This window comes from Sphaeramia orbicularis, unplaced genomic scaffold (assembly GCF_902148855.1).
Source record: "Sphaeramia orbicularis unplaced genomic scaffold, fSphaOr1.1, whole genome shotgun sequence".
Lineage (NCBI taxonomy): Eukaryota > Metazoa > Chordata > Actinopteri > Kurtiformes > Apogonidae > Sphaeramia > Sphaeramia orbicularis.
The window spans coordinates 98,223-170,311 of NW_021941576.1; the positions used below are offsets into that span (position 1 = coordinate 98,223).

The window sequence follows — 72,089 nt, forward strand, 5'->3', positions numbered from 1 at the left end:
AAAGTCCTTTTCTATTGTATGTCCTCAGGGGGCGGTGCCTAAAAGTCCTTTTCTATTGTATGTCCTCAGGGGGCGGTGCCTAAAAGTCCTTTTCTATTGTATGTCCTCAGGGGGCGGTGCCTAAAAGTCCTTTTCTATTGTATGTCCTCAGGGGGCGGTGCCTAAAAGTCCTTTTCTTTTGTATGTCCTCAGGGGGCGGTGCCTAAAAGTCCTTTTCTATTGGATGTCCTCAGGGGGCGGTGCCACTGACTCTAGGTCAGTGTTGCAGAACGGTCCAACCCCACTACATGAGTTCAGTGTGTACTACATGAGTTCAGTGTGTACTACATGAGTCCAGTGTGTACTACATGAGTTCAGTGTGTACTACATGAGTCCAGTGTGTACTACATGAGTCCAGTGTGTACTACATGAGTTCAGTGTGTACTACATGAGTTCAGTGTGTACTACATGAGTCCAGTGTGTACTACATGAGTTCAGTGTGTACTACATGAGTCCAGTGTGTACTACATGAGTCCAGTGTGTACTACATGAGTCCAGTGTGTACTACATGAGTTCAGTGTGTACTACATGAGTTCAGTGTGTACTACATGAGTCCAGTGTGTACTACATGAGTTCAGTGTGTACTACATGAGTTCAGTGTGTACTACATGAGTCCAGTGTGTACTACATGAGGTGTGTCCTCAGGTGTGTTGCTGTTGTGTGTGCGCTGTGTCAGTGTCACTTTGTGGTCATGTGATAGAATTTGAGACGGCCAGAAACAGTTCTATATTTACACACCAACAACGGCTGAAGGACTCTTCACACATCAGGAACATACCTATCTATCTATCTATCTATCTATCTATCTATCTATCTATCTATCTATATATATATATATATATATATATATATGTATATATATATATATATATATAAATTGCACTTTGTTAATGTTTAACTTTAAAACAGACTGTTGTTCTAATTATCCCACTCAACAGGAGAACTCTCATGTAACTGCTGTTTTTTTATGCAGTCCCTCCTTCATAAGTTTATGATTGTCGTTTCATTCACTCATTAACCGTTCTCATTTTTTCTCTTATTTTACTTTTTTTTAACAGTTGTGTGATGCTGTATACAGTTTATGAGTAAAAAATACTCACACACGCCTGTCACAAACATTATATAACTCCTGTATACAGTTTATGAGTAAAAAATACTCACACATGCCTGTCACAAACATTATATAACTCCTGTATACAGTTTATGAGTAAAAAATACTCACACACGCCTGTCACAAACATTATATAACTCCTGTATACAGTTTATGAGTAAAAAATACTCACACATGCCTGTCACAAACATTATATAACTCCTGTATACAGTTTATGAGTAAAAAATACTCACACACGCCTGTCACAAACATTATATAACTCCTGTATACAGTTTATGAGTAAAAAATACTCACACATGCCTGTCACAAACATTATATAACTCCTGTATACAGTTTATGAGTAAAAAATACTCACACATGCCTGTCACAAACATTATATAACTCCTGTATACAGTTTATGAGTAAAAAATACTCACACATGCCTGTCACAAACATTATATAACTCCTGTATACAGTTTATGAGTAAAAAATACTCACACACGCCTGTCACAAACATTATATAACTCCTGTATACAGTTTATGAGTAAAAAATACTCACACATGCCTGTCACAAACATTATATAACTCCTGTATACAGTTTATGAGTAAAAAATACTCACACACGCCTGTCACAAACATTATATAACTCCTGTATACAGTTTATGAGTAAAAAATACTCACACACGCCTGTCACAAACATTATAACTCCTGTATACAGTTTATGAGTAAAAAATACTCACACATGCCTGTCACAAACATTATATAACTCCTGTATACAGTTTATGTGTAAAAAATACTCACACATGCCTGTCACAAACATTATATAACTCCTGTATACAGTTTATGTGTAAAAAATACTCACACATGCCTGTCACAAACATTATATAACTCCTGTATACAGTTTATGAGTAAAAAATACTCACACATGCCTGTCACAAACATTATATAACTCCTGTATACAGTTTATGAGTAAAAAAATACTCACACATGCCTGTCACAAACATTATATAACTCCTGTATACAGTTTATGAGTAAAAAATACTCACACACGCCTGTCACAAACATTATATAACTCCTGTATACAGTTTATGAGTAAAAAATACTCACATACGCCTGTCACAAACATTATATAACTCCTGTATACAGTTTATGAGTAAAAAATACTCACACATGCCTGTCACAAACATTATATAACTCCTGTATACAGTTTATGAGTAAAAATACTCACACACGCCTGTCACAAACATTATATAACTCCTGTATACAGTTTATGAGTAAAAATACTCACACATGCCTGTCACAAACATTATATAACTCCTGTATACAGTTTATGAGTAAAAAATACTCACACATGCCTGTCACAAACATTATATAACTCCTGTATACAGTTTATGTGTACAAAATACTCACACATGCCTGTCACAAACATTATATAACTCCTGTATACAGTTTATGTGTAAAAAATACTCACACATGCCTGTCACAAACATTACATAACTCCTGTATACAGTTTATGAGTAAAAAATACTCACACATGCCTGTCACAAACATTATATAACTCCTGTATACAGTTTATGTGTAAAAAATACTCACACATGCCTGTCACAAACATTATATAACTCCTGTATACAGTTTATGAGTAAAAAATACTCACACATGCCTGTCACAAACATTATATAACTCCTGTATACAGTTTATGAGTAAAAAATACTCACACACGCCTGTCACAAACATTATATAACTCCTGTATACAGTTTATGAGTAAAAAATACTCACATACGCCTGTCACAAACATTATATAACTCCTGTATACAGTTTATGAGTAAAAAATACTCACACATGCCTGTCACAAACATTATATAACTCCTGTATACAGTTTATGAGTAAAAAATACTCACACACGCCTGTCACAAACATTATATAACTCCTGTATACAGTTTATGAGTAAAAAATACTCACACACGCCTGTCACAAACATTATATAACTCCTGTATACAGTTTATGAGTAAAAAATACTCACACATGCCTGTCACAAACATTATATAACTCCTGTATACAGTTTATGTGTAAAAAATACTCACACATGCCTGTCACAAACATTATATAACTCCTGTATACAGTTTATGAGTAAAAAATACTCACACATGCCTGTCACAAACATTATATAACTCCTGTATACAGTTTATGAGTAAAAAAATACTCACACATGCCTGTCACAAACATTATATAACTCCTGTATACAGTTTATGAGTAAAAAAATACTCACACACGCCTGTCACAAACATTATATAACTCCTGTATACAGTTTATGAGTAAAAAATACTCACATACGCCTGTCACAAACATTATATAACTCCTGTATACAGTTTATGAGTAAAAAATACTCACACATGCCTGTCACAAACATTATATAACTCCTGTATACAGTTTATGAGTAAAAAATACTCACACACGCCTGTCACAAACATTATATAACTCCTGTATACAGTTTATGAGTAAAAAATACTCACACACGCCTGTCACAAACATTATATAACTCCTGTATACAGTTTATGAGTAAAAAATACTCACACATGCCTGTCACAAACATTATATAACTCCTGTATACAGTTTATGTGTACAAAATACTCACACATGCCTGTCACAAACATTATATAACTCCTGTATACAGTTTATGTGTAAAAAATACTCACACATGCCTGTCACAAACATTATATAACTCCTGTATACAGTTTATGAGTAAAAAATACTCACACATGCCTGTCACAAACATTATATAACTCCTGTATACAGTTTATGAGTAAAAAATACTCACACATGCCTGTCACAAACATTATATAACTCCTGTATACAGTTTATGAGTAAAAAATACTCACACACGCCTGTCACAAACATTATATAACTCCTGTATACAGTTTATGAGTAAAAAATACTCACATACGCCTGTCACAAACATTATATAACTCCTGTATACAGTTTATGAGTAAAAAATACTCACACATGCCTGTCACAAACATTAAATAACTCCTGTATACAGTTTATGAGTAAAAAATACTCACACACGCCTGTCACAAACATTATATAACTCCTGTATACAGTTTATGAGTAAAAAATACTCACACACGCCTGTCACAAACATTATATAACTCCTGTATACAGTTTATGAGTAAAAAATACTCACACATGCCTGTCACAAACATTATATAACTCCTGTATACAGTTTATGAGTAAAAAATACTCACACATGCCTGTCACAAACATTATATAACCATCCCATTGCATTTGTTTGAGCCAACTGACCATCTGAGATTTTAGAAGGGAACTGGACCCAGTGTGTGTGTGTGTGTGTGTGTGTGTGTGTGGGTGTATGTGTGTGTGTGTGTGTGTGTGTGTGTGTGTGTGTGTGTGTGTGGGTGTATGTGTGTGTGTGTGTGTGTGTGTCTCGGTCATCACACTAAATCCACACAGATGTGATTGCTGCACTTTGGCGTACTTATGTATTTTTGGTCAAAGAAGAGAGTAGTGAAAATAGCAAGTGAATAAGACCAAGATTTTGGGAGTTTTGATGTCCGTGCATATAAAATATAGACTATCATCTTTTCCCAAACGTCAGCCCGCCCCCCCCCCCCCAATCATAAAAACCACCACATCTAGAACCCCTGGTTCCCCATAGGTCAACATGCTAGATTTGCTTCAAGGTTCATATTTATTAAACCCACTTTTCTTAGTCTGTGCTTCATTACCTCCGCCAAGGAGGTTATGTTTTTGCCAGGGTTTGTCTGTCTGTTTGTCTGTCCGTTAGTGTGCAACATAACTCAAAAAGTTATGGACAGATTTTGATGAAATTTTCAGGGTTTTTTGGAAATTGGATAAGGAAGAAATGATTAAATTTTGGTGGTGAACGGGGGTGGGGGGGCCCACGGGGGGGGGGGCGCAGACCAGAAAATTTCATCAAAATCTGTCCATAACTTTTTGAGTTATGTTGCACACTAACGGACAGACAAACAGACAGACAGACAAACAAACCCTGGCAAAAACATAACCTCCTTGGCGTGGGGGGGCCCACCGGGGGGGGGCACTGATCAGCCTTGGCGGAGGTCTGCGCTCTCTGAGTGCTTCTAGTTTCTTTGCGTATTTGGACTCTAATAGTTCCGACAGTTTGAATTTGAACCTCCAGCTGATGATCAACTATCTGTAGATTCCAGCACAAATCCAGTGGATTTCTCCAACCCATTTCAATTCCTTCTTAATTAGTCCCGTTTTATAACTGGTTCCGTCTCCTCATTTGTTCATATCAGGTCCAGACTTCACACCAACATTTCTCCAGTTTTTCTCCATAATTGTTTGTCGTCATCAGCGGTCGGAGTCCAGACTGAAAATAACCTGGAGGCCGTTTCTGAAAATGTTCAGCTGTTGGTTGTATTAGCGAACACAAGTGGCTGAATGGGACAGAAAGCACAGCCAATAACCTGGAGGGGGCGGGGCCTGAAGTGTCTCCTGTGCATTTAAAGGGCCAGCGCTCCAAATCACCTTTACTGGTGTCATTGGTCAGAAATAGTGTTGAAGACGGACCTGTGCAGTTGAATGAATGAAGACGGACCTGTGCAGTTGAATGAATGAAGACGGACCTGTGCAGTTGAATGAATGAAGACGGACCTGTGCAGTTGAATGAATGAAGACGGACCTGTGCAGTTGAATGAATGAAGACGGACCTGTGCAGTTGAATGAATGAACATGGACCTGTGCAGTTGAATGAATGAAGACGGACCTGTGCAGTTGAATGAATGAAGAAGGAACTGTGCAGTTGAATGAATGAAGACGGACCTGTGCAGTTGAATGAGTGAAGATGGACCTGTGCAGTTGAATGAATGAACATGGACTTGTGCAGTTGAATGAATGAACATGGACCTGTGCAGTTGAATGAATGAACATGGACCTGTGCAGTTGAATGAATGAAGATGGACCTGTGCAGTTGAATGAATGACGACAGACCTGTGCAGTTGAATGAATGAAGACGGACCTGTGCAGTTGAATGAATGAACATGGACCTGTGCAGTTGAATGAAGGAAGACGGACCTGTGCAGTTGAATGAATGAAGGTGGACCTGTGCAGTTGAATGAATGAAGACGGACCTGTGCAGTTGAATGAATGAACATGGACCTGTGCAGTTGAATGAGTGAAGATGGACCTGTGCAGTTGAATGAATGAAGGTGGACCTGTGCAGTTGAATGAATGAAGGTGGACCTGTGCAGTTGAATGAATGAAGACGGACCTGTGCAGTTGAATGAATGAAGGTGGACCTGTGCAGTTGAATGAATGACGACAGACCTGTGCAGTTGAATGAATGAAGACGGACCTGTGCAGTTGAATGAATGAACATGGACCTGTGCAGTTGAATGAATGAAGACGGACCTGTGCAGTTGAATGAATGAAGGTGGACCTGTGCAGTTGAATGAATGAAGACGGACCTGTGCAGTTGAATGAATGAACATGGACCTGTGCAGTTGAATGAGTGAAGATGGACCTGTGCAGTTGAATGAATGAAGGTGGACCTGTGCAGTTGAATGAATGAAGGTGGACCTGTGCAGTTGAATGAATGAAGACGGACCTGTGCAGTTGAATGAATGAACATGGACCTGTGCAGTTGAATGAATGAAGACGGACCTGTGCAGTTGAATGAATGAAGGTGGACCTGTGCAGTTGAATGAATGGAGACGGACCTGTGCAGTTGAATGAATGAAGACGGACCTGTGCAGTTGAATGAATGAAGACGGACCTGTGCAGTTGAATGAATGAAGACGGACCTGTGCAGTTGAATGAATGAAGACGGACCTGTGCAGTTGAATGAATGAAGACGGACCTGTGCAGTTGAATGAATGAAGACGGACCTGTGCAGTTGAATGAATGAACATGGACCTGTGCAGTTGAATGAATGAAGACGGACCTGTGCAGTTGAATGAATGAAGAAGGAACTGTGCAGTTGAATGAATGAAGACGGACCTGTGCAGTTGAATGAGTGAAGATGGACCTGTGCAGTTGAATGAATGAACATGGACTTGTGCAGTTGAATGAATGAACATGGACCTGTGCAGTTGAATGAATGAACATGGACCTGTGCAGTTGAATGAATGAAGATGGACCTGTGCAGTTGAATGAATGACGACAGACCTGTGCAGTTGAATGAATGAAGACGGACCTGTGCAGTTGAATGAATGAACATGGACCTGTGCAGTTGAATGAAGGAAGACGGACCTGTGCAGTTGAATGAATGAAGGTGGACCTGTGCAGTTGAATGAATGAAGACGGACCTGTGCAGTTGAATGAATGAACATGGACCTGTGCAGTTGAATGAGTGAAGATGGACCTGTGCAGTTGAATGAATGAAGGTGGACCTGTGCAGTTGAATGAATGAAGGTGGACCTGTGCAGTTGAATGAATGAAGATGGACCTGTGCAGTTGAATGAATGAAGGTGGACCTGTGCAGTTGAATGAATGACGACAGACCTGTGCAGTTGAATGAATGAAGACGGACCTGTGCAGTTGAATGAATGAACATGGACCTGTGCAGTTGAATGAATGAAGACGGACCTGTGCAGTTGAATGAATGAAGGTGGACCTGTGCAGTTGAATGAATGAAGACGGACCTGTGCAGTGAATGAATGAACATGGACCTGTGCAGTTGAATGAGTGAAGATGGACCTGTGCAGTTGAATGAATGAAGGTGGACCTGTGCAGTTGAATGAATGAAGGTGGACCTGTGCAGTTGAATGAATGAAGACGGACCTGTGCAGTTGAATGAATGAACATGGACCTGTGCAGTTGAATGAATGAAGACGGACCTGTGCAGTTGAATGAATGAAGGTGGACCTGTGCAGTTGAATGAATGAAGACGGACCTGTGCAGTTGAATGAATGAACATGGACCTGTGCAGTTGAATGAATGAAGACGGACCTGTGCAGTTGAATGAATGAAGGTGGACCTGTGCAGTTGAATGAATGAAGACGGACCTGTGCAGTTGAATGAATGAACATGGACCTGTGCAGTTGAATGAATGAAGACGGACCTGTGCAGTTGAATGAATGAAGGTGGACCTGTGCAGTTGAATGAATGAAGACGGACCTGTGCAGTTGAATGAGTGAAGATGGACCTGTGCAGTTGAATGAATGAAAACTTCAGAGCCAAGCAGAGCATTTACAGTTTATGAAGACCTCAGGGAAATGTGGGAAAATAAAGAATTGCATTTAAAAAAGCAGAATGTCCCTCCTATAAGTTAAAGCTCTTTCTATTCACCTTCACTAAAACATATTTCCATCAACATTTCCTGTTTGAGGTAAAAGGCAAACAAATTCACCTTTTACTTATATAATCATCAGTATTAAAACATGGCTCCTCTGTGGTTTATGTGTATTAAAATACTCTTTGGCTTATGTAACAGTGGTATAAAATGAAAAGAAAACAACAACTAAATTATTGATTTCAACTATACATATATACACAATATGTTTAAGGTGGATCAGAGGCTGAACTGTTCAACACTTCCCTCTCCTGCCTCCGGTGTCACTCACACTGGTGGATGAATGGGTATGAATGTTGGGTGGTGGTGGGAGGGGCTGTAGGCTTCTGTCTGCCCCCCCCCCCCCCCAGGGCAGCTGTGGATACAGGTGTAGTTTACCTCCACCAGAGGGGGAGTGTGAGAGTGAATGAATAATGGGTCAGTAATGTAAAGCACTTTGAGTGGCCAAAAAAGCGCTGTAGAAATGTCATCCATTATTAATATGATTATTATTATTTTGAACTCTAGCTTTTTAAAACTGTTGGTGTCCTTGGAGTCCATCTGGATGGATCAGCTCTCTCTGTTGTGTGTGAGTTCTTATGCCCATCGTCCACTTGAACTGAAGTTTCTGCTCATACTGTAGGTGCTGGCAGAGCTCTGATGTTTCCCCCAGGCTCCGAACGGGACGATGAGGATGGAAGCATTGTCATCAGAGCCGTACTGCAGCGCCTGCAAAACACAAACCCTTCCATGAACCACATTCAAAACACAAACCCTTCCATGAACCACATTCAAAACACAAACCCTTCCATGAACCACATTCAAAACACAAACCCTTCCATGAACCACATTCAAAACACAAACCCTTCCATGAACCACATTTATGGTCTCTTACCTTAGCTAGCTATTCCTACATTTCCAAGAATACCTTTTGTTTAGCAGCTTATTGCATATTGAAAAGAATGAATGGTGTCACTTCCTTGAATAAAAGAATGTTGGATTTGCAGCTGTTTATTACTTTATTGCAATGTTTCCTTTAAGATTCATTAAACTCTGAAAAATCTATTGCACATTACTTTTATATGATTAAGTAAACTTAATAAAAAGAAAAAAAGAAAAAAGAAAAAAAAAAAGCTGACTTAAAAGAGAATGAGGTGTTTTCCAAACAGATATACAGGACAACACAAACCAACTAAAAACAGAGCTGTGATCCAACTATCAAATGGACGCGTGTGAAGACGATAACACAGATTTGGATGACTGAAGTAACTGTTTGAAGGATAAAACTTCTGCAGATGTGCGTAAATAATGAGCTTCACAAACTATTCCATGACTGAACCAGTCTGTGACAACACTGTTTTCAATTAGAGTTAGGGATAGGGATAGGCTAACCCTAACCCTGACAGTCCAGTGTGTGTCCAGTATGTGTCCAGTGTGTGTCCAGTGTGTGTCCAGTGTGTGTCCAGTGTGTGCCCAGTATGTGTCCAGTATGTCCAGTATGTGTCCAGTGTGTGTACAGTATGTCCAGTGTGTGTCCAGTGTGTGTTCAGTATGTGTCCAGTATGTGTCCAGCATGTCCAGTGTGTGTCCAGTATGTCCAGTATTTGTCCAGTGTCTCCAGTGTGTGTCCAGTATGTGTCCAGAGTGTGTCCAGTATGTCCAGTGTGTGTCCAATGTGTGTCCAATATGTCTAGTGTATGTCCAGTGTGTGTCCAGTATGTCTAGTGTATGTCCAGTGTGTGTCCAGTATGTGTCCAGTGTGTGTACAGTATATCCAGTATGTGTCCAGTATGCCCAGTTGTCCACTCTACCTGTTCTGCGATGACTTGTGCTGCTTCTGTTGGATCTGGACACTGGTTGATGACATCACAGATCTCCTGGTCACTCAACAGGAAGTTGATCCCATCACTGGTCAGAGTCAGGAATGAGTCATTGGCGTGTTGGACCTGCACAGAAAAAGGGTGAGGGTTAGGATTAGGTTTGGGTTAGGATTAAGTTAGGGTTAGGATTAGGATTAGGATTAGGATTAGGTTAGGTTTAGGGTTAGGGTTAGGGTTAGGGTTAGGTTTAGGTTTGGGTTAGGATTAGGTTAGGGTTAGGGTTAGGCTTGGGTTAGGATTAGGTTTGGGTTTAGGTTTGGGTTAGGATTAGGTTTGGGTTAGGATTAGGTTTGGGTTAGGTTTAGGTTTGGGTTAGGATTAGGTTTGGGTTAGGATTAGGTTTGGGTTAGGATTAGGTTTGGGTTAGGATTAGGTTAGGGTTAGTTGTTTTTTTCTCACCATAATCCGTGTGGTGTCTGGTTCAGCGGGGGTTAGGGTTAGGGTTAGGCACTGATCAGCCTTGGCGGAGGTCTGCGCTCTCTGAGTGCTTCTAGTTTCTTTGCGTATTTGGACTCTAATAGTTCCGACAGTTTGAATTTGAACCTCCAGCTGATGATCAACTATCTGTAGATTCCAGCACAAATCCAGTGGATTTCTCCAACCCATTTCAATTCCTTCTTAATTAGTCCCGTTTTATAACTGGTTCCGTCTCCTCATTTGTTCATATCAGGTCCAGACTTCACACCAACATTTCTCCAGTTTTTCTCCATAATTGTTTGTCGTCATCAGCGGTCGGAGTCCAGACTGAAAATAACCTGGAGGCCGTTTCTGAAAATGTTCAGCTGTTGGTTGTATTAGCGAACACAAGTGGCTGAATGGGACAGAAAGCACAGCCAATAACCTGGAGGGGGCGGGGCCTGAAGTGTCTCCTGTGCATTTAAAGGGCCAGCGCTCCAAATCACCTTTACTGGTGTCATTGGTCAGAAATAGTGTTGAAGACGGACCTGTGCAGTTGAATGAATGAAGACGGACCTGTGCAGTTGAATGAATGAAGACGGACCTGTGCAGTTGAATGAATGAAGACGGACCTGTGCAGTTGAATGAATGAAGACGGACCTGTGCAGTTGAATGAATGAAGACGGACCTGTGCAGTTGAATGAATGAACATGGACCTGTGCAGTTGAATGAATGAAGACGGACCTGTGCAGTTGAATGAATGAAGAAGGAACTGTGCAGTTGAATGAATGAAGACGGACCTGTGCAGTTGAATGAGTGAAGATGGACCTGTGCAGTTGAATGAATGAACATGGACTTGTGCAGTTGAATGAATGAACATGGACCTGTGCAGTTGAATGAATGAACATGGACCTGTGCAGTTGAATGAATGAAGACGGACCTGTGCAGTTGAATGAATGAAGGTGGACCTGTGCAGTTGAATGAATGAAGACGGACCTGTGCAGTTGAATGAATGAACATGGACCTGTGCAGTTGAATGAGTGAAGATGGACCTGTGCAGTTGAATGAATGAAGGTGGACCTGTGCAGTTGAATGAATGAAGGTGGACCTGTGCAGTTGAATGAATGAAGGTGGACCTGTGCAGTTGAATGAATGACGACAGACCTGTGCAGTTGAAGGAATGAAGACGGACCTGTGCAGTTGAATGAATGAACATGGACCTGTGCAGTTGAATGAATGAAGACGGACCTGTGCAGTTGAATGAATGAAGGTGGACCTGTGCAGTTGAATGAATGAAGACGGACCTGTGCAGTTGAATGAATGAACATGGACCTGTGCAGTTGAATGAGTGAAGATGGACCTGTGCAGTTGAATGAATGAAGGTGGACCTGTGCAGTTGAATGAATGAAGGTGGACCTGTGCAGTTGAATGAATGAAGACGGACCTGTGCAGTTGAATGAATGAACATGGACCTGTGCAGTTGAATGAATGAAGACGGACCTGTGCAGTTGAATGAATGAAGGTGGACCTGTGCAGTTGAATGAATGAAGACGGACCTGTGCAGTTGAATGAATGAACATGGACCTGTGCAGTTGAATGAATGAAGACGGACCTGTGCAGTTGAATGAATGAAGGTGGACCTGTGCAGTTGAATGAATGAAGACGGACCTGTGCAGTTGAATGAGTGAAGATGGACCTGTGCAGTTGAATGAATGAAAACTTCAGAGCCAAGCAGAGCATTTACAGTTTATGAAGACCTCAGGGAAATGTGGGAAAATAAAGAATTGCATTTAAAAAAGCAGAATGTCCCTCCTATAAGTTAAAGCTCTTTCTATTCACCTTCACTAAAACATATTTCCATCAACATTTCCTGTTTGAGGTAAAAGGCAAACAAATTCACCTTTTACTTATATAATCATCAGTATTAAAACATGGCTCCTCTGTGGTTTATGTGTATTAAAATACTCTTTGGCTTATGTAACAGTGGTATAAAATGAAAAGAAAACAACAACTAAATTATTGATTTCAACTATACATATATACACAATATGTTTAAGGTGGATCAGAGGCTGAACTGTTCAACACTTCCCTCTCCTGCCTCCGGTGTCACTCACACTGGTGGATGAATGGGTATGAATGTTGGGTGGTGGTGGGAGGGGCTGTAGGCTTCTGTCTGCCCCCCCCCCCCCAGGGCAGCTGTGGATACAGGTGTAGTTTACCTCCACCAGAGGGGGAGTGTGAGAGTGAATGAATAATGGGTCAGTAATGTAAAGCACTTTGAGTGGCCAAAAAAGCGCTGTAGAAATGTCATCCATTATTAATATGATTATTATTATTTTGAACTCTAGCTTTTTAAAACTGTTGGTGTCCTTGGAGTCCATCTGGATGGATCAGCTCTCTCTGTTGTGTGTGAGTTCTTATGCCCATCGTCCACTTGAACTGAAGTTTCTGCTCATACTGTAGGTGCTGGCAGAGCTCTGATGTTTCCCCCAGGCTCCGAACGGGACGATGAGGATGGAAGCATTGTCATCAGAGCCGTACTGCAGCGCCTGCAAAACACAAACCCTTCCATGAACCACATTCAAAACACAAACCCTTCCATGAACCACATTCAAAACACAAACCCTTCCATGAACCACATTCAAAACACAAACCCTTCCATGAACCACATTCAAAACACAAACCCTTCCATGAACCACATTTATGGTCTCTTACCTTAGCTAGCTATTCCTACATTTCCAAGAATACCTTTTGTTTAGCAGCTTATTGCATATTGAAAAGAATGAATGGTGTCACTTCCTTGAATAAAAGAATGTTGGATTTGCAGCTGTTTATTACTTTATTGCAATGTTTCCTTTAAGATTCATTAAACTCTGAAAAATCTATTGCACATTACTTTTATATGATTAAGTAAACTTAATAAAAGAAAAAAAGAAAAAAGAAAAAAAAAAGCTGACTTAAAAGAGAATGAGGTGTTTTCCAAACAGATATACAGGACAACACAAACCAACTAAAAACAGAGCTGTGATCCAACTATCAAATGGACGCGTGTGAAGACGATAACACAGATTTGGATGACTGAAGTAACTGTTTGAAGGATAAAACTTCTGCAGATGTGCGTAAATAATGAGCTTCACAAACTATTCCATGACTGAACCAGTCTGTGACAACACTGTTTTCAATTAGAGTTAGGGATAGGGATAGGCTAACCCTAACCCTGACAGTCCAGTGTGTGTCCAGTATGTGTCCAGTGTGTGTCCAGTGTGTGTCCAGTGTGTGTCCAGTGTGTGCCCAGTATGTGTCCAGTATGTCCAGTATGTGTCCAGTGTGTGTACAGTATGTCCAGTGTGTGTCCAGTGTGTGTTCAGTATGTGTCCAGTATGTGTCCAGCATGTCCAGTGTGTGTCCAGTATGTCCAGTATTTGTCCAGTGTCTCCAGTGTGTGTCCAGTATGTGTCCAGAGTGTGTCCAGTATGTCCAGTGTGTGTCCAATGTGTGTCCAATATGTCTAGTGTATGTCCAGTGTGTGTCCAGTATGTCTAGTGTATGTCCAGTGTGTGTCCAGTATGTGTCCAGTGTGTGTACAGTATATCCAGTATGTGTCCAGTATGCCCAGTTGTCCACTCTACCTGTTCTGCGATGACTTGTGCTGCTTCTGTTGGATCTGGACACTGGTTGATGACATCACAGATCTCCTGGTCACTCAACAGGAAGTTGATCCCATCACTGGTCAGAGTCAGGAATGAGTCATTGGCGTGTTGGACCTGCACAGAAAAAGGGTGAGGGTTAGGATTAGGTTTGGGTTAGGATTAAGTTAGGGTTAGGATTAGGATTAGGATTAGGATTAGGATTAGGTTAGGTTTAGGGTTAGGGTTAGGGTTAGGGTTAGGGTTAGGTTTAGGTTTGGGTTAGGATTAGGTTAGGGTTAGGGTTAGGCTTGGGTTAGGATTAGGTTTGGGTTTAGGTTTGGGTTAGGTTTAGGTTTGGGTTAGGATTAGGTTTGGGTTAGGATTAGGTTTGGGTTTAGGTTTGGGTTAGGTTTAGGTTTGGGTTAGGATTAGGTTTGGGTTAGGATTAGGTTTGGGTTAGGATTAGGTTAGGGTTAGTTGTTTTTTTCTCACCATAATCCGTGTGGTGTCTGGTTCAGCGATGACGCCGCTGTCTTTCAGGTGGAAGTCTCCGATGCTGCGTGTCATGGCCAGTCGTCCGTTAACGTTAGCCTGACCCACACTGTTCCACGTGACGAAACCCCCGTGTCTCTGGATCCTAAACACACACATGGAGCGTTCTGGGATTACAGTGAACACTGAGGCCATGATCATTTCTGCTTTATTGGGATAGAAATCTGTTCAGTGTATATTCAGGACAGACAGAAAAGTGTTCCTGGGACACAGAGTCACACCTCCTGTCTACAACCCAAAATAGACTCGTCTGCTGTTATGTAACATCAGCTGCAACAAGCCCTGAACATAAACAGCACATGACTGAGCCTAGGAAGTCCTAACCCTAACCCTAACCGTAGGAAGTCCTAATCCTAACCCTAGGAAGTCCTAATCCTAACCCTAGGAAGTCCTAACCCTAACCCTAGGAAGTCCTAACCCTAACCGTAGGAAGTCCTTACCCTAACCCTAACCGTAGGAAGTCCTAACCCTAACCCTAAGAAGTCCTAACCCTAACCCTAGGAAGTCCTAACCCTAGGAACTCCTAACTCTAACCCTAGGAAGTCCTAACCCTAACCCTAGGAAGTCCTAACCCTAACCCAACCCTTACATCCCTTTGACTGATGTACATTTCCATTTTTTATCCTGTTCCTTCACTCCAGTGAAATGACTGCAGTGAACACTATGAAAACTGAAAACTCAGCTCTTCCTCCTCACAGCTTGAACTCTGCTCAGTTAATCCACTTCAGTTTGTGTTACAAAAGAAGAGGCTTTTTTCTAAAATGGGTTAGGGTTAGGCCAGGGGTCAGCAACCCTGGTCCTAGAGAGCCACTATCCTGCATGTTTTAGATGTAACCCTCTTCCAACACACCTGATTCAAATGATAAGCGGCTGTGGCTCAGGTGGTAGAGCGGGTCGTCCAATAACTTGAAGGGTTGGCGGTTCAAATCCCGCTCTGTCCTAGTCAGTCCGTTGTGTCGGAGGGGCCGTAGGCGCAAATTGGCAGCCACGCTTCTGTCAGTCTGTCTCAGGGCAGCTGTGGCTACAAATGTAGTTTACCACCACCAGAGTGTGAATGTGAGAGCGAATGAATAATGGGTCAATAATGTAAAACACTTTGGGTGTCTAGAAAAGCGCTATAGAAATCTAATCCATTATTATTATTATCATCAAGCTCTGCAGAAGCCTGGTAATGACCATCAGGTGAGCTGGAAGAGGGAACCATCTGAAACATGCAGGACAGTGGCTCTATAGGACCAGGGCTGCTGACCCCTGGGTTAGGCTCCTGACCATTACAAGCTTCCTCCCACACTAACTTTGATCCCACTGGCTGTTACCACAGTAGTGTGGGCTTAGGGTTAGGCTAACTTTAGGGTTAGGGTTAGGCTAACTTTAGGGTTAGGGTTAGGCTAACTTTAGGGTTAGGGTTAGGCTAACGTTAGGGTTAGGGTTAGGCTAACGTTAGGGTTAGGGTTTATGCTAACTTTAGGGTTAGGGTTATGCTAACTTTAGGGTTAGGGTTAGGCTAACTTTAGGGTTAGGGTTAGGCTAACTTTAGGGTTAGGGTTAGGCTAACTTTAGGGTTAGGGTTTATGCTAACTTTAGGGTTAGGGTTAGGCTAACTTTAGGGTTAGGGTTAGGCTAACTTCAGGGTTAGGGTTAGGCTAACTTTAGGGTTAGGGTTAGGCTAACTTTAGGGTTAAGGTTAGGCTAACTTTAGGGTTAGGATTAAGATAAATTTAGGGTTAGGGTTTATGCTAACTTTAGGGTTAGGGTTAGGCTAACTTTAGGGTTAGGGTTAAGATAACTTTAGGGTTAGGGTTAGGCTAACTTTAGGGTTAGGGTTAAGATAACTTTAGGGTTAGGGTTTATGCTAACTTTAGGGTTAGGGTTAGGCTAACTTTAGGGTTAGGGTTTATGCTAACTTTAGGGTTAGGGTTAAGATAACTTTAGGGTTAGGGTTTATGCTAACTTTAGGGTTAGGGTTAGGCTAACTTTAGGGTTAGGGTTTATGCTAACTTTAGGGTTAGGGTTGGGCTAACTTTAGGGTTAGGGTTTATGCTAACTTTAGGGATAGGGTTAGGCTGTCCTCCTGTCCCTCTGTCCTCCTGTCCGTCTGTCCTCCTGTCCGTCTGTCCTCCTGTCCCCCTGTTGCCACAGGACTGTGGACAGAACCGTCACACATGTCCCGGTTCTATCCACTCACAGGAAAAGCCCAGGGGTCCAGTCTGGCTCCATTCCTGGTATTTCTTTAATAACGGATTCTAAAACTGTCATGTGTTTACACGCATCATTTCAATAAATATCTGTGTTCAGGTGAAAATGGGAAAACTGGGTTCAAATGGTGTAATTGCACCTGTATGTGATGCTGTCCACAAACACAGACAGAGCTGCAGAATACACTGAAATCACAGAAGGCACCGAGTTTCCTTTTTCTGCCCATGTGGTACTATGGTAACCCTAACCCTAACCCTTCTGGTCATGTGGTACTACGGCGTCATTGTTTCCATACAGTGGTGTTGGTCCTATCCATACGTCATTGTTTCCATACAGTGCTGTTGGTCCTATCCATACGTCATTGTTTCCATACAGTGGTGTTGGTCCTATCCATACGTCATTGTTTCCATACAGTGGTGTTGGTCCTATCCATACATCTTTGTTTCCATACAGTGGTGTTGGTCCTATCCATACGTCATTGTTTCCATACAGTGGTGTTGGTCCTATCCATACGTCATTGTTTCCATACAGTGGTGTTGGTCCTATTCATACATCTTTGTTTCCATACAGTGGTGTTGGTCCTATCCATACATCTTTGTTTCCATACAGTGGTGTTGGTCCTATCCATACGTCATTGTTTCCATACAGTGGTGTTGGTCCTATCCATACGTCATTGTTTCCATACAGTGGTGTTGGTCCTATTCATACATCTTTGTTTCCATACAGTGGTGTTGGTCCTATCCATACATCTTTGTTTCCATACAGTGGTGTTGGTCCTATCCATACGTCATTGTTTCCATACAGTGGTGTTGGTCCTATCCATACGTCATTGTTTCCATACAGTGGTGTTGGTCCTATCCATACGTCATTGTTTCCATACAGTGGTGTTGGTCCTATCCATACGTCATTGTTTCCATACAGTGGTGTTGGTCCTATCCATACGTCATTGTTTCCATACAGTGGTGTTGGTCCTATCCATACGTCATTGTTTCCATACAGTGGTGTTGGTCCTATCCCTATGTCAGTGTGAGGGCTGCGTTGTGTGATTTTTCTGCTCTAGGACCTGTTGTCCAAAAATACCATTTCAGGGCACTGACAACACCGCTGTCATGTGGACAAAAGGCCCAAACCATAGTAAACTTTTGCGGATTGACATAATGTGGTTGTGGTGTGTACGGGGGGGGGGGGGGGGGTATACTCCATATATGAGCACAGTACTGTGGTAGTATACTCCATATGTGAGTACAGTACTGTGGCAACAAGAGGACAATGAGTTCATGGAACAGGATCCATGATTGGCACTGTGGCAACCAAATATCCTAACTGCTTATTGTCACAGTCCAAATGCTAACATTTCATTGGCTCTGTGGCAATAGACAACTGGATATTTGGTGCCACAGTACTGTGGCAGTAGACATTGCCCATTTTTATTACATGCATTTGATTGTATGTCAAATGCAAGTACTGTATAATACCAGCCAACAGTGACAGAGAACGTCCAATCTGTTTTTATAATGACATGAACATAGAAGGACACCTGTCTACATAAGTTACTAAAAGTATTATAAACTACTGACTATGGAAGACAACAGAAGGTTTCAGTGTTTTCAGTCCTTTCTAAAGTCTGTTTCTGAACTCTAGACTCGGTCTTGTACACACCAGTACATTATGTAAGACACTGGTCCATTGCCAAAATACTGTACACTCTATTAATACACATAAACTTGAGCCGTCTCTAGTGGGAAACCTGAACCCTACTGCTGGCTGAAAAAAAAAAAAAAAAAGAAACAAACTGTTGACACTGTGGCAGAAGACGATCAGAAACACTGGGGAACACATCCAATTTAGAATTTGGAGTTAGGCAAATGTTCTGCTGAGTTGATGCCAACATTATTATTTGAGTAAAACCCTAAAAAATTATTTGTATTCCAAAAGGGAAAAAAGCCTGAAACCAAACAGTAGTCCAAACTCACACAGTCCACAACACTGGACAATACTTGAAGTGTTTGTTTCACAACATCTGTCCTTCGTCATCAGTGTTCTTCCTGGAAGCATTTTCCAACATGTGAATGAAACACTGCAGCTGTTTAAGAGAACCTTCCCTGAAGTCAGATTATAGACCAAGGCACAAAAAGGTCAATTCTACTTCTTCAATGATAGGGTGACTTTATTTGGTCTATTTTAGTTCTTGTTTTCAGAAAAAAGAAATACCCTGGAGAACACCTTTAATAGAATAAGAGAAAATTCAGAAAAAAAAAACAAACAAACCAAAACCTAGAGAGTAAGTGTGGCCATAAAAATACAAACTAAAAAACAGCAAAATAATAAAATGTGACTTAATTATTGACCTATGGATAAAAATGAGGTGAGATTAAAAATCAACTGAAAATAGATTTTCTACTTGATCTCTGCAAAAATAACCACCTACATGAAACTATCATTTGAACTTGTATGAGATGAGCCTACATTCACAAAAGACTGAGGTGTGATACAGTGGTCCAAAAAAAAAAAAAGGATCAGTTTACTGTAAAACCAAGCCTTTGGATCCAGGTGCTCCACACTCCTCTAAATACTTCTAGACTGAATGTACCTTTGGATCCAGGCGCTCCACACTCCTCTAAATACTTCTAGACTGAATGTACCTTTGGATCCAGGCGCTCCACACTCCTCTAAATACTTCTAGACTGAATGTACCTTTGGATCCAGGCGCTCCACACTCCTCTAAATACTTCTAGACTGAATGTACCTTTGGATCCAGGCGCTCCACACTCCTCTAAATACTTCTAGACTGAATGTACCTTTGGATCCAGGCGCTCCACACTCCTCTAAATACTTCTAGACTGAATGTACCTTTGGATCCAGGCGCTCCACACTGCTCTAAATACTTCTAGACTGAATGTACCTTTGGATCCAGGCGCTCCACACTCCTCTAAATACTTCTAGACTGAATGTACCTTTGGATCTAGGCGCTCCACACTCCTCTAAATACTTCTAGACTGAATGTACCTTTGGATCCAGGCGCTCCACACTCCTCTAAATACTTCTAGACTGAATGTACCTTTGGATCCAGGCGCTCCACACTCCTCTAAATACTTCTAGACTGAATGTACCTTTGGATCCAGGCGCTCCACACTCCTCTAAATACTTCTAGACTGAATGTACCTTTGGATCCAGGCGCTCCACACTCCTCTAAATACTTCTAGACTGAATGTACCTTTGGAGCAAGTGTTGCATGACACTGCAACTTCAGTTCAGCTAGGGTTACAGTTAGGGTTAGGTCTGTGGGTGTGTTTCAGTGTGTGTTCCAGTGTGTTTCAGTGTGTTCCAGTGAGTGTTTCAGTGTGTTCCAGTGAGTGTTTCAGTGTGTTCCAGTGTGTGTTTCAGTGTGTGTTCCAGTGTGTTCCAGTGTGTGTTTCAGTGTGTTTCAGTGTGTTCCAGTGTTTCAGTGTGTGCTTCAGTGTGTTCCAGTGTGTTTCAGTGTGTGTTCCAGTGTGTTTCAGTGTGTGTTCCAGTGTGTTTCAGTGTGTGCTCCAGTGTGTTTCAGTGTGTTCCAGTGAGTGTTTCAGTGTGTTCCAGTGAGTGTTTCAGTGTGTTCCAGTGTGTTCCAGTGTGTGTTTCAGTGTGTTTCAGTGTGTTCCAGTGTTTCAGTGTGTGCTTCAGTGTGTTCCAGTGTGTTTCAGTGTGTGTTCCAGTGTGTTTCAGTGTGTGTTCCAGTGTGTTTCAGTGTGTTCCAGTGAGTGTTTCAGTGTGTTCCAGTGAGTGTTTCAGTGTGTTCCAGTGAGTGTTTCAGTGTGTGTTCCAGTGTGTTCCAGTGTGTGTTTCAGTGTGTGTTTCTGTGTGTTCCAGTGTGTGTTTCAGTGTGTTTCAGTGTGTTCCAGTGTTTCAGTGTGTGCTTCAGTGTGTTCCAGTGTTCCAGTGTGTGTTTCAGTGTGTGTTTCTGTGTGTTCCAGTGTGTGTTTCAGTGTGTTTCAGTGTGTTCCAGTGTTTCAGTGTGTGCTTCAGTGTGTTCCAGTGTTCCAGTGTGTGTTTCAGTGTGTTTCAGTGTGTTCCAGTGTTTCAGTGTGTGTTTCAGTGTGTTCCAGTGTTTCAGTGTGTGTTTCAGTGTGTGTTTCAGTGTGTACCGCAGTCTCTCATCTTTACGGTCAGGGGTGTGGTCTGCGGTCAGCTTCTGGGCCCGCCCCTTCCTGCACAGCATCGCTCGGCTGTCGCCGGCGCTGCCCACCACCAGCTCCACGCCATCCCGTAGCATAGCAACCGTTGCGGTGGTGCCAGCTGTTAAGAACGAGGCTGGACGGAAAAAAAAAGATGTGTTATTGAGGAATTTTACCCCAAAAACACCGTGTGAATGGAGCTGATCCTAAAGTGGGCTGACTGCAGAGTCAATGAGCCTGTTTACATGAGCGTCCAAATCTGATCACTGAGCCTGTTTGCACGACCGTCCAAATCTGATCACTGAGCCTGTTTACATGAGCGTCCAAATCTGATCACTGGGAGGAATCCAAACTGGTCATAATCAGATGGGACACATTTACATGCACTTCAGAAATGCGATAACAGAAAACCCTGTTTGGATACTCCAGTCAATGATCACATGACTTTGGGAGTATGTATGTACATAGTGATCGTAGACTCAAACTTCCTGTTGTCTTCTGCTCTCGTTTGATGACATAACTTCTGTTTTCTATGATTTTAAATGTGTTCACACATGCTCAGACCTGTCAGATGAACCTGTCTACATGCAGGAAGGCACTGGAGTATTGGGGATGAAATCCAAGAGTGTTCATGTGATTTGTCCTAATCAGATGATGCTGTTTACATGATCACTTGAATATTATGATAAGTCCAGAGTATTGGTGTGCATGTAAACAGGTTCACTGGAGCTGATCTGGTTAGGGTTAGGGATAGGGTTCGGTTCATGGTGAAACCACATCTGACTGACACACTACGTTCTGATGCTTTAAAAACATTATGAGCCATGATCCAAACCAGTCATCTTCTGTGTGTTTCAGATGAACTTGCATCTTTTTTTTCCAACCTTTGTTTATTTGGAGTTTTGCAGAAATGGGTCATTACAAACACTGTATCATATGTCACAAAACAATAGAAAATGAACTGTTGCACAATTTCCTTTTTTTTTTTTTTTTTTTTTTTTACACGTATACAAAAACAAAACAAACAAACCCAAGAACAACTACAGCAACCTTCTCCATGAACACACACACACACACACACACACACACACACACACACACACACACAAAAACAGCTGGGAAGGTTCACATTCAGAAGAATGATGGATTATGTGTTACACAAGGTAAAGTGCCAGACATAAAAAAAAGAAGAGGACCAGGCGTTCAAATGAACATAAAGGTCAATCTGGAACAAAGGGGAAATGAAGTTGCATCTTTTATCAAATGTGTTTATAAGCTTGTTCCTTAAAACATTTTTTTTTGCATTATCTTTCAAAGGAAGTGTTGTTTGTTACTTGTTACTCAACATCATTGCAAAGAAGACGGCTGTCCTCAGTGACTGTTTTTAGTTCCTTTAGGTCAGTGTTTCCAACCTTTTTGAGCCACAGGCTTAGGGTTAGGGTTAAGGCTGCTTTATGCTGACCATGTCAGCCAGCTCTGCGCGGCTTCACGTGGTTAGTTGACATCATTTTCACAGCCACGCCCCTTTGCACGGCTCATCTCAAGCGGAAACTTTCCGCATCACGCACCTCAGGAAATTTGTAAGAGACGCGTGGACAACATGGCCGACATTCAGGAGCTCCTGGTGGTAGAAGTGCAGAAGCACAGGCACCGGTATGATTAGTCCCACCAGGACCACCGCCACAGCCGAGTGGGGAACAATTCATTAGGGGAAATTACAGCTACAGTCGGCAAAGAGGAGGAATGGGAAAAAAAACCTGGAAAAACATTCAGGACAGATATGTGAAGGCAAAAAAAGACCACCAAAGGGAGAAGTGGAGACCCAGGGGGGAGGGGCCAAATGTCCCGTATGATTCTGGGAGAGTTGAGCTGGATCTGGAATTTTATTAAAACAGGGAAACACACACACATTTCCCTCCGGAGGAGGTAGCTTATTGGTAATTTTCTTCTTCTCTAGTTTTTAATGTGATAGACGTGTGTTTGTGGCAGACTGCCCCCTGCAGTTTGGGAACAGACGCTGTGCGGAGCCGCCTGGAGTAGAAAAGCATCATGCGTACTCTCGTGCCGACTCCCCACGTTTATTTTCCGCACGCCACGTTCATGTGGCGAGCATAAACCAACCTTTAGTCACATATCTTACATCTGAAAAACCAAAAGGCACAGAACCAATCCAACATATCACAAATGTATTTAGTGAAATATTATGTGAATCTAGTCTCAGTTTACTTATTCAGTGTGACACTGTCGCAGGTGTTTGGAAAGAGGGGGGTGTGTCAGTGACCCCTTGGACGGACCCCCCTACCTTATGCATTGAGTTCCATCGTAGTATAATAGAGGCATATCCCCTCTGCCCCAACCCAATCTGCCGGTTCCGCGGGTAACCCACTGATCCGCACATCACTAAGGAGAGGGGTTTAAGGAACAGAATGCACCGCACGGGGCTGATCAGAGGGGTTTAATGAACAGAATGCACCGCACGGGGCTGATCAGAGGGGTTTAATGAACAGAATGCACCACACGGGGCTGATCACAGGGGTTTAATGAACAGAATGCACCGCATGGGGCTGATCACAGGGGTTTAATGAACAGAATGCACCGCACGGGGCTGATCACAGGGGTTTAATGAACAGAATGCACCGCACGGGGCTGATCACAGGGGTTTAATGAACAGAATGCACCGCACGGGGCTGATCACAGGGGTTTAATGAACAGAATGCACCGCACGGGGCTGATCACAGGGGTTTAATGAACAGAATGCACCGCACGGGGCTGATCAGAGGGGTTTAATGAACAGAATGCACCGCACGGGGCTGATCAGAGGGGTTTTATGAACAGAATGCACCGCACGGGGCTGATCAGAGGGGTTTAATGAACAGAATGCACCGCACGGGGCTGATCAGAGGGGTTTTATGAACAGAATGCACCGCACGGGGCTGATCAGAGGGGTTTAATGAACAGAATGCACCGCACGGGGCTGATCAGAGGGGTTTAATGAACAGAATGCACCGCACGGGGCTGATCAGAGGGGTTTTATGAACAGAATGCACCGCACGGGGCTGATCAGAGGGGTTTAATGAACAGAATGCACTGCACGGGGCTGATCAGAGGGGTTTTATGAACAGAATGCACCGCACGGGGCTGATCAGAGGGGTTTAATGAACAGAATGCACCGCACGGGGCTGATCAGAGGGGTTTTATGAACAGAATGCACCGCACGGGGCTGATCAGAGGGGTTTAATGAACAGAATGCACCGCACGGGGCTGATCACAGGGGTTTTATGAACAGAATGCACCGCACAGGGCTGATCACAGGGGTTTAATGAACAGAATGCACCGCATGGGGCTGATCACAGGGGTTTAACGAACAGAATGCACCACATGGGGCTGATCAGAGGGGTTTAACGAACAGAATGCACCACATGGGGCTGATCAGAGGGGTTTTATGAACAGAATGCACCACATGGGGCTGATCAGAGGGGTTTTACGAACAGAATGCACCACATGGGGCTGATCAGAGGGGTTTTACGAACAGAATGCACCGCATGGGGCTGATCAGAGGGGTTTTACGAACAGAATGCACCGCATGGGGCTGATCAGAGGGGTTTAACGAACAGAATGCACCGCATGGGGCTGATCAGAGGGGTTTTATGAACAGAATGCACCACATGGGGCTGATCAGAGGGGTTTAACGAACAGAATGCACCGCATGGGGCTGATCAGAGGGGTTTTACGAACAGAATGCACCACATGGGGCTGATCAGGCACTGTTTAGTCGTACATCACTGCGCTCACATACAGGACCAATCAGGTGAAACTGGATAATCTGACACTCTTGATTTCTCACAGCACACTTCAGTGGTTGGAAACACTGATTTAGGTTCTTCTAGTAAATGAGTCTATACGTTGTAGGACAGCATACTCAACCACTCGGACTTGTCTTTGGTTGTTTGGTCCAGTTCTGCAGTGGGACTCATCTTTTACATCCACTAGGGGTGGAACAGTGCACTCGTTTGTACCGAAGTGTTTCAGTTTGGGGTCTTCAATACAATGTGGAGGTGTACCCAACAAATACATGTAGCCTATGTGAAAAACGCAAACACTCGCTGCAAGTTTATACACAAACCTTGAAGTGGAACAAGCACAGTATGAGCAGAGTGGAACAAGTGGAAGCCATGTGCACTATTTGATCTGCTGGACTGACATCGAAGCAGTTAGGGTTAGGGTTAGCACCATCCACATGGGTTAGGGTTATGGTTAGGGTTAGCACCATCCACATGGGTTAGGGTTAGGGTTAGCACCATCCACATGGGTTAGGGTTAGCACCATCCACATGGGTTAGGGTTAGCACCATCCACATGGGTTATGGTTAGGGTTAGCACCATCCACATGGGTTAGGGTTAGGGTTAGCACCATCCACATGGGTTAGGGTTATGGTTAGGGTTAGCACCATCCACATGGGTTAGGGTTAGCACCATCCACATGGGTTGGGGTTATGGTTAGGGTTAGCACCATCCACATGGGTTAGGGTTAGGGTTAGCACCATCCACATGGGTTGGGGTTATGGTTAGGGTTAGCACCATCCACATGGGTTAGGGTTAGCACCATCCACATGGGTTGGGGTTATGGTTAGGGTTAGCACCATCCACATGGGTTAGGGTTAGGGTTAGCACCATCCACATGGGTTGGGGTTATAGTTAGGGTTAGCACCATCCACATGGGTTATGGTTAGGGTTAGCACCATCCACATGGGTTAGGGTTATGGTTAGGGTTAGCACCATCCACACGCTGAAGGTAACCCAAGAATCACATGTCCAACACCAGAGCTGGATGATCCTCTGTCTTCTCTGAGCTTTTTCATTTGGTAGCATGTCACTGGACTGAAACTGGATCTAAACCAGGGTTCTCAAACTCCTGTTCTTTCAGGTTCCACATTCAGGTCCACATTCAGTCTGATTTGATCTGCAGTGGACTGAACCAGTAAAATAATAACAGAATAACCTATAAATAATGACAACTGCACATTTATGTCTGTGTTTTAGTGCAAAAAATAACTGAATAAATAAATAAAAACATCAAATTATGAAAACACTTACTTTTATAAACTATCCAAAGAAAAAAAGATGTGAATAATCTGAAAAAAGTTAAATTTGACAGAAAAATAAGTGCAAGTTAACCAATCTTCTGCCTCCATTTCTCATTAGTCCATGTGCATTCTGGATCAGATCTCCAAAGACACTAAACACTGAGGAACAGGAAGAAAAGAGTTCAAACTGGACTGAATTTAATACAGACATTTCAGGTTGGACACATTTGTTCAGGTTAGTCACATTTTATTGGTACAGGATAATTTGTAAATGTCAATATTTTCATGATTTAATGTTATTTTTTGCACTAAAACAAAGACAGAAATTTGAAGTTGTCATTATTTATAGGCATAATGTAATTATTCTTATTATTTATTTATTTTTTTACATCAAACTGAGAAGAAAATCTGCAGTCATTCTTTCTTGTCAGTTCTTCTGCTGTTATTATTGGACTGTAGATCAGATTGGGCTGGACGTGGAACCACAACTAAAATGAGATCCACAGCCCGGACTGGAATTTTTACACTTTGTAAGTTCGTCCCAGGGGTCGGACTGGAACCTTTGGGGGGCCGTATTTGGACCCCAGGATGCATGTTTGACACCCCTGATCTAAAACAGATCCAAGTGAAGACCCCTTTACCCACAATGGACCAAACTGAAATGTTTTTGTACGGTTTCACCCCTACTTACCACTGAATTTTTCCAATCTTCCAGTCTGTAATATTTCAGTCTTTTTAGAACTAACTGGTTAGAGTTAGGGTTAGGGTTGGACTCCTTCTAGGTTAGGGTTAGGGTTGGACTCCTTCTAGGTTAGGGTTAGGGTTGGACTCCTTCTGGGTTAGGGTCTGACTCCTTCTAGGTTAGGGTTAGGGTTAGGGTTGGACTCCTTCTGGGTTAGGGTTAGGGTTGGACTCCTTCTGGGTTAGGGTAAGGGTTGGACTCCTTCTGGGTTAGGGTTAGGGTTGGACTCCTTCTGGGTTAGGGTTGGACTCCTTCTAGGTTAGGGTTAGGGTTAGGGTTGGACTCCTTCTGGGTTAGGGTTAGGGTTGGACTCCTTCTAGGTTAGGGTTAGGGTTGGACTCCTTCTGGGTTAGGGTCTGACTCCTTCTAGGTTAGGGTTAGGGTTGGACTCCTTCTGGGTTAGGGTTAGGGTTGGACTCCTTCTGGGTTAGGGTTAGGTTTGGACTCCTTCTGGGTTAGGGTTGGACTCCTTCTGGGTTAGGGTTAGGTTTGGACTCCTTCTGGGTTAGGGTTAGGTTTGGACTCCTTCTGGGTTAGGGTTAGGTTTGGACTCCTTCTGGGTTAGGGTTAGGTTTGGACTCCTTCTGGGATAGGGTTAGGTTTAAACTCCTTCTGGGTTAGGGTTAGGTTTAAACTCCTTCTGGGTTAGGGTTAGGTTTAAATTCCTTCTGGGTTAGGGTTAGGTTTAAACTCCTTCTGGGTTAGGGTTAGGTTTAAATTCCTTCTGGGTTAGGGTTAGGTTTAAACTCCTTCTGGGTTAGGGTTAGAGTTAGGGTTAGGTTTAAACTCCTTCTGGGTTAGGTTTGGACTCCTTCTGGGTTAAGGTTAGGTTTAAACTCCTTCTGGGTTAGGGTTAGGTTTAAACTCCTTCTGGGTTAGGGTTAAGTTTAGACTCCTTCTGGGTTAGGGTTAGGTTTAAACTCCTTCTGGGTTAGGGTTAGGTTTAAACTCCTTCTGGGTTAGGGTTAGGTTTAAACTCCTTCTGGGTTAGGGTTAGGTTTAAATTCCTTCTGGGTTAGGGTTAGGTTTAAACTCCTTCTGGGTTAGGTTAGGGTTAGGTTTAAACTCCTTCTGGGTTAGGGTTAGGTTAGGGTTAGGTTTAAACTCCTTCTGGGTTAGGGTTAGGTTTAAACTCCTTCTGGGTTAGGGTTAGGTTTAAACTCCTTCTGGGTTAGGGTTAGGTTAGGGTTAGGTTTAAACTCCTTCTGGGTTAGGGTTAGGTTTAAACTCCTTCTGGGTTAGGGTTAGGTTAGGGTTAGGTTTAAACTCCTTCTGGGTTAGGGTTAGGTTAGGGTTAGGTTTAAACTCCTTCTGGGTTAGGGTTAGGTTTAAACTCCTTCTGGGTTAGGGTTAGGTTAGGGTTAGGTTTAAACTCCTTCTGGGTTAGGGTTAGGTTAGGGTTAGGTTTAAACTCCTTCTGGGTTAGGGTTAGGTTAGGGTTAGGTTTAAACTCCTTCTGGGTTAGGGTTAGGTTAGGGTTAGGTTTAAACTCCTTCTGGGTTAGGTTAGGGTTAGGTTTAAACTCCTTCTGGGTTAGGGTTAGGTTTAAACTCCTTCTGGGTTAGGGTTAGGTTTAAACTCCTTCTGGGTTAGGGTTAGGTTAGGGTTAGGTTTAAACTCCTTCTGTACTGCTGTGTGTGTGTCTCACCGTTGTTAAAGTAGCTCAGGTGTGTGTGCAGAGCCTTGTCAGCATCTAAAAAGGCTTTCTTCAGAACTTTCTCCAGATCATCCTCTTCTTCCAGAGCATCTCTGTAAAAATGTGTTTTTTTAATTCAATAACTGCATAAGTCGCATGTGAGTAACTCCATTTCCTGTCCAAAAGGTCCAATAAAATGAAAGGAACCTGATAAATTTCTCCATGAAGGTGTAGCAGTAGTCGGCAGCGTGCGGTCCACCGTGGCCGTCAAACACTGCGAAGTAGAGCAGGTTGTCATGGATACGGGCCACACGGAGACGGTCCTCATTCTGCTTTCTGAGGCCCAAAACAGACGCACAGCCGACCCGGGACAGACTGACCTGAAAGACACATCTGAATGTGTGATCATCTAGTTCTGTTTATGTCTAGTCTTCTCATTCATGACACTCTTCTGGAAATGGACTTTATACTGGATTTATGTCTTTGTGTGCATACCACCCATCATTATTTTCTGCTATTTCATAATACAACACTTCATTTATAACATAACTGAAAGAATAACTGAAACAAATCATATTTGTTTGGTGAAGCTTTGAACTTCTTTATTGCTTTACCACTTTTCTTCTCCACTTGTTCATTTCCTTACACAGCAGCAGCAGTGTACCGTTTGACCACATTTCATTCTTTCCATATACTGATGCCCTCAAGTGAACCTTTATTTTGTCAATTTGAGCTACTCAGTCATTATTTCTTGTTGATCTTGCTTTCCACTGAAATGTTCATATAATTTTTCTTTGAAGGATCAGTTTATCCTTTTAATCAAATATTCATTTATTTCACTACAGCACCTCAGTTACGACTATAAAAAGACACAAAAACATACTGGTGATGCATTTGATATCAGTACAAAAGAACCTCACAGTACGAGTTTAATTTGTCCTTGACCACGCTTGTTTTGCGACTTACTTGTTTTAAAAAATAGTTTTCCCCGTTAAAATGAACTGAAATACAATTAATCCATTCCAGCCCCCAAAAAACGCCCAAAAATGCCCATTTAACGGTTTTTAAAAACAGAAACAAGTGCAGTTAGAAAGAAAATAGCAATTATAAAAACACAATAAAAGAGAATGCAAACTAAATGAACTGTTTTATGAACTTATTTACCTTAAAAATGAGATGACCTGTGTGCGAGGAAGACGGTGGACCGGGAGGAGGAGCATTATTGTTTGGAAGGAGAATTGCAATAGTATTTTGTCTGGCACAGAGGCTGCTCTTGTTGGGTTAGCTTAGCATGTGCCAACTGTTGTCTTAGGTTAGCATGTGCCAGCTCAGGTTAGCTTAGCATGTGCCAGCTGTTGGCTTAGGTCAGCATGTGCCAACTCAGTTTAGGTTAGCATGTGCCAGCTCAGGTTAGCTTAGCATGTACCATCTCAGTTTAGGTTAGCATGTACCAGCTCAGGTTAGGTTAGCATGTGCCAGCTCAGTTTAGGTTAGCATGTGTCAGCTCAGTTTAGCTTAGCATGTGCCATCTCAGTTTAGGTTAGCATGTACCAGCTCAGGTTAGGTTAGCATGTGCCAGCTCAATTTATGTTAGCATGTGCCAGCTCAGTTTAGGTTAGCATGTGTCAGCTCAGTTTAGCTTAGCATGTGCCAGCTCAGGTTAGGTTGGCATGTGCCAGCTCAGTTTAGGTTAGCATGTGCCAGCTCTGGTTAGCTTAGCATGTGCCAGCTCTGGTTAGCTTAGCATGTGCCAGCTGTTGGCTTAGGTCAGCATGTGCCAACTCAGTTTAGGTTAGCATGTGCCAGCTCAGGTTAGCTTAGCATGTGCCATCTCAGTTTAGGTTAGCGTGTACCAGCTCAGGTTAGGTTAGCATGTGCCAGCTCAGTTCAGGTTAGCATGTATCAGCTCAGTTTAGGTTAGCATGTGCCAGCTCAGTTCAGGTTAGCATGTGCCAGCTCAGTTTAGGTTAGCGTGTACCAGCTCAGGTTAGGTTAGCATGTGCCAGCTCAGTTTAGGTTAGCATGTATCAGCTCAGTTTAGGTTAGCATGTGCCAGCTCAGTTCAGGTTAGCATGTGCCAGCTCAGTTTAGGTTAGCATGTGCTAGCTCAGTGCTAGTATGAAGCTCACTCAAACTGCCCATTTCCACTTGGATTTCAAGACAAAACTACTCCGGTATGAGTCATCTGCTCGTACTCCATTGGTGCCCTGGTACTGTGAGGTTCTCCTCTAGATCACAAAGCTGTAAACGCTCAAATATCAGTACTGAACCATGTAGTGACTCACACTATATGACCTTGATTATTTGGACTGATCTTCTGTTGGTTGTACGCTTTACCTGTGGAATGGGTTTTCCATATCTGATACTGGATGGAAGCAGGACGGGTTCCTCGATCCGATTGTCCCAGATCCCAAATGAATCCCAGGTCACCGGCTGACCGCTGCCGTCCGTATCGAACCGAACTGAGCCGCTAACCTTCCGAACTCCGGCTACACCGAACAAAGCCCCACACACCTGCAGAGGGTGGAAAGAAAAAAAAAATTACAAGTTTTTACAAGGATTCATGGACTAAGATGGACAAAAAAACACAAGTTCTGCAATTATGCATGAAGCAATACAGATATATAGACTTAGAAAAAACCAAAAAACCACTGGATTAAAGGTTCAGTTTGTAATATTTAATGACATTCACATTGTAACGCTCTGCTCTCACCCTGACCCTGATCTATGCCCAAGAAAAACACTCCAGTCTGTGGTGAAGGTCGCTCTGGGTTTGTGGTTCCTCACTCAGGTGGAGTAGTTGTACTCCTACAGTAGTAGTAGTAGTAGTACTCCTACAGTAGTAATAGTACTTCTATAGCAGTAGTAGTACTCCTACAGTAGTAACAGTAGTCCTACAGTAGTAGTAGCACTCCAACAGTACTAGTAGTAGAACTCCTACAGTAGTAGTACTACTACTACAGTAGTAATGGTACTCCCACAGTAGTAGTAGTACTCCTACAGTAGCAGTCGCACTCCTACAGTAGTAGTAATAGTACTCCTACAGTAGTAGTAATAGTACTCCTACAGTAGCAGTCGTTCTCCTACAGTAGTAGTAATAGTAGTAGTACTCGTACAGTAGTAGTAATAGTAGTAGTACTCCTACAGTAGTAGTAGTAGTAGAACTACTGCAGCAGTAGTAATACTACTACAGTAGTAATAGCACTCCCACAGTGGCAGTCGCACTCCTACAGTAGTAGTAATAGTACTCCTACAGTTGTAGTGATAGTACTCCTACAGTAGTAGTAATAGTACTCCTACAGTAGTAGTAGTAGTCCTACAGTAGCAGTCGTACTCGTACAGTAGTAGTAATAGTAGTAGTAATAGTAGTAGTACTCGTACAGTAGTAGTAATAGTAGTAGTAATAGTAGTAGTAGTACTCGTACAGTAGTAGTAATAGTAGTAGTAATAGTAGTAGTACTCGTACAGTAGTAGTAATAGTAGTAGTACTCGTACAGTAGTAGTAATAGTAGTAGTACTCATACAGTAGTAGTAATAGTAGTAGTACTCGTACAGTAGTAGTAGTGCTGGTACAGTAGTAGTAATAGTAGTAGTACTCGTACAGTAGTAGTGATAGTTGTAGTACTCGTACAGTAGTAGTAATAGTAGTAGTACTCGTACAGTAGTAGTAATAGTAGTAGTACTCATACAGTAGTAGTAATAGTAGTAGTACTCGTACAGTAGTAGTAGTACTCGTACAGTAGTAGTAATAGTAGTAGTACTCGTACAGTAGTAGTGATAGTTGTAGTACTCGTACAGTAGTAGTAATAGTAGTAGTACTCGTACAGTAGTAGTAGTACTCGTACAGTAGTAGTAATAGTAGTAGTACTCGTACAGTAGTAGTGATAGTTGTAGTACTCGTACAGTAGTAGTAATAGTAGTAGTACTCGTACAGTAGTAGGAGACGGTGCCTCCACCTGAATTTAAAAATGATGTCACTGTTTTCTGAATGAAGTAAGTGTTGAGCAGATGTGCTGTCTTTAGATGACATAGCACACCAGTGCCCATGAAAGTGAATGTGTGTTTTCTAAGCAGTGCTGAATGCATCTGAGGTGAACTAAACTAAACTAAACCCTCCTCAAACACAGATGGATACAAAGAACTCCCAGCTTCTACAAATGAACCTCTATGTGACAGTGACGTCACAGACTCAACTGGAAACAGTTTATATGATGGAGAGGACAGACAGGAAGTGAGCCACAAAGATAATAGTACATAGAGTTCATGTGGGAAAAAAGAAAATATGGAGTCTAAGAAGAGGAAGAACCCTCAGATGATTCCCAGATACAGACACAGAACCAACAGCAGCCACCAGCTGCACACATGTGTTCAGCATCTACAGGCAGTACATCTGGACCATTAAGTGCATTTGGGAGACAAATATTCAAAAATAAATACAGGGCTACTTCACAACTGATAAGTTACTTCATTAGTTTTTATTTTTGCTCACTAATGGGTGATAAGCCATAAATTATTGACTTTAAATGCATATGAACATAAAATAACTACTAGTGTGAGAATAATTTAGCCACTTAGAGCAAGAGAAAACTATTGGAGTATAGGGGTAAGCACTTTACATCCAATTATCAAATAACACAGCAGGTAAAAAACAAAACAAAAACAAATACCATTAAAGGCTTAATGAGCTACAATAATTAAACACACTCAAATGTATATAAAAAAAAGGGCAAAAATTTGAGGAGACTAGATATTCATATTACAACTGAATGGAATAGTTATTTTAACCTGAATTTCATTGATCACAGAGCATTGACTTGATTAAAAATAGAAAAGTATAAAAGTAGTTTGTGATGTCCTGAAGCGTTTAGCTCAGCTCCAGTCAAACTGCACACAGGCTCAAATGATTTGGTCAATTAGCTGTTGGGATTCAGTAAAGTCTACTTGCTTGGTCAACAAAGAGAATTAAGTTATTAAAAAAGCATAAACACACAAAAACTTCCAAACTAAATAGCAGCTAAAGTCCCTTAAATCTACACCTTTAAATTATAGCCTTCTGCAGTTACATCCTTATTTCCCCCTAAGACGGAAGCTTCAGCGCAGTCGGTCTGCGCAGAGGGTTAGGGTTAGCGCTAACTCTAACCCCTTCAGTGCAGTCGGTCTGCGCAGAGGGTTAGGGTTAGCGCTAACTCTAACCCCTTCGGTGCAGTCGGTCTGCGCAGAGGGTTATGGTTAGCGCTAACTCTAACCCCTTCGGTGCAGTCGGTCTGCGCAGAGGGTTAGGGTTAGCGCTAACTCTAACCCCTTCGGTGCAGTCGGTCTGCGCAGAGGGTTATGGTTAGCGCTAACTCTAACCCCTTCGGTGCAGTCGGTCTGCGCAGAGGGTTATGGTTAGCGCTAACTCTAACCCCTTTGGTGCAGTCGGTCTGCGCAGAGGGTTATGGTTAGCGCTAACTCTAACCCCTTCGGTGCAGTCGGTCTGCGCAGAGGGTTATGGTTAGCGCTAACTCTAACCCCTTCGGTGCAGTCGGTCTGCGCAGAGGGTTATGGTTAGGGCTAACTCTAACCCCTTCGGTGCAGTCGGTCTGCGCAGAGGGTTAGGGTTAGGGCTAACTCTAACCCCTTCAGTGCAGTAGGTCTGCGCAGAGGGTTAGGGTTAGGGCTAACTCTAACCCTAACCCCAGTGGTTTGAATAAGTGTGTGGCACATAGAGTTCACCTGCATGGACGCGGTGCAGGACTGTGCTGTGAACAGACTGGTGTGGAGGCCCGGTTTGGTGACGGCAGCTCGACCACAGCGCAGCAGACTGACCAACACTGAGGAGGACATTTCCAACAGACTGACAACTGTGAGGGAGAAGGAAACAGCTGATTAATGAAAGAAACACAAACAGACAAAAGCTGCAGACCATGTCTTTAAATAACTTGTAGTGATAGTCTGTCCAACAGCCCAGACTGAAGAGAGGTTCTGGTTCTGGGAACAAAAAAGTAATGTTCACACCTGAAGAGCTGAAAACATTGGACTGTTGTCTAAATGAGTGTTGTGGATGAACCAGCACACCAAGAAGGATTCAAGTTCAGCACCAAGAAGGATTCAAGTTCAGCACCAAGAAGGATTCAAGTTCAGCAGCAAAAAGGATTCAAGTTCAGCACCAAAACGGATTCAAGTTCAGCACCAAGAAGGATTCAAGTTCAGCACCAAGAAGGATTCAAGTTCAGCAGCAAAAAGGATTCAAGTTCAGCACCAAGAAGGATTCAAGTTCAGCAGCAAAAAGGATTCAAGTTCAGCACCAAGAAGGATTCAAGTTCAGCACCAAAAAGGATTCAAGTTCAGCACCAAAAAGGATTCAAGTTCAGCACCAAGAAGGATTCAAGTTCAGCACCAAAAAGGATTCAAGTTCAGCAGGGCCTTTGTGCAGGAATCTACACCTGCATTTACTTGCCTCCGTCCACAAAAATATACATTATACAGACTAAATGTCCACAGTAATATACATTATACAGACTAAATGTCCACAGTAATATACATTATACAGACTAAATGTCCACAATAACAGACATTATATAGACTAAATGTCCACAGTAATAGACATTATACAGACTAAATGTCCACAATAATAGACATTATACAGACTAAATGTCCACAGTAATAGACATTATACAGACTAAATGTCCACAGTAATAGACATTATACAGACTAAATGTCCACAATAATAGACATTATACAGACTAAATGTCCACAATAACAGACATTATATAGACTAAATGTCCACAGTAATAGACATTATACAGACTAAATGTCCACAATAATAGACATTATACAGACTAAATGTCCACAGTAATAGACATTATACAGACTAAATGTCCACAGTAATAGACATTATACAGACTAAATGTCCACAGTAATAGACATTATACAGACTAAATGTCCACAGTAATAGACATTATACAGACTAAATGTCCACAGTAATAGACATTATACAGACTAAATGTCCACAGTAATAGACATTATACAGACTAAATGTCCACAATAATAGACATTATACAGACTAAATGTCCACAGTAATAGACATTATACAGACTAAATGTCCACAATAATAGACATTATACAGACTAAATGTCCACAGTAATAGACATTATACAGACTAAATGTCCACAGTAATAGACATTATACAGACTAAATGTCCACAGTAATAGACATTATACAGACTAAATGTCCACAATAATAGACATTATACAGACTAAATGTCCACAATAATAGACATTATACAGACTAAATGTCCACAATAATAGATATGATATAGACTAAATGTACTCTAACTTTAACCTGGATTTGAAACAGAAGATAGAAAACTATTAAGAGATCAAAAACAAATTAATTTTAGCTAAAAAAGAAGTTTGTGTTTTGATGTCTGGGTCGACAGAAATGTGTGGTGATAAAATGGGGTCAGGCGTAAAAAAAGTTTGGAAACCAGTGCCATAGATATTGATGTAATAACTGAAGTGATCTTGGTTATTATCAAGAAAACCTTGGAAAATGGATAGATTTCAACTCTGAAATTAAACTCTTATGAGCTGTTATTGTTGTCCATCCATCCATTATCTTCTGCTTGTTCCAGGGCCGGGTCACAGGGGTAACAGTCTAAGCAGGGATGCCCAGACTTCCCTCTCCCCAGACTCCTCCTCCAGCTCTTCCGGGGGGACCCTGAGGCGTTCCCAGTCCAGCCCACAGACATAGTCTCTCCAACGTGTCCTGGGTCTTCCCTCAGGTCTCCTCCCGGTGAACATGCCCGGAACACCTCCCCAGGGAGGCGTCCAGGAGGATCCGAAACAGATGCCCGAGCCACCTCAGCTGGTTCCTCTGGATGTGGAGGAGCAGCGGCTCTACTCCGAGCTCCTCCCTGGTGACTGAGCTCCTCCCCCTATCCCTAAGGGTGCACCCACCCACCCTGCAGAGGAAACTCATTTGGACCGCTTGTATCCGGGATCTTGTCCTTTCGGTCCTGACCCAAAGCTCACGACCATAGGTGAGGGTAGGAACGTAGACTGACCGGTAAATCCAGAGCTTCTCCTCTCAGCTCAGCTCCCTCTGAACCACGACAGACCGGTACAACGACGGCATCACTGCAGATGCTGCACCGATCCACCTGTCAATCTGACGCTCCATCCTTCCCTCACTCGTGAACTCCCCCTTGAACTGCCACCTAACCGTGGCGGGGGAGTTTGAGTGCCCGAATGATCCCAGGAGCTATGTTGTGGAGGGCTTTATGCCCCTGGTAGGGTCTCCCAAGGCAAACAGGTCCTGGGTGATGGGCCAGACTCAGAGCAGTTCAGAAGCCCTTATGAAAAATAACCAACAAAAAAACGTGATGTCGCCCGGTATGGCGCAGCCGGGGCCCCACCCTGGAGCCAGGCCCGGGGTTGGGGCTCAAATGCGAGCGCCTGGTGGCCGGGCCTATGCCCACAGGGTCCTGCCAGGCCCAGCCCAAAGGAGCGACGTGGGCCCGCCCTCTGGTGGACTCAGCACCCACCGAGGGAATCGTAGGGGCTTGGAACTATGTGGATCGGGTGGCAGTCAACGGCAGGGGGCTGGACGACCCGATCCCCGGACGCACAGTCTATTATTCCACGACTGTATTTCTAGATTTAGTGAACTTGAGATACAGATGAGTGAAAGTTATGTATTTATTCATCTAAATCAAACTGATTTCCATTCAATATCCACAAAAATACCCAAGGGTCAACTTTCTATCATCAGTTGGACCTTTGTGAAGGGGTCTGGAACATGAACAGACATTTACAGATCAGACCAAACACACACTGCACATGTGCCTTTGGATGCCCAACAACATGTCCCAACACACTCAGAAGAACAATGGAGAAGTTCTAGTTCAAACATGTTCATGCTACATGGGTATGATATGAAATAATTATAGCAGCCGTTAGGAGGAAAGAGTGCACTGAACATGCCTAAAACCCAGAGAAATAAAAAGAACTGTCTGAGAAATACAATGACAAGGAATGAAGGAAGGAAAGTTATGAATATACAACAAGTAGAAATAAACAAGTGTATATAGAAGAAACTGTTCAGTTATAAATATACAGCAAGTAGAAATAAACAAGTGTATATAGAAGAAACTGTTCAGTTATAAATATACAGCAAGTAGAAATAAACAAGTGTATATAGAAGAAACTGTTCAGTTATAAATATACAGCACGTAGAAATAAACAAGTGTATATAGAAGAAACTGTTCAGTTATAAATATACAACAAGTAGAAATAAACAAGTGTATATAGAAGAAACTGTTCAGTTATAAATATACAGCAAGTAGAAATAAACAAGTGTATATAGAAGAAACTGTTCAGTTATAAATATACAGCACATAGAAATAAACAAGTGTATATAGAAGAAACTGTTCAGTTATAAATATACAACAAGTAGAAATAAACAAGTGTATATAGAAGAAACTGTTCATGTTCGGTTGATTCAAAGTGTTTGCAGGTGGTTTTCGTGTCGTTAATGTTCACCTTGTTTCTCTTTTTCCCTCCTGGTCTGTCTCCGGTAAACAGGTGCTCCAGAACCGGCCTTCTGCCCCCTCTGCTGTGGCTGCGGCTCCGGGGGCTCGACCGGAGGGTATTTAAGCACGGGGAGAGCCGGCCAATCACCATCCAGAACACACTCTGACGTCAGACTCCAGCCAGTGATCAGGGCGGGGGGGCGTGTCTGCGGTGCAATGCCAAGTAGAGAGAAGGGTCATGAGAGGAGGAGGTAACCCTAACCCTAAAAAAAAAAAAGAAGGAGGAGGTAACCCTAACCCTAAAAAAAAAGGAGGAGGTAACCCTAACCCTAAAAAAAAATAAGAAGGAGGAGGTAACCCTAACCTTAAAAAAAAAAAAGAAGGAGGAGGTAACCCTAACCCTAAAAAAAAAAAAAGAAGGAGGAGGTAACCCTAACCCTAAAAAAAAAAAGAAGGAGGAGGTAACCCTAACCCTAAAAAAAAAAAGAAGGAGGAGGTAACCCTAACCCTAAAAAAAAAAAAGGAGGAGGTAACCCTAACCCTCAAAAAAAAAAAAGAAGGAGGAGGTAACCCTAACCCTAAAAAAAAAAAAAAGGAGGAGGTAACCCTAACCCTAAAAAAAAAAAAGAAGGAGGAGGTAACCCTAACCCTAAAAAAAAAAAAAGAAGGAGGAGGTAACCCTAACCCTAACCCTAAAAAAAAAAAAAAAAAAGAGGTGGTAACCCAAACCCTAACCCTAAAAAAAAAAAAAAAGGAGGTGGTGACCTTAACCCTAAATCATTCATTCATTTTCTGAACCTGTTTTATCCTCACACTAGGGTCACGGGGGTCGCTTAGAGCCTATCCCAGCTACTTACGGGTGAAGGCGGGGTTCACCCTGGACATTTCACCAGTTCATTGCAGGACTAACCCTAAAAAAAAAAGAAAAAAAAAAGGTGGTGGCTCTAGGTAAAAAAAGAGGAGGTGGCTCCAGGCAAAATAAAAGAAAAAGAAAAAAAAACAAAAAACAAAAAAAAAGGAGGTGGCTCCAGGCAAAATAAAAGAAAAAGAAAAAAAAAAACAAAAAAAAGGAGGTGGCTCCAGGCAAAATAAAAGAAAAAGAAAAAAAAAACAAAAAACAAAAAAAAGGAGGTGGCTCCAGGCAAAAAAAAAAAAACAAAAGAAAAAAAAAAGGAGGTGGCTCCAGGCAAAAAAAAAAAAAAAAAAAAAAAAAAAAGAAAAAACAAAAAAAAGGAGATGGCTCCAGGCAAAATAAAAGAAAAAGAAAAAAAAACAAAAAACAAAAAAAAAAGGAGGTGGCTCCAGGCAAAATAAAAGAAAAAAAAAAAAAAAAACAAAAAACAAAAAAAAGGAGGTGGCTCCAGGCAAAAAAAAAAAACAAAAGAAAAAAAAAGGAGGTGGCTCCAGGCAAAATAAAAGAAAAAAAAACAAAAAGAAAAAACAAAAAAAAGGAGATGGCTCCTGGCAAAATAAAAGAAAAAAAAAAAAAGAAAAAACAAAAAAAAGGAGATGGCTCCAGGCAAAAACACATGTAAGAAGGCTGTCCAAAGTAGAAATCAGTCGTTTAAAGTGATTCAAAGAACACATAAGTTTGAGCCTAAACGTTGGTTGTGAAACCTGTGGGACAGGCCACAGCTGCTTCTGTTCATGGTTCCTTTGAAGGTCTCAGGTGTAGATGAATGAACCTGGTTCTGGTCCAAACCAGTGCAGACTGAAGGTACTGAGGCTGTGACAGGATTCCAATAATGAAGGGGGTCTGAACTCTGACCTCATAAATACACTATTAGTTAGAATTTACCCACTCATTTTAAAAAGCATTCCTTTAGTTTCATCTTTGTTGGTTGATGTTCTACACATTTGAGTTCAAATGCAGATACAAATACCACATATTTAGAAATGGTGAAAAAAACTCACATGTAAAACGGGGGCGTTCAAACTTTTTGCTCCGTCATTGAACACCCCCCCCTCCCCCACGGGCTCCACCCCAGTCGCCATACTGAGGGTCAAAAATCAGCTGCTGCTTATCAGCTGAGCCCATACATACTCTAACCCTAACCCTAACCTGTACATACTCTAACCCTAACCCTAACCCGTACATACTCCAACCCTAACCCTAACCCGTACATACTCTAACCCTAACCTGTACATACTCTAACCCTAACCCTAACCCGTACATACTCTAACCCTAACCCGTACATACTCTAACCCTAACCCGTACATACTCTAACCCTAACCCTAACCCGTACATACTCCAACCCTAACCCTAACCCGTACATACTCCAACCCTAACCCTAACCCGTACATACTCTAACCCTAACCCTAACCCGTACATACTCCAACCCTAACCCTAACCCGTACATACTCCAACCCTAACCCTAACCCGTACATACTCCAACCCTAACCCTAACCCGTACATACTCTAACCCTAACCCTAACCCGTACATACTCTAACCCTAACCCGTACATACTCCAACCCTAACCCTAACCCGTACATACTCCAACCCTAACCCTAACCCGTACATACTCTAACCCTAACCCGTACATACTCCAACCCTAACCCTAACCCGTACATACTCTAACCCTAACCCTAACCCGTACATACTCCAACCCTAACCCTAACCCGTACATACTCCAACCCTAACCCGTACATACTCTAACCCTAACCCGTACATACTCTAACCCTAACCCTAACCCGTACATACTCCAACCCTAACCCTAACCCGTACATACTCCAACCCTAACCCTAACCCGTACATACTCTAACCCTAACCCTAACCTGTACATACTCCAACCCTAACCCTAACCCGTACATACTCCAACCCTAACCCTAACCCGTACATACTCTAACCCTAACCCTAACCCGTACATACTCTAACCCTAACCCGTACATACTCCAACCCTAACCCTAACCCGTACATACTCCAACCCTAACCCTAACCCGTACATACTCCAACCCTAACCCTAACCCGTACATACTCCAACCCTAACCCTAACCCGTACATACTCCAACCCTAACCCTAACCCGTACATACTCCAACCCTAACCCTAACCCGTACATACTCTAACCCTAACCCTAACCCGTACATACTCTAACCCTAACCCGTACATACTCCAACCCTAACCCTAACCCGTACATACTCCAACCCTAACCCTAACCCGTACATACTCTAACCCTAACCCGTACATACTCCAACCCTAACCCTAACCCGTACATACTCTAACCCTAACCCTAACCCGTACATACTCCAACCCTAACCCTAACCCGTACATACTCCAACCCTAACCCGTACATACTCTAACCCTAACCCGTACATACTCTAACCCTAACCCTAACCCGTACATACTCCAACCCTAACCCTAACCCGTACATACTCCAACCCTAACCCTAACCCGTACATACTCTAACCCTAACCCTAACCTGTACATACTCCAACCCTAACCCTAACCCGTACATACTCCAACCCTAACCCTAACCCGTACATACTCTAACCCTAACCCTAACCCGTACATACTCCAACCCTAACCCTAACCCGTACATACTCTAACCCTAACCCGTACATACTCCAACCCTAACCCTAACCCGTACATACTCTAACCCTAACCCTAACCCGTACATACTCCAACCCTAACCCTAACCCGTACATACTCTAACCCTAACCCTAACCCGTACATACTCCAACCCTAACCCTAACCCGTACATACTCTAACCCTAACCCTAACCCGTACATACTCTAACCCTAACCCTAACCCGTACATACTCTAACCCTAACCCTAACCCGTACATACTCTAACCCTAACCCTAACCCGTACATACTCTAACCCTAACCCTAACCCGTACATACTCTAACCCTAACCCGTACATACTCTAACCCTAACCCCTCCCAACCCTAACCTAACCCTAACCTCTAACCCTAACCTAATCTGCGGTTCCTCTGGTTCTACTCCTCCTGTCAGTCATCTGCAGATTCAGAGGGACTGCTATCAGATGACTGACAGGAGGAGCAGCCAATTATTTTATTCAGACCCAATAAAATGATTGGTCAGACTTTCATCAGAAATATATAAGAATGAAACATTTTCAAAACCTGGTGGGTTTCTTTTCCTTTGTCGTTTGACACAGTTTTATTAGGAGTGTTTTATTAAAGTGTCCAAATTCCAGATGGTTTGGTATGTCCTTCAGAAGTGCTGTCCTGTTTTAAAGTCATGCTGCTCATAAGTGCTTTTTTTTTTTTTCTTTTCCCACTCAGTGCTTGTTGTGGTTTTTGTTATTATTATGCTTGTGGTTATTGTTGTTGCCCCCCCTTCCTTTTTCCTTCTCTCTACCCCCTTTTTTCTCTTTCCTCCTGTTTCTTTCTGCCAGGTCCAGCATCAGGCTAAAGAAGATTATCATCATGTCGTGTATTTTATTCCCCATGTAGTGAAACACAACACCCTGGGCCCCCCCACTGTCAGGGGGACGACATGGGGGGGGGGGCAGAGGATGGTTTCATCTATGACCTCCTGTTCTGAGGTTCTTCCCATTAGTCCACATCTCCAGGTTGGTTAACCCTGACCCTCCTACTGATGTCTTGGGAGATTCAGTCCCAGTCTTTTTCAAATCCCCATCAACAGGAAAATCAGCTGGAATCTGTAAAAAGTCAGAATGTGTGGGTATGAAAACAGAAACCTGTGCAGGTGTTGTGGTCTTTGTGACCCAGATGAATTTGAATGAACATCAGACTTTAGTTCCACTTCATTTACATCCTGTCCAACACTTACTCTCATGGAAAGATGAAAAAGAATATTTGGGTATGGAAATATTTCCACTCCAAACTGATATAATTATCAACAAGTTTCATTTTTATTTTTCACTCATAATCATTAGGAGATTGATTTCTCCAACAACTAGTTGTACAAGTTGTAGATATGATTATAAATATGAAAATATGCTTATGGTCTTTACTAGTAAACCCCCACCCTAATGTCAGATGAATGGTTCTAAATCAGACTAACTCTGAAGTGGGAGTCATGTGTACGTGCATCATCCCTTAAAGCCAGTATGTAAAACAGAGCGCACATAAACATGAGGCAGCGTCTACATGTGCAGACCACACAGCACTGAGTCCACAGACTGAAAAACACCCACAAACACCTGAGCAGGTGAGCTTCTGTTCACTTTTACCATCAAATAACACTTATTTCAGGATGTTGGAGTCATTTGTCTACACTGTGCTGTTGGCTTAGTATTAGAGAGAACTGGGGGGAAAAAAAGAGAGATAACACAAAAGACGGGGAGGGTTTTTCTGTAAATACATCATACATTTTGGTAAAAGAGTCACTTTGGAGTTACTACTAATTAAGTCATTTTAATTCTGTAATAAATGTATTGATGCTATGAGTTAAACTAATCAGATGTATAAAATGAGGGGGGGGGGTCTAACTGTTGGAAAACAAATATAGAAACTAATACAATGTCCATTAAAGGAAACTGAGCTTAAAAGTCTTATTGGGGTCAAATATATTTGAAAAACTCAAGTAGTTTTAAGTGTTATCAAACTTTTTTAATGTTGTATCTGACATATGTCCAAATATTAGAGAAATGTGAGCCAGGTTTTTGTAAATTGCAAATTAAATAACAGTTATTGTAATTTAAACATTGTAATAACATGATAAATATTAATTAATTCCTGACTAGGTTCTCAAATTATATTAATTTGACCTCATGTTTTAAAGAACACAGAACAGATTCCATCAGGCCATTATTCATTTCACAAAAATAAGGTCAAAATGGAGAAAGTGTCTCAAAAATAAAGTGCACTTTTGCTGCTTCTACAAGAATTAAGTAGGTAAGAAGCAATGACATGATGAGAAGGAAAGTCTTATTTTTTAGTCATCAGTACATGTGACCACCTGTAAAAGTGACCGTTTAGGATTCTATTGGTGGTATGTTGGTACAACATCAAGGAGTAAAGACATCAGCAATGACTGAAGACAGAGCTGCTTCTGTTAAAAATCAGGGACTAGAGGAACCCAATTACGTGAACGACAACAGACAGACACGGGAAGGCGTGAATGCAAATTAAAGTTTATTGGAACACAAATTAAATTACAGAAGGGAAACAAACTCAGAATACGGAGAACCAAGGGCATCACTGAACCAGGAGATAAACATGAACAAAACCACGGGGACCGGACCTGAAACACAGCAGAGTATAAGGTTTAAAACGCACACCAAGGAAAGAAGACAGGAAGAAAACCCAACATAGAAATATGCAATGGTCTGAACTCAGACACGGAATCAATTAACAACAACCCAAGCACCAGGTGACCACCACACAAAGAATCAAAATGAGAGAGACCATCTGACCAGCATGGAAGAGCAGATGTTCTGGCACACAGCACAGGAGCTGCAGGGCTTTGAAGCAGGAGGACAGCTGGACTGCAGATCAGCTCCTGGTGTGGGCCATTACCTGGACAATCAGAGAGGGGAAGGGAGGAAACAGGACAACCAAACCAAACCAAACCAAACCAAACCGAGAAGTGGGTCAGGACAGCTTCACCTAAATCTGCAAAGGGCCCTGAGGCGATTTCCAAAACATCCCAAAGTCCATCCTTTGACAGTGAAAAATATTATTTGAGTGTCCCAGCAAATTCACCCTAAGATCAGACCATGTTACGTTAAGAGGAACTGCCTTGTTTTTTTGTTTTTTTTTGAGATTCCACAGACCTATGTTAAATATTACAGGATTATGCAGAACAAGTCCAGCCTGTTTGGATGGGCTGGTATGAAAAAAACTCTTCTATCTACAAAGACATGCATGGCTGACGTTGGCAAAGTGACATTAAACAAACCACAAGACTGATGGGTTAGGGTTAGGGTTAGTGTCCTGATTATAGAACAGTGTCCATGCAACACAAGGGTTAGGGTTTAGCTGTCCACACCAGTGGGTCTGGGTCAGGGTTTAGCTGTCCACACCAGTGGGTCTGGGTCAGGGTTTAGCTGTCCACACCAGTGGGTTGGGGCTGGTTTTGCAGACACAGGGTTGGGTTTGGGTTAGGGTTAGTAAAAAAGGAAAACTGTACCCAAATAAACAGTAACACTTTTAAATGAGAGTAAAAATACATTTTATTAAACAGATCAAATTTTGTCGGTACAAACATTCAGTAACCAAAGCATCGTGATATCATTCCAAACTTTTCATTCACTTGCAGCTTCTGTACGGTGCACTGCATCGTACACATGCATGTCAGTGTATGGATCCATGTTGAGTAATCTTCTCCTCCCTAAATGCCACGCATGTTAACTTCCTCCATCCTCTGTGAACACCACATGTATCTGCCCCACAGACCACTTCCATGTTTCAATCCACAGCAAGCTTCGAACCTGAGAGGACCCTGCATTCCATCATTTACTGATGTAGATCAAGGCTATAACAGTTTTGGATTTTTAATTAGTTTTCATTAGTTTTGACTTTTGTTCTCTAGTTCAGTTAGTTTTAATTAGTTTTTAGAGCAGGTTTGCTAGTTTTCATTAGTTATCATGTTTTCTGAATGCTTTGTTTTAGTTTAGTTTAGTTCTAGTATTAATTTTAGTTATTTCATATATTTTATCTTCGTCACCATCCTATTCAAAGAAATTAGTGAGGCACGGATATGGGTTACCCTGGACACTTTATTTGGGGGTGGGGTTAGGGCGGCTCATTGACTGAGCAGAGACACAAACACATGTACAGTACAATGTATACATTCCCTATAGCAGGTTGGGGGGGGTCCATACACAATGTCACTTACGTGAAAACAATGCGAAGATGTGCAAAGCGTGAGAGGAGATGCACAAAGCAGCCAGCAGTAAATCGCATACAAACATATATAAACCAGCTAACCAGCAGTAAACCAGATAGAAACATATATAAACCAGCTAACCAGCAGTAAATCGCAGACAAACATATATTAACCAGCTAACAAGCAGTAAACCAGACAGAAACATATATAAACCAGCTAACCAGCAGTAAACCAGACAGAAACATATATAAACCAGCTAACCAGCAGCAAATCGCATACAGACATATATAAACCAGTCAACCAGCAGTAAACCAGATAGAAACATATATAAACCAGCTAACCAGCAGTAAATCGCATACAAACATATATAAACCAGCTAACCAGCAGTAAACCAGACAGAAACATATATAAACCAGTCAACCAGCAGTAAACCGCATAGAAACATATATAAACCAGTCAACCAGCAGTAAACCAGATAGAAACATATATAAACCAGCTAACCAGCAGTAGACCAGAAAGAAACATATATAAACCAGTCAACCAGCAGTAAACCGCATAGAAACATATGTAACCAGCTAACCAGCAGTGAACCAAACAGAAACATATATAAACCAGCTAACCAGCAGTAAACCCGACAGAAACATATATAAATCAGCTAACCAGCAGTAAATCGCATACAAACATATATAAACCAGTCAACCAGCAGTAAACCAGACAGAAACATATATAAACCAGCTAACCAGCAGTAAACCGCATAGAAACATATATAAACCAGTCAACCAGCAGTAAACCACATAGAAACATATATAAACCAGCTAACTAGCAGTAAATCGCATACAAACATATATAAACCAGCTAACCAGCAGTAAACCAGACAGAAACATATATAAACCAGTCAACCAGCAGTAGACCGCATAGAAACATATATAAACCAGTCAACCAGCAGTAAACCAGATAGAAACATATATAAACCAGCTAACCAGCAGTAGACCAGACAGAAACATATATAAACCAGTCAACCAGCAGTAAACCGCATAGAAACATACATTAACCAGCTAACCAGCAGTAAATCGCATACAAACATATATAAACCAGCTAACCAGCAGTAAACCAGACAGAAACATATATAAACCAGTCAACCAGCAGTAAACCAGATAGAAACATATATAAACCAGCTAACCAGCAGTAGACCAGACAGAAACATATATAAACCAGTCAACCAGCAGTAAACCGCATAGAAACATATGTAACCAGCTAACCAGCAGTGAACCAAACAGAAACATATATAAACCAGCTAACCAGCAGTAAACCTCATAGAAACATATATAAACCAGTCAACCAGCAGTAAACTGCATAGAAACATATATAAACCAGTCAACCAGCAGTAAACCAGATAGAAACATATATAAACCAGCTAACCAGCAGTAAACCGCATAGAAACATATGTAACCAGCTAACCAGCAGTGAACCAAACAGAAACATATATAAACCAGCTAACCAGCAGTAAACCACATACAAACATGTAAACTGTATAGAAACATATATTAACCATTTATAACATATATAACCCAGTTCATAAAATTGATCTATATGATCCAGACTGATGTCCCTAGTGTAAATCAGCACGGTTCCATTCTCCCTGTAAACTCTGTCGACAGCACAGTCACCTGACACTTTCCCAAAACCTCCTTCAGGTTGACCTAAATGTCATCCCCTCATGTCGTCCCGTGGCCTCACTGAACAGGACCTTCCACAGTCAAAGCTCCACTCTGCTTCAAAGGGCCACCAAGGTACTGAAGGTGGACCAGGGTTCCCCCCAGACTAAGTCATGACCCATTTGGACTCATCAGCTTCATGGTCCTTCACGATGCCATTGAAGCTTTGCAGGAGGTGACTGTTGAAGACCTCCAGAACAGAACACTGTGCCTGATGTCACTGTAGGCTCAGGGGGTGGAAGAACCAGAACAGGATACTGTGCCTGATGTCACTGTAGATTCAGGGGTTTAAGAACCAGAACAGGACACTGTGCCTGATGTCACTGTAGGCTCAGGGGGTGGAAGAACCAGAACAGGATACTGTGCCTGATGTCACTGTAGGCTCAGGGGTTAAAGAACCAGAACAGGACACTGTGCCTGATGTCACTGTAGGTTCAGGGGTTTAAGAACCAGAACAGAACACTGTGCCTGATGTCACTGTAGGCTCAGGGGGTGGAAGAACCAGAACAGGATACTGTGCCTGATGTCACTGTAGGCTCAGGGGTTAAAGAACCAGAACAGGACACTGTGCCTGATGTCACTGTAGGTTCAGGGGTTTAAGAACCAGAACAGAACACTGTGCCTGATGTCACTGTAGATTCAGGGGTTTAAGAACCAGAACAGGACACTGTGCCTGATGTCACTGTAGATTCAGGGGTTAAAGAACCAGAACAGGACACTGTGCCTGATGTCACTGTAGGTTCAGGGGTTTAAGAACCAGAACAGAACACTGTGCCTGATGTCACTGTAGATTCAGGGGTTTAAGAACCAGAACAGGACACTGTGCCTGATGTCACTGTAGATTCAGGGGTTTAAGAACCAGAACAGGACACTGTGCCTGATGTCACTGTAGATTCAGGGGTTAAAGAACCAGAACAGGACACTGTGCCTGATGTCACTGTAGGTTCAGGGGTGGAAGAACCAGAACAGGACACTGTGCCTGATGTCACTGTAGGTTCAGGGGTTTAAGAACCAGAACAGAACACTGTGCCTGATGTCACTGTAGATTCAGGGGTTTAAGAACCAGAACAGGACACTGTGCCTGATGTCACTGTAGGTTCAGGGGTTTAAGAACCAGAACAGAACACTGTGCCTGATGTCACTGTAGGTTCAGGGGTGGAAGAACCAGAACAGGACACTGTGCCTGATGTCACTGTCAGTTCAGGGGTTTAAGAACCAGAACAGAACACTGTGCCTGATGTCACTGTAGATTCAGGGGTTTAAGAACCAGAACAGGATACTGTGCCTGATGTCACTGTAGATTCAGGGGTGGAAGAACCAGAACAGGATACTGTGCCTGATGTCACTGTAGGTTCAGGGGTTTAAGAACCAGAACAGGATACTGTGCCTGATGTCACTGTAGGTTCAGGGGTTTAAGAACCAGAACAGAACACTGTGCCTGATGTCACTGTAGGTTCAGGGGTTTAAGAACCAGAACAGAACACTGTGCCTGATGTCACTGTAGATTCAGGGGTTTAACAACCAGAACAGGACACTGTGCCTGATGTCACTGTAGGTTCAGGGGTTTAAGAACCAGAACAGAACACTGTGCCTGATGTCACTGTAGGTTCAGGGGTGGAAGAACCAGAACAGGACACTGTGCCTGATGTCACTGTCAGTTCAGGGGTTTAAGAACCAGAACAGGACACTGTGCCTGATGTCACTGTAGATTCAGGGGTTTAAGAACCAGAACAGGATACTGTGCCTGATGTCACTGTAGATTCAGGGGTGGAAGAACCAGAACAGGATACTGTGCCTGATGTCACTGTAGGTTCAGGGGTTTAAGAACCAGAACAGAACACTGTGCCTGATGTCACTGTAGATTCAGGGGTTTAAGAACCAGAACAGGACACTATGCCTGATGTCACTGTAGGTTCAGGGGTTTAAGAACCAGAACAGAACACTGTGCCTGATGTCACTGTAGGTTCAGGGGTGGAAGAACCAGAACAGGACACTGTGCCTGATGTCACTGTAGGTTCAGGGGTTTAAGAACCAGAACAGAACACTGTGCCTGATGTCACTGTAGATTCAGGGGTTTAAGAACCAGAACAGGACACTGTGCCTGATGTCACTGTAGGTTCAGGGGTTTAAGAACCAGAACAGAACACTGTGCCTGATGTCACTGTAGATTCAGGGGTTTAAGAACCAGAACAGGACACTGTGCCTGATGTCACTGTAGATTCAGGGGTTAAAGAACCAGAACAGGACACTGTGCCTGATGTCACTGTAGGTTCAGGGGTTTAAGAACCAGAACAGAACACTGTGCCTGATGTCACTGTAGATTCAGGGGTTTAAGAACCAGAACAGGACACTGTGCCTGATGTCACTGTAGATTCAGGGGTTTTAAGAACCAGAACAGGACACTGTGCCTGATGTCACTGTAGATTCAGGGGTTAAAGAACCAGAACAGGACACTGTGCCTGATGTCACTGTAGGTTCAGGGGTGGAAGAACCAGAACAGGACACTGTGCCTGATGTCACTGTAGGTTCAGGGGTTTAAGAACCAGAACAGAACACTGTGCCTGATGTCACTGTAGATTCAGGGGTTTAAGAACCAGAACAGGACACTGTGCCTGATGTCACTGTAGGTTCAGGGGTTTAAGAACCAGAACAGAACACTGTGCCTGATGTCACTGTAGGTTCAGGGGTGGAAGAACCAGAACAGGACACTGTGCCTGATGTCACTGTCAGTTCAGGGGTTTAAGAACCAGAACAGAACACTGTGCCTGATGTCACTGTAGATTCAGGGGTTTAAGAACCAGAACAGGACACTGTGCCTGATGTCACTGTAGATTCAGGGGTGGAAGAACCAGAACAGGATACTGTGCCTGATGTCACTGTAGGTTCAGGGGTTTAAGAACCAGAACAGGATACTGTGCCTGATGTCACTGTAGGTTCAGGGGTTTAAGAACCAGAACAGAACACTGTGCCTGATGTCACTGTAGGTTCAGGGGTTTAAGAACCAGAACAGAACACTGTGCCTGATGTCACTGTAGATTCAGGGGTTTAACAACCAGAACAGGACACTGTGCCTGATGTCACTGTAGGTTCAGGGGTTTAAGAACCAGAACAGAACACTGTGCCTGATGTCACTGTAGGTTCAGGGGTGGAAGAACCAGAACAGGACACTGTGCCTGATGTCACTGTCAGTTCAGGGGTTTAAGAACCAGAACAGGACACTGTGCCTGATGTCACTGTAGATTCAGGGGTTTAAGAACCAGAACAGGATACTGTGCCTGATGTCACTGTAGATTCAGGGGTGGAAGAACCAGAACAGGATACTGTGCCTGATGTCACTGTAGGTTCAGGGGTTTAAGAACCAGAACAGAACACTGTGCCTGATGTCACTGTAGATTCAGGGGTTTAAGAACCAGAACAGGACACTATGCCTGATGTCACTGTAGGTTCAGGGGTTTAAGAACCAGAACAGAACACTGTGCCTGATGTCACTGTAGGTTCAGGGGTGGAAGAACCAGAACAGGACACTGTGCCTGATGTCACTGTAGGTTCAGGGGTTTAAGAACCAGAACAGAACACTGTGCCTGATGTCACTGTAGATTCAGGGGTTTAAGAACCAGAACAGGACACTGTGCCTGATGTCACTGTAGGTTCAGGGGTTTAAGAACCAGAACAGAACACTGTGCCTGATGTCACTGTAGATTCAGGGGTTTAAGAACCAGAACAGGACACTGTGCCTGATGTCACTGTCAGTTCAGGGGTTTAAGAACCAGAACAGGATACTGTGCCTGATGTCACTGTAGATTTAGGGGTTTAAGAACCAGAACAGGATACTGTGCCTGATGTCACTGTAGATTCAGGGGTGGAAGAACCAGAACAGGATACTGTGCCTGATGTCACTGTAGGTTCAGTGGTTTAAGAACCAGAACAGGATACTGTGCCTGATGTCACTGTAGGTTCAGGGGTTTAAGAACCAGAACAGGACACTGTGCCTGATGTCACTGTAGATTCAGGGGTGGAAGAACCAGAACAGGATCCTGTGCCTGATGTCACTGTAGGTTCAGGGGTGGAAGAACCAGAACAGGATACTGTTCCTGATGTCACTGTAGGTTCAGGGGTGGAAGAACCAGAACAGGGCTGTTAAAGAACATCTGTCAGTCTCTGCTTTCATGGTACTATTCTCTGATCTGTGCCACTTCTTCCATTTCCTCCCTTTCCTTTAGGTCTTCTCAGAAGTATGTCTTTCAATGCCTGGTCTTTGTCCAACGTGTCTCTTCCTACTCCTCCCGTCTCCTCTCTCTTACATCTCATACTACACTGTTCTAAGACCACCGCTGGCACCGTCAGTTTCACAGCCTTCACCGTCACCATGGTGATCCTGGTCCTGCCGCTCTGCATCTTCATCCTTTATCTGGGGACTCAGCGGCGAAGGCGGCAGATCAGGATGAGCTACTCGGACTACTTCACCTTCCACATGGCGCTTATCCAGCTGATCAGTGTGTCAGGAGCCGTCCTCTTCTGTTTCAGCATCTACATGAAGCATCCACTGGTGTCAACACTGGGAACTTTACTGTTGTCCAACAACTTCTCAGGACAGATAGGCTTCCAGATCCTGGCCTGCTTGGACCGTTACTTGGCTGTGGTTCACCCGGTCTCCTACCTGAACCTGAAGACACTAAACGGAGTCCGACTCAGAAACATGAGTGCCTTCTGTGTTTGGCTCTTCTGCTTCGCAAATGTATGTTTGATGGTTCTAATGTCAGATACTTACTTTTTCATTTTGATTTTCACCTTTTTTTCTGCAGCTCTAATCATCGTGTGTTACTTCAACGTTTCTGTTCTCTGCACCCTGATTGGTCCAGGACCAGGGGAAGGGGGTGGGGATAGGAAGAGGGTGAACCAATCAAAGTGGAGAGCGTTCTGCACCATCACAGCCATAAGTGGAACTCTTCTGTTGAAGTTTGGAGGAGATCTGTTAAATGCTTCCATGTACGGTTTAATGGATGTGAAGACAGATGAAGTGTGTGGTGTTTTTGTGTCTGTGTTCTGGTTCTCTGTGCCCAGTGGCCTCGTCTTACCGCTGCTGTTTCTAAACAGAGCAGGAAAACTGACCTGGTGGAAAACAACTACTGGATAACTGGCTTTAGTTTGGCTTTCTCCACAGTATACCTCTGTAATACTAACAGGGGGCAACAGCTCCATTTGCCCTGTGAGGCAACAGGAGAAATCACTCAAATATTGTTTGTTTTAATATTGTTTTAATGAGATAGTGAGATAACTTTAATGAGATCAGAAAAAAACAACTATTGTTTTAATGAGATAACGAGATAACTTTAATGAGATCAGAAAAAAAAACAACTATTGTGTTAATGAGATAACGAGATAACTTTAATGAGATCAGAAAAAAAACAACTATTGTGTTAATGAGATAATGAGATAACTTTAATGAGATCAGGAGAAAACAACTATTGTTTTAATGAGATAACGAGATAACTTTAATGAGATCAGGAGAAAACAACTATTGTTTTAATGAGATAATGAGATAACTTTAATGAGATCAGGAGAAAACAACTATTGTTTTAATGAGATAATGAGATAACTTTAATGAGATCAGGAGAAAACAACTATTGTTTTAATGAGATAATGAGATAACTTTAATGAGATCAGGAGAAAACAACTATTGTGTTAATGAGATAATGAGATCAGGAGAAAACAACTATTGTTTTAATGAGATAATGAGATAACTTTAATGAGATCAGGAGAAAACAACTATTGTTTTAATGAGATAATGAGATAACTTTAATGAGATCAGGAGAAAACAACTATTGTTTTAATGAGATAACGAGATAACTTTAATGAGATCAGGAGAAAACAATTATATTTTTAATGAGATAACGAGATAACTTTAATGAGATTAGGAGAAAAGCCCTGGGCCTCAGAGCAGGAGTAGACTTCATGGAGATCAGCTGTTTTTCAGGTGGTGTCAACGGAAACAGATCATTTTGAAAATGATGCTTTGTTATAAAAGTGAATCAGTAATTTTCGAGGACAACCGAAGCAGTGGTGCTGCTAGGTCATGTGACCTGCTGATGGCATGATGCCGGCTCTATGCAATAAAGCCTGATGTATGAGGCTACTATTAGTATATAGTACAACAGTGTATATTAGTTTTCTTCTGTATGAGTTTTCAGATCCATAAAGTACCAGCCCAAGTACACATACATATATATGACATATATACAGTTGACTGGATTAGTGAAGCAGTGTGAATTCTGCTTAATGGCGCAGACAAACCCATGTCCAAATAATGCTTCCCCAGCGCTGTTCTCAGTCTACATGTAATATATGCAATAGAATTTTGCAAAGATCGTTCATTATTTCGATCAATCATATGAAAATAGAATGATATGTATGTGCTAATGACTGGTAGTAGCCAGCTAGCATAGCCTAGCATAGCTTAACATAGCCTAGCATAGCCTAGCATAGCATAGCACAAAAGCCTATAATTCTATTGAAATCTAACTGGCAGAACCAAGTCAACCAACGCCAGCGCAGCCACTACATTATATGGGATCACAAATCCTTCCCATAGTTCCAGGCAGACTGGTGTGTAGAGTGAATACGATAACTTTTAACACTGAATAAAATGAAAGTTCAGTGAGTGTGGGTGCGGGTCGGTGGGGGTTAGCCTACTGGTCCTTCATCCCACCACCGAGTAAATCATCTACAGTAGTATTTATTTTCAGAATCTTGTCAACAAAAACAGCTGCAGTCTGCCACTATAGGCTATGCTAGGTTATGCTAGGCTAGCTAGCTGGCTACTACAAGTCATTACCATACACATAACATCCTGTTTTCATATGATTGACCAAAGTAACAAAAAAACTGTAACATAATATGTTAAATTCATTGTCCACTAGATGGGGCACTCACACTGCTAATGCCAGAGCGGAAAGTGGGAGTTCAGCGTAAACACAGGATCTACGATGGCGGAACATAATCATAGCGCTGCCACAGACATGGTCATTTTCTGTATCATATGAGTTTATTAAACAGGAAAGAGGAAATAATACACAAACTTTGCCAACTTCTATTGCATGTGTAACATATCCGATAAAACAGCGCTGGGGGACCATTATTTGGAGATGGGTTTGTTTACGTCATTAAGCAGAACTCACTCCACTGTATATATGTCATATATATGTATGTGTACTGGGGCTGGCAGTTTGTGGATTTGAAAAGTCCCACTTTTCTTTGCAGAGCCAGCGTCATGCCATCAGCAGGTCACATTCTTAGCATTATTCTGAACAGCACCACTGCTTCAGTTGTGCTAGAAAATTCCTGAATAACTTTGAAAACAAAGTGTAACTTTCTAAATGATATGCTATAGTTGACACTGCCTGAACCTGGGTTAGATTTACAGTACACACCAGGGTTAGGGTGAGGGTTAGAATACACACCAGTGTTTTATCTGCACGGTGGTCTGGTGGAGTCCTGGGTTAGGGTTAGAATACACACCAGTGTTTTATCTGCACGGTGGTCTGGTGGAGTCCTGGGTTAGGGTTAGAATACACACCAGTGTTTTATCTACACGGTGGTCTGGTGGAGTCCTGGGTTAGGGTTAGAATACACACCAGTGTTTTATCTACACGGTGGTCTGGTGGAGTCCTGGGTTAGGGTTAGAATACACACCAGTGTTTTATCTGCACGGTGGTCTGGTGGAGTCCTGGGTTAGGGTTAGAATACACACCAGTGTTTTATCTACACGGTGGTCTGGTGGAGTCCTGGGTTAGGGTTAGAATACACACCAGTGTTTTATCTGCACGGTGGTCTGGTGGAGTCCTGGGTTAGGGTTAGAATACACACCAGTGTTTTATCTACACGGTGGTCTGGTGGAGTCCTGGGTTAGGGTTAGAATACACACCAGTGTTTTATCTGCACGGTGGTCTGGTGGAGTCCTGGGTTAGGGTTAGAATACACACCAGTGTTTTATCTGCACGGTGGTCTGGTGGAGTCCTGGGTTAGGGTTAGAATACACACCAGTGTTTTATCTGCACGGTGGTCTGGTGGAGTCCTGGGTTAGGGTTAGAATACACACCAGTGTTTTATCTACACGGTGGTCTGGTGGAGTCCTGGGTTAGGGTTAGAATACACACCAGTGTTTTATCTACACGGTGGTCTGGTGGAGTCCTGGGTTAGGGTTAGAATACACACCAGTGTTTTATCTGCACGGTGGTCTGGTGGAGTCCTGGGTTAGGGTTAGAATACACACCAGTGTTTCATCTACACGGTGGTCTGGTGGAGTCCTGGGACTCACCAAAACAAACTGAGTAGTCCTTCTGATTTGGTGTTGAGTCCCACTGCCAAACTATTGAGTCCCCAATTAAAAGTTTAATTTGAAAAAGTACATCATGTGTTTCATCATCTTCATTTTCATACAAGATCATTGACAGTGTCACACACATACACTATTATACACACACATACACACAGATACACTATTATACACACATATACACACCTATACACACACATACACACACATACACTGTTATACACACATATACACACACATACACACACATACACTGTTATACACACATATATACACACATACACACACATACACTGTTATACACACATATATACACACATACACACACATACACTGTTATACACACATATACACACACATACACACACATACACTGTTATACACACATATACACACATACACACACATACACTGTTATACACACATATACACACACATACACACATACACTGTTATACACACATATACACACACATACACACACATACACTGTTATACACACATATACACACACATACACACACATACACTGTTATACACACATATACACACACATACACACACATACACTGTTATACACACATATACACACACATACACACACATACACTGTTATACACACATATATACACACATACACACACATACACTATTATACACACATATACACACACATACACACACATACACTGTTATACACACATATATACACACATACACACACATACACTGTTATACACACATATATACACACATACACACACATACACTGTTATACACACATATATACACACATACACACACATACACTGTTATACACACATATACACACATACACACACATACACTGTTATACACACATATACACACATACACACACATACACTGTTATACACACATATACACACACATACACACACATACACTGTTATACACACATATATACACACATACACACACATACACTATTATGCACACATATACACACGTATGCACTATTATACACACATATACACACATACACTATTATACACACATATACACACACATACACACACATACACTGTTATACACACATATACACACACATACACACACATACACTATTATGCACACATATGCACTATTATACACACATATACACACATTCACTATTATACACACATATACACACATATGCACTATTATACACACATATACACACATACACTATTATACACACATATACACACATATACACTATTATACACACATATACACACATACACTATTATACACACATATACACACATATGCACTATTATACACACATATACACGCATACACTATTATACACACATATAGACACATATACACTATTATACACACATATACACTATTATACACACATTACACACATACACTATTATACACACATATACACACATATACACTATTATACACACATATACACTATTATACACACATATACACATATATGCACTATTATACACACATATACACACATACACTATTATACACACATATACACACATATACACTATTATACACACATATACACACATATACACACACATACACACACATACACTGTTATACACACATATACACACATACACACACATACACTGTTATACACACATATACACACACATACACACATACACTGTTATACACACATATACACAGACATACACACACATACACTGTTATACACACATATACACACACATACACACACATACACTGTTATACACACATATACACACACATACACACACATATACACTGTTATACACACATATACACACACATACACACACATACACTGTTATACACACATATATACACACATACACACACATACACTATTATACACACATATACACACACATACACACACATACACTGTTATACACACATATATACACACATACACACACATACACTGTTATACACACATATATACACACATACACACACATACACTGTTATACACACATATATACACACATACACACACATACACTGTTATACACACATATACACACACATACACACACATACACTGTTATACACACATATACACACACATACACTGTTATACACACATATACACACACATACACACACATACACTGTTATACACACATATATACACACATACACACACATACACTATTATGCACACATATACACACGTATGCACTATTATACACACATATACACACATACACTATTATACACACATATACACACACATACACACACATACACTATTATGCACACATATGCACTATTATACACACATATACACACATTCACTATTATACACACATATACACACATATGCACTATTATACACACATATACACACATACACTATTATACACACATATACACACATATACACTATTATACACACATATACACACATACACTATTATACACACATATACACACATATGCACTATTATACACACATATACACACATACACTATTATACACACATATAGACACATATACACTATTATACACACATATACACTATTATACACACATTACACACATACACTATTATACACACATATACACACATATACACTATTATACACACATATACACTATTATACACACATATACACATATATGCACTATTATACACACATATACACACATACACTATTATACACACATATACACACATATACACTATTATACACACATATACACACATATACACTATTATACACACATATACACACATATACACTATTATACATACATATACACACATACACTATTATACACACATATACACACACATACACTATTATACACACATATACACACATATACACTATTATACACACATATACACTATTATACACACATATACACACATACACTATTATACACACATATACACACATATGCACTATTATACACACATATACACACATACACTATTATACACACATATACACACATATGCACTATTATACACACATATACACACATACACTATTATACACACATATACACACATACACTATTATACACACATATGCACTATTATACACACATATAGACACATATACTCTATTATACACACATATACACTATTATACACACATATACACACATATACACTATTATACACTATTATACACACATACACTATTATACACACATATACACACACATACACTATTATACACACATATAGACACATATACACTATTATACACACATATACACTATTATACACACATATACACACATACACTATTATACACACATATACACACATATGCACTATTATACACACATATACACACACATACACTATTATACACACATATACACACATATGCACTATTATACACACATATACACACACATACACTATTATACACACATATACACACATATACACTATTATACACACATATACACACATACACTATTATACACACATATACACACATATACACACACATACACTATTATACACACATATACACACACACTATTATACACACATATACACACACATACACTATTATACACACCTATACACACATACACTATTATACACACATATACACTATTATACACACATATACACACATATGCACTATTATACACACATATACACTATTATACACACATACACTATTATACACACATATACACACACATACACTATTATACACACATATACGCACACATACACTATTATACACACATACACTATTATACACACATATACACACACATACACTATTATATACACACACATACACTATTATACACACATATACGCACATATACACTATTATACACACATATACACACATATACACTATTATACACACATATACGCACACATACACTTTTATACATACATATACGCACATATACACTATTATACACACATATACACACATATACACTATTATACACACACATACACTATTATACACACATATACACACACTGACACTATTGTACACACACATACACTATTATACACACATATACACACACATACACTATTATACACACATATACACACACATACACTATTATACACACATATACGCACATATGCACTGTTATACACACATATACACACATATACACACACATACACATATACACTATTATACACACATTCGCCATTATGCACACACATACACTATTATATACACATATACATACATATACACTATTATACACACATATGCTATTATACACACACATACACGCATATGCACTATTATACACACACTTACACTGTTATACACACACATACATGCATATACACTATTATACACACATGTGCTTTTATACACACACAGACACTATTATACACACACATACACTATTATATATACATATACACTATTATACACACATATACACTACTATACACATTTGCCATTATACACACACATACACTATTATATACACATATACACACATATACACTATTATAGACACATACGCTGTTATACACACATATACACTATTATACATACTTATACACTATTATACACACACTATTATACACACATATACACTATTATACACACATACGCTATTATACACACACACACTATTATACACACACTATTATACACACATACAGTATACACTATTATACACACATACGCTATTAGACACACACATGATTATCCACACATATACACTATATACGCACATATTCACTGTCATACACACACATACACTATTATACATACATATACACTATTATACACACACTGTTATACACACATATAGACTATTATATGCACATACACTATTATACACACATATACACTATTATATGCACATACACTATTGTACACACATATACACTATTATATACACATACACTATTATACACACATATACACTATTATACGCACATATTCACTGTCATACACACACATACACTATTATACATACATATACACTATTATACACACACTGTTATACATACATATACACTATTATATACACATACACTATTATACACACATATACACTATTATATGCACATACACTATTATACACACATATACACTATTATATACACATACACTATTGTACACACATATACACTATTATATACACATACACTATTATACACACATATACACTTTTATATACACATACACTATTATACACACATATACACTATTATATGCACATACACTATTGTACACACATATACACTATTATATGCACATACACTATTATACACACATATACACTATTATATACACATACACTATTGTACACACATATACACTATTATATACACATACACTATTATACACACATATACACTATTATATGCACATACACTATTATACACACATATACACTATTATACACACATACACTATTATATACATATACACTATTATATACACATACACTATTATACACACATATACACTATTATACACACATATACACTATTATACACACATACACTATTATATACATATACACTATTATATACACATACACTATTGTACACACATATACACTATTATATACACATACACTATTGTACACACATATACACTATTATATACACATACACTATTGTACACACATATACACTATTATATACACATACACTATTGTACACACATATACACTGCTGCTTATACACATGTATATGCTATTATGTGCATATATACAGTATTATACATACATATGCAGCTCTTTCATCATTCATAGTTTCAGTTCTTGTTTGTTCAGTATTAATTGTCTTCCTTGTAAATCCCAGCTGGACTGACTGGACAGATCCTGAGCCTTTGTGCAGTAATCTACACCTGGATTTTCTTCCTCCACCATAATAATATACATTCTATAGACCAAATGTCGTCTAAAATGAACATTTATTTGTTGTGTTTCAGACAGTGTGAAAATGAGAGTGTGAGACTACAGGCCTACACTGATGCACATTTCACAGATAGGTGAAGTACAACTGGTTCTTGTGTGAGTTTAAATGACAATGGTTCTGTAATGCTGTGGAAAAAACAAGAAGGAAGCCCTATTTGGTCTGTCCACATGTGAAGTGGAGCACATGGCCTCAGCAGTGACAGTACAGGACTGTATGGATCTGCTGTTACAAGGCACTGACCGCCACCAATATGCAACACCAAGGATTTATGAGGACAATCAAGGGACATTAGCTTTAGCAAAGAACCCTGTGAACACATAGATATGAAGCATCATTTCAGAAGGTCAGCGGTTAAGACCTTTAAATGTTTGTTCTAAACTGAACAACATGAGAACAAGTGGGGCTGTTGACACACACTGTACGCTCTCAAATGAAGATGTAATATGTTGTACGTAATGCAGCCATTGAGGGGCGCTGTTTCACAGTCAGCTGTTGTGTTCATTGTGGATGTGTAAAAAATAAAATGTGCTCTCCTAGCTCAACAGTTATAAAACTCTGACTGACTGCTTTTCCTCCATCCAATTTATGCTTTTTTTACTGAGTACTCCCATACAGATACAGCATAATCAACTCCTGCCAATGATGTATGAATTAAATGTGTCTGAATAATATTGTACTGTGTGTTGATAATGTCCCATGTAGGGTTAGGGCTTGGGTATGTACGGGTTAGGGTTACAGGGTAAGGGTTAGGGTTAGGGTTAGGGTTACAGGGTAAGGGTTAGGGTTAGGGTTAGGGTTACAGGGTAAGGGTTAGGGTTAGGGTTACAGGGTAAGGGTTAGGGTTAGGGTTACAGGGTAAGGGTTAGGGTTAGGGTTAGGGTTACAGGGTAAGGGTTAGGGTTAGATTGTTGGACCCTGTTCCAATAGTCTTTGGTGTTTCTCCAGTCCTTTTCAATTTGGGAGCCAACTTTCACCAGTTGTTCAACTGTAGCAACCACACCACGTAATCCACTGGCCAGCCTCAGGTTACAGGTGCTTAAGATGTGGTGCACTATCTCCCCTTCCTTCATGTTTGGTCTCCACTTAAGACAGAGGGCACGGTGGTCATATGCAAAATCTCGCAGACACTATCAAGGTTATTATCGTTAAGGAAAACTAATGAAATGACAAAAACTAGAATTGAAAAAACATTTTCATTAACTAAAATAAATAAGAACTATAACAAAAGAAAAAAAGATAACTAACTGAAACTGTTTTGTGTGCTTATAAAACTAATAAAACATAGAAAAATTATGGATAAAATTCCCTTTGTTTTCGTCTTTGTCAGCGATTGATATGAAAGCGATTTATTTCGCTCTAGCAATTTTAGCTAGCGGCACCATACAGCACTTCACGGTCCGTCGCTTCTCATCACTTGTCGTTTATACTCAGTTTCTCGTCCTAACTCTACCTGGAAACATGGAGACTAAAGTTGGGAGAAAGCAGAGTCCTGTCTGGGATTTATTTGAATACGACCACAGAGAAGAAGAGAAAAGAGACCACTGAACAACAATTAATACTAAAACCAAACTAAAACTAAGCATTTACAAAAAAAATGAAAACTAATAAAAACTATCAAACCTGCTCTACAAACTAATTCAAACTAACTGAATTAAAGAAAAAAAAGTCCAAACTAAATCAAACTAAACCAGGATGAAAAATCCAAAACTATTAGAACCTTGGTGCCTATGTGTAGTGTTGTGTGGGTTATTTTTTGACAGCTAGCTAACTCGGCCGATCAACTATCACAAAGGTGTTGTGTCCAGAGTCGTCTTCATCATCGTCGTCTTCGTTAGCAATTTCTTCAAACATCTTCTCTCATCAAACTATTGGTTGAATTTCTTTCAGATTGTATATGTATCTTTCTTGGGACAATATCTATAAAGTCTGTTCATAGATTTGACATATTTAGATTTTTGACAAATGTTTGAAATCTTAAAAATGCGCCCTTACTTCTAATGGTCCAGATGGTTTATAACATGGAAGTGGTTACACATATCAGTATAGTGACTATTAAGCAGTGACAGGAAGTCATATATGGACTTTCATTTGGGTCCAGGACCTTTGACCTTGAAGGGTTAAACTCAAGGTCTCCAATGACCACACAGAACCTGACAATCTCACAAATTCCAGTCGTTATTGATTCTTGACACAACACGGGGCTGAGCTACAGGGACATGGGTTCAGTCAAAAGGTTTCTATGGAGACAACTTGAGTTGTGCTTGTGCTTCTTTACTGCAGCACTGAGCACCATTAGCTTTAAAACGGAGTGTGTGGGAGTCAGCACAAACACACAAGGACGCACAAATGTTACACACTGACCCTTCAGACTGAGCCCTCATGAAAACTCTGTTTATATTCACATTTATTAGACAGTATCATGGCAAAAGTCACTTTATTCCTTATTCTGTTTTCCTCTCCCCAGTTTTCAGTTGTGAATTCTAATATATCCGATTATTTGGCTTTTACCCACTGATATAATTCCTTCTGAACACAGACAGATGTGAATGTTCCCAGAGTGTGTTCTGAGGTTGAATACATGTTGTTGTTACCTTGTGACTCCAGTGTAAATGTAGCCTCTGGCCTTCTGACAGCAAACACACCGCCAACAACTGCATTTGAACACAACAGACAAACTGTACAAGTCACATCTGATCATACAGGAACTATGGAATGTCTGTGTGGGACACATTCACAGCTAAGGCTTTAAACTACCACTCTAACTGTTTTTGGTTTCCACACAGAGGACATTTTATCACCTACAGTTCAGGGTTAGGGCTGTAGTCCAATACTTTCTACTTGAATGGAATGATCCTGAGCCACCATGAAAAGAGTCAGTAAGAGAAGGGGATTTATGAGTTAACACCAGTCCTATCAAAGCAGCACATTCAAAGTATTTTCAGACTTATCCAATCAAATATTGATATTTGTGTTATAAAATAAACAGAGTTTCTAGCAACTCACTCACTACCATTAACTAGTGAGTGATCTGCAGCCAACATTAGCCCTCTAAGGGATAAAGACACACAGATGAAGTTTTGTAAAAACCTAAAGGATACATTAGCGCCCTGACCCTGTGTCTTTAACTCTTTCAGTGCCAGACAGTTAAGGGGCTAATACGCCTTAAAAGTGCCACAGATTTTGGCCGTTTTTCAGTATTTCGCGTCGTTTTTTATAATATTTGAAGAATCTTGCAGGAAACCGCTCGGTAACATCCGACCGATTGCTAATTAGATTCAAAACGCACCGGACGCAGCCGATTCATTATTGATCGTAATTTGCATAATTCATAATAATAATAATAACCGGGCACCAGCAACACAGCCCCGCATCCCAACTAGTGGGAGAGGGCCAACTGGGACCCCCACCCACCAGAAAGGAGCGGACCCCAGTGAGAGAAGGCGCCACAGCCCCCGGAGTCCACAGCCGCCCCCCGGCATGGAGGGCTCCCTCTGATGAAACACCGGAGAATAAGAAACATTAAAAAGATATAAAAATATTATTCGGTCGCGTGACCTCAAATTCCCGTCTGATTGGTCTCAAAAGGGGGACACAGAAAGAACGTCATCGAAATGTGAGAAAGAAATGGGGGTGGATGGTTTGTTTGTACACAAATGTGGCGTGTTCTCCAAAGCCGATCTGATCGGCCCGTGGCACTGAAAGAGTTAACCCACAAAGACCCAGTGCTACTTTTGGGGCACTTCCCAAGGAATTTTTCTCTCTGCTGAACCTTTCTTAACCTCCTGAGACCCAGGAAATATCAGCAAAGTACCAGCTTTTTTAGTTTTGATTCAATCAGTGCCTATATTGGAAACATCATGATGCAACAGTTTTTTCAGATGCAGTTTTTAACATTTTTATGGAATGTCCTTTGGGGTGGACAGTTTTCTTCTCTTTTTTTTGTAAAAAGTTGTGAAACTCTTGTCCACAAATGTGGCTGGGTCTGAGGAGGTTAAGTGATTTATCATCACCACTTATTACCTCCACCAAGGAATGGCAGAGGTTATGTTTGAATCAAGGTTTATTTGTCTGTCTGTCTGTCTGTTCGCAAGAGAACTCCAAAAGTTATGGACAGATTTGGATGAAATTCTCAGGAAATGTTGATACTGGCACAAGGAACTGTTACGGTCCGGCTCAAAGACCGCAACCACAAAGAAAGCAGCGTTCGGGGTTGGTGCAAAAAGCGCTTAATTTATTTACAAAGTGCAGGTAAGAATATAACGAATAATCTTAAGAGTCTTTTCGTGATCCATGGTGGAGGAGCAGGAGCAGACACATGGATGGAGTGCAGGTAGGTGAGTGAGAGAGCGAGCCATGATGACTGACAGGTCGGGGCTTTTAAAGACGGCAGGACACCGGGCCCAGGTGCAACGCATCTGATGATTACCAGAAAAACCCCACCTTGGTCAGATCCTGTAAAGGAACAAACAAAGAGACCAACACACACCTAGTGGTGTGGAGGGGTCGTCACAGAACAAATGATTACATTTTGGTGGTGAATGGGGGGGTGAATGGGGGAGAAGAAACCCAAACTCTGGTCCACTTCTGTAAACTTCATTTTCAGGCTGTTGAACCACTTTGTCTACAACTGTACAAAAGTCTCCAGAACTTTAACAATCACTCAACAAGACATATAAAAGATAAATGGGACAAAGCAGGAGGCCTAACAATAATGACCGAAGAATGGCAAAACATCTGCCAGTTTCAATGGAAAAGTACAAAGTCTCACTTATAGAAAGAACTCTGTTGGAAAAATGGAATTTCTTTATCACCCCTAGCCATAAGTCACATTCTCCAAATGGGAATTCACAATGCTGGAGGAACTGTAGCTGCCACACTGCACATCATTTAAACGTATTCAGGGAACGCCCAAAAATGAACCATTATTGGAAAGAAATCCATAAAGCCATAGAAATCCTTCTTAATACCTACTTACCTTTGATTTCAAACCCATGTATTTGGGATGCGTTTCTCCAGAGGTCAAAAATATAAACAGATACTTATTCAGCATATTACTGCTGCGGGAAAAAAAGGCAATAACTAAAAGATGGATGGCACAAGAAGAAACGACAATAAATAATTGGGCAGACATAACCATGGCAATTTATAGGATGGAAAGAAGAACCTTCACTGTGAATTTGAAGATGGATTTTTTGTGCAACACTGGGAGGGATGGGTGAGATATGTGAAGCCTTTGAGATGTGATTTTGCTGAGATGGCCGCATGAATACCAACCCAAAATCCTCTGAAGGAAATCTGTGTTTGTGTTTTTATTTATCTTTATTTATACATTGATTCTTTACTTTGAGATCCTGTATGCCGGAACCATGGTGAGCTGCTGTAAATGTTTTTGTTTTGGATGTGTGTAGTTTGTGTATTTGTTTGTTTTTTCAAAGTATGAAAAAAAATCTGAATTCTTTCAATAAAACGATAATTAAAAAAAAAAAGAAAGACTTTGTCTAAGGGGTTAAATACTGTTCTAGTTCATGACTGAACACAGAAGTTTAGAAAAGTGTCTACACTTTTCCACAGCGTCATGAAACAGCATCAGGTGCATTTTTCTCTCTATCATTATCCTCATATCACAACTGTCTAACTCATACACAAATGGACAAAAGTCTGTGGACACGTTGAATTCAGGTGTTTCTTTTCTAACAGGAGTCTGGGATACAAAACAATAATGACTAATGTCAGAATACAGTTTTATATTAGAGGAAAATATCAGATTGATTATTAATATTGATGTTTCTATGTCAGATCCTCATGAACAGGACATCTGACAGCTGGAGACATGATGTTTTTAATATTTATGTCCATATAGTTTAGAAACATCAGTATTTCCTTCAAGTTTAATGGGAGATTTTTCTTCATCAGTGATATGTAGTAGTAGTAGATAACCGTGATAATTTTGGTCACAATAACCGTGATCTGAAATGTTCATCTGGTTCCATCCCTAATTGTTCTATATGTTGTATTATTGTACTGGTCCGGCCCACTTTAGATCAAATGGAGCTGACTGTGGCCCCTGAACTAGAATGAGTTTGACAGCCCTGATGTAAACTGTTGACTGTAATATTTGGAATGGCAACCTATCTGATAGAAGCAGATGTTTGAAGAAAGGAGCAGGTATTCTAAGTTTTCTTCATCCTGCTCCTTTCCAGTTCTTTAGATTGGAATGAATGAATAAATGAAATGAAATTGTTGTTGGGTATATGGTCCATATAAATATGAGGGTAGGAGTAAGAACCTGCAGTGTCTGTGTCTAAATGTTGCACTTCTGTGTTGGATCATGTGTTTTGCTCTGGAGGCACCTGTTGTAAATTAACAAAAGCAACAACGAGTGTTTAGACAAAAACAACTGCTTGGTCAAATAAATGTTCTGAATTGAATCTGTGATAAACAAAGCCTGACATTTCTTGTTTATTTGCAAACTTAGATTAACCCTCCGGTATCCAGGTGCGCCTTTTATGCACACTTTGCACTTTGTTTTAAAAAACTTCAGATTATTTTTCACAATTTAAATAAGGTTAGAATTCAAAAGTCGTTCATTTGTGCATGATCTTTAAAATTCTGTCCACCAACTCAATGTGCACATTGTAAACAAAAGAAAATGACCAGACTAGCATCTGTCTGCCAAGTGTGCCTAAAACGCACTATTTCTAACATTTGATCTGTAGGATTAGGACTGAGCTGGATTTACCAAAATAAAATCAAATTAGAGCAGAAAAATAAACCAGTATATAATATTTAACCCTTTCATGCATTAATTATGAGAAGCTTAATCAAGATTTTTTTTTCCTTGGTGTTTTTAATTCCTCTATAGGCATGAAAAAACAAACAAACAATGTGATTGAATTTTTTTATGAACCTATTTTTCATGGTGTTACAAAAATATCCACTCAGCTGGACACCATGTGTTTAATTTTAGAAGCAAAGACACATGTATTTACTGACATACTGCATAAAAACTATGAAATAAAAACAGTAATACTGCTAATCTGATGTTTTCCTCACATTTTAACATACCTGCAGGAGATAATTTGCCAAAAAAAACACAACCTTTTTGTAAAAAAAAAAAGATTATTTACAGTCTAATAACAATTAGAATTTTTTTTACACTCAAACATGTTAGTGCAGATCAGGTTTATCTAGAACAGTAAATTGACAGTAATGGTGTGAATGACAGTGTATGGGATGATGCATAAGTGTCCACTGTGTTGGCTGATCTGGAAATAAACCAACAAACTCCATAAATATACAAGAGAACAACACCTTTGAACAGCTGTCCACTGTAGTGACCACTATGCATGAAAGGGTTAAGAGTTGGATTTATAGGTGTGCATTTTACGCACACTTAGTGACAGATGCTAGTATTTTTGAACATTTGACCTAGTGCCAAAAATAATCATGCAAATTAACCAATGTTGGAGTTAATCACTGACATATGCCAGGATGAAAAAATCAAATAATATATGATCCCTTTTGATGTAGTATACTGAAAAAAAATATTATTTTCTTGTGTTTTTTGCATAAAAAAAAAAAAGGTTTGTTTACATTATAAACACGGCATTTAAAGGGTTAAAAAATGTGACAATTATTGTGTATTTGGTATTTTTATTTACGGCTCAAGCTGATGAAATAGAAAAAAAAACTGTAAAAGGATTAAAAACAAACAGTATGAATTTTTTTTTGACATTATTCCCCAAGTGTGTGAAAAAGGCCCACTTGGTGCTCAGTAAGGGCCTTGGAGGACAGGATACCAGAGGGATAATTCCTATTCTTTTAACCAAAAGTCAAACACATACTTTATATAATACATACATTTGATACCTAAACGATCATATAAACCATACTGTAGTTAATAGAATAGAATAGAATAGAATAGAATAGAATAGAAAATGCTTTATTGTCATTTTACAAATACAACTGTGCAGTGCAATAAAATTGTGTTTTGATGCTCTGTAAAGTGCCAAGAATTATAAATACACAAAGCAACTTGCTTTTAAGCAGTTAACAATGAAAAATATCAAATCAGTCAACTAAAAACACACTCACAAAAAAAGGGTTCAGTATAAAAAAAGTGCAGAATGTCCATGTGTTATGCTCAGTGAAAAGTGCAGTTGTAATTGTCAAGTATTATAAAGTAGTCGTGCATATACAAAGATATTTACGTTACTATTTACATAAGAGCAAGCACAGCTGCAAGTTCTAAAGGTTGTCAAAATGACCATAACTGCTTAAAAGACAATAAATATCTATAATATTAAAAAAAATCTGATCATTAATTACTTACAAATATGGAAATAAAGTGACAAATGCTCTCAGTGCAGCTTGAGTATTTAATAGAACCACGTTCATTTCAGAAAACAAGTCCATTTAAACTTGGTAAATATTTGTCTAAAACTGCATAAGATTCCAACCAGTAAATGCTTCTCACATATTAAACCTGCACATGGAGGTTTAGATTTTACACATGCTACATCTCTTGGTGTCATGTACTCACATGCGTATAGCTCTGGGTCATTTGAAGCATTTCTCAATCTAAATCAACCAACTCATATGACATGAATTCATGTAATTATTTGAATTGAAGCAGGAGCAGATTATTTCATTCATTTGGAAGTTCCACTGAATAAATGACAGAGCAGCTTTTATTTTGTAGGCTGTCCCGGAAGTCCGTAGTTGGTTATTTCATGTGGTGTTTTTTATTGATCCATATGGGACTTTGCCGCCACCTGTTGTCAGGGCGACGCAAACATACGGTGATGAAGATCCAGATGATGGAGGCTGGTTTTCACCTTAGATTCTGTTTAACAAGAAGCCCATGACTATAAACAACATATTTCAGTTTTTCATTTTACCTGATTTGCACTAAAACAAAAGAAAAAAACTGCAGTTGTCATTATTAACAGGGTATTATGCCATTATTTTCCTTGTCAGGACCACTTGAGATCATTGTGGGCTGTATGTGGGCCCTGGACTGAGATGACTGAGGCTCTGTTCACACTGCAGCCAAATGTGGCCCACATCGGATTTTGTGCTCCTATCTGACCTGGATCTGACCTTTTAAAGACAGGCTGAACGGCACAAATGGGATTTTTCATATGTGCTCCTACATCTGAGCCAGACCAAGGTAATAAGAGTTTTGGATTTTTCATTATTGTGTACTTTTATTTAGTTTGGACTTGTTTTCCTCTAATTCCGTTCGTTTTAATTAGTTTTTAGAGCAGGTTTGCCAGTTTGTGTTAGTTTTCGTTATTTTCTAAATGCTTAGTTTCAGTTTAGTTGTAGTTTGTCAGATCTTTTCTCTTCTTCTCTGTGCTCCTATTCAAATTAATCCCAGACAGGACTCTGCTGCTTTAGTCTGCATGTTTCCAGGTAGAGTGGGGACCAGAAGACGACTGGAAACCACAGTGAACACAAGTGATGACCTGTTAACTGTCATATGGTGCCAGCAGAGAAAACTGCTCCAGGGAAATAAATGGATTTCATATCAGTCTGTCATTGGCAAAGACAAAAACAAAGGGAATTTTAGCCATCATTTTATCCGTTTTAGTTAGTTTTGTGAGCACATAATACACTTTCAGTTAGTTGGCATTTTTTTCTTTCATTATAGTTTTTTATTTATTTTAGTTCACCAAAATGTTTTTACAATTCTAATTTTCGTCATTTCGTTAGTTTCATTAACGATAATAACCTTGACCCGGACCCCTTTCATATGTGGTCCTAAATCTGACCCGGACCCCTTTCATATGTGGTCCTAAATCCGATACATATGGGATATTTACAATGCGACATCAGTGTGAACGGCCAGGTCCCATTTATCCGACCTTTCCGTTATTGAAATGCCAGTACAGCCCGACTGCAACACACTTGCACCCTGAGTGTTTTAGAATTGATTTTCAGATTGGACTGATCACTTGTAAAGCCTGAATGGGCCTGGCCCCCAGCTCTATACATGAGATGCTAGTTGACTAGGAGCCAGTATGCAGCCTTAGATCCTCGGGGGGGCAGAGGGCTCCTAGTTGTTCCAGAGTGGAGGCTTAACCCTAAAGGGGACCGGGCCTTTTCCATCAGGGCCCCTCCCCTTTGGAACGGCCCGCCCCAGGAGATGAGGCTTGCGGCGGGCAC

General features: G+C 41.0%; 2 protein-coding genes across 2 annotated transcripts; both read right to left on the reverse strand.

Annotated features, from left to right (window-relative positions):
• Positions 1–8,314: 8,314 nt before the first annotated feature.
• LOC115416233 (protein phosphatase 1K, mitochondrial-like) lies at positions 8,315–10,965 on the reverse strand. The gene is made up of 3 exons (XM_030129980.1): positions 10,682–10,965; positions 10,214–10,348; positions 8,315–9,131 (listed from the first exon to the last, which is right to left on the reverse strand). The coding sequence occupies exons 1-3, from the start codon at positions 10,886–10,888 to the stop codon at positions 9,000–9,002; spliced, it is 474 nt and encodes a 157-aa protein (XP_029985840.1). The 5' UTR covers positions 10,889–10,965; the 3' UTR covers positions 8,315–8,999.
• Positions 10,966–12,412: 1,447 nt separating this feature from the next.
• LOC115416231 (protein phosphatase 1K, mitochondrial-like) lies at positions 12,413–38,261 on the reverse strand. The gene is made up of 9 exons (XM_030129977.1): positions 38,192–38,261; positions 34,383–34,510; positions 31,005–31,181; positions 28,875–29,047; positions 28,680–28,780; positions 21,177–21,342; positions 14,800–14,944; positions 14,308–14,442; positions 12,413–13,227 (listed from the first exon to the last, which is right to left on the reverse strand). Exons 2-9 carry the CDS (start codon positions 34,491–34,493, stop codon positions 13,096–13,098), a joined length of 1,140 nt encoding a protein of 379 aa, XP_029985837.1. The 5' UTR covers positions 34,494–34,510; positions 38,192–38,261; the 3' UTR covers positions 12,413–13,095.
• Between the last annotated feature and the right edge of the window lie 33,828 nt (positions 38,262–72,089).

Excerpts from the sequence above, each read along its gene's own strand:
- LOC115416233 (XM_030129980.1), bottom strand. The coding sequence starts at position 10,888 with ATGGGTTGGAGAAATCCACTGGATTTGTGCTGGAATCTACAGATAGTT. Across the intron at positions 10,349-10,681 it reads CAGACACCACACGGATTATG|GTCCAACACGCCAATGACTC; the intron begins GTGAGAAAAAAA and ends TTTTCTGTGCAG. Across the intron at positions 9,132-10,213 it reads CACAAGTCATCGCAGAACAG|GCGCTGCAGTACGGCTCTGA; the intron begins GTAGAGTGGACA and ends TGTGTTTTGCAG.
- LOC115416231 (XM_030129977.1), bottom strand. The coding sequence starts at position 34,493 with ATGTCCTCCTCAGTGTTGGTCAGTCTGCTGCGCTGTGGTCGAGCTGCC. Across the intron at positions 31,182-34,382 it reads CCTGCACCGCGTCCATGCAG|GTGTGTGGGGCTTTGTTCGG; the intron begins GTGAACTCTATG and ends CACCCTCTGCAG. Across the intron at positions 14,443-14,799 it reads CAGACACCACACGGATTATG|GTCCAACACGCCAATGACTC; the intron begins GTGAGAAAAAAA and ends TTTTCTGTGCAG.